We start from the raw sequence: 72,089 nt of genomic DNA, 5'->3' as shown, positions 1-72,089 counted from the left end.
AAAAAATTAAAGTTAAGAAAATTAAAAAAATTAAAAAAAAATTAAAATTTTTTTTTTAAATTTTAAAAAAATATATGAAGAAATTAAAATAAAAAAATTTAAAATATAAAAAAAAAATTTAATAAAAAAATATACAAAAAATTAAAGAAAAATAAAAAATAAAAAAATTAACAAATAAAAATTTTTAAAAAATAAACAAAATTTTTAAAAAAAATTTAAAAAATTTTAAAAAAATTTAAAAAATTTTTAAAAAATTAAAAAAAAATTTTAAAAATAAAAATGTTATAAGAAAATTTAAAAAAATTTAAATTTAAAAAAATTAAAAAAAATTTTTTAAAATTAAAACAAAATTTAAAAAAGAAAACATTAAAAAATGTAGAAAAAAATTTAAAAAGCATAAATAAAATTTTTTTAAAAGAAATTGTTAAAAAATTAAAACAAATTTTTCAAAAAGAATTAAAAAAAATTTAAAAAAAATTTTAAACAATTTAAAAAAATTAAAATTAAAAAAAAAATTACAAATTTTTTTTAAAAAATTAAAAAATTTTTTTTTAAAAAATTAAAAAAAATAAACAAAATTTTTAAAAAAATTAAAAAAAAAATGAAAAAAATTTAAAAAAAATAAAAAAAAAATTAAAAAAATAAAAAATTTTTTTTTAAAATTTTGTTAAAAAAATTAAAACAAATTTTTAAAAAAAAATAAGAAAATTTTAAAAAAATAAGAAAAATTTTAAAAAAAATTTATAAGAAAATTAAAAAAAATTTTTAAAAAATTTAAAAAAAAATAAAAAAAGTATTAGAAAATTAAAAAAAAAATTAAAAGTTTGAAAAAATTTTAAAAAATTAAAATAAAAGAAAAATAAAAATTAAAAAAAAAACATTTTTTTAAATAAAAAAATTATAATTTAAAAAAAAAATTTAAAAAAAATTTTTATTTTAAAAAAAATATATAAAGAAATTAAAATAAAAAATTTTAAAATACAAAAAAAAAATTTTAATAAAAAAATATACAAAAAATTAAAAGAAAAATAAAAAATAATTAAAATAAACAAATAAAATTTTTTAACAAATAAACAAAATTTTTAAAAAAATTTAAAAAAAATTTTAAAAAAATTAAAAAAATTTAAAAAAAATAAAAAAATTATAAGACAACTTAAAAAATTTAAATTTAAAAAAATTAAAAAAAAAATTTTTAAAATTAAAAAAAATTTAAAAAACATAAATAAAATTTTTTTAAAAGAAATTGTTAAAAAATTAAAACAATATTTAAAAAAAAAAAATTTTAAATTTTAAAAAAACTTTAAAAATTAAAAAAAAGATTATAAGAAAAAAAATTTAAAAAACATAAATAAAATTTTTTAAAAGAAATTGTTAAAAAATTAAAACAAAATTAAAAAAATTTTTTTTTAAATTTTAAAAATTAAAAAAAAATTTATGAGAAAATTAAAAAAAATTAAAAAATTTAAAAAAAATAAAAAAATTATAAGAAAATTAAAAAAAATTTAAAATTAAAAAAAAATTTTTAAAATGAAAAAAATTAAAAAATGTAGAAAAAATTTAAAAAACATAAATAAATTTTTTTAAAAAGAAATTGTTAAAAAATTAAAACAATTTTTTTAAAATTTTTTTTTAAAGAATTTAAAAAATTTTTAAAAAATAAAATATTATAAGAAAATTAAAAAAAAATTAAATTTAAAAAAATTAAAAAAAAATTTTAAAATTAAAAAAAATTTAAAAAAGAAAAAAATTAAAAAATGTAGAAAAAATTTAAAAAACATAAATAAAATTTTTTTAAAAAGAAATTGTTAAAAAATTAAAACAATATTTAAAAAAAAATTTTTTTAAATTTTAAACAAACTTTTAAAAATTAAAAAAAAATTATAAGAAAATTAAAAAAAAGTTTAAAAAATTAAAAAAAAATTAAAAAAATATAAGAAAATTAAAAAAAAATTAAAAATTAAAAAAAATGAAAATTTTTTTTTAAAAAACATAAAAAAAATGAAAAAAATTTTAAAAAAATGAAAAAAATTAAAAAATATAGAAAAAAAATTTAAAAAAAAAATAAAAAAAATTTTAAAAAATTTTTAAAATTTAAAAAAAAATAAAAAAATTATAAGAAAATTAAAAAAAAATTTTAAAAATTAAAAAAATTAAAAAAAAATTTTTAAATAATTAAAAAAAAATTTTAAAATGAAAAAATGATTAAAGAAAAGAAATTTAAATTTTTTTAAAATTAAGAAAAAAAATTTAAAAAAAAATAAAAAAAAATAAAAAAAAATTTGTTAAACAATTAAAACAAATTTTTTTAAAAAAATAAGAAAATTTAAAAATAAATAAGAAAAATTTTAAAAAAAAATTTATAAGAAAATTAAAAAAAAAATTTTAAAAATTTAAAAAAAAAAAAATTATTAGAAAATTTAAAAAAAATTTTAAAAGTTTGAAAAATTTAAAAAAATTAAAATAAAAGAAAACTAAAAATTAAAAAAAAACATTTTTTGAAGTAAAAAAATTATAATTTAAAAAAAAATTAAAAAATTTAAATTTAAAAAAAAATTAAAGTTAAGAAAATTAAAAAAAATTAAAAATTAAAGTGGAGAAAAATTAAAAAAAATTAAATTTTTTTTAAATTTAAAAAAAATATATAAAGAAATTAAAATAAAAAAATTTAAAATACAAAAAAAAATTAAATAAAAAAATATACAAAAAATTAAAAGAAAAATAAAAAATAAAAAAAATAAACAAATAAAAATTTTTAAAAATTAAACAATATTTTTAAAAAAATTTTAAAAAAATTTAAAAAAAAATTAAAAAATTTTTAAAAAATTTTAAAATTAAAAAAAAATTTAAAAAAGAAAAAATTAAAAAATGTAGATAAAAATTTAAAAAACATAAAAAATTTTTTTAAAAGAAATTGTTAAAAAATTAAAACAATATTTAAAAAAATTTTTTTTTAAAATTTTAAAAAAACTTATAAAAATTAAAAAAAAGATTATAAGAAAATTTAAAAAAATTTAAAAAAATTTAAAAAAAATAAATAAATTATAAGAAAATTAAAAAAAAATTAAAATTAAAAAAAAAATAATAAAAAAAATTTTTTTAAAAAATTTGTTAAAAAATTAAAACAAATTTTTTAAAAAAAAATTTGAAAAAATTAAAAAAATAAATAAAAAAAATAAAAAATTTAAAAAAAAATTAAAAAAAATTAAGAAAACAATTTAAAAAACATAAATAAATTTTTTTAAAAGAAATTGTTAAAAAATTAAAAAAAAATTTAAATTTTAAAAAAATTTTAAAAAATTTTTTTTTATAAAAAATAGAAATTTTTTTTTAAAATTTTTAAAAATTTTAAAAAAATAAATAAATTATAAGAAAATTAAAAAAAATTAAAATTAAAAAAAAAATAAAATAAAAATTTTGTTAAATTTGTTAAAAAATTAAAACAAATTTTTTTAAAAAAATTTTAAAAAAATTAAAAAAATAAATAAAAAAAATTTAAAAAAAACAAAAAAATTTAAAAAAAAACTAAAAAAATTTAAAAAAAATTAAGAAAAAAATTTAAAAAACATAAATAAAATTTTTTTAAAAGAAATTGTTAAAAAATTAAAACCAAATTTAAAATTTTTTTTTTAAATTTTAAAAAAAAAATTAAAAAATGAAAAGTTTAAAAAATATGGAAATTTTTTTTTAAAATAAAAAATTTTTTATAAAAAATATAAAAAAAAATTAAAATTTTGTTAAAAAATTAAAACAATTTTTTAAAAAAAAAATTAAAAAAATTTTTAAAAAATTTTTAAAGAATAAAAAATTATAAGAAAATTAAAATAAAAAAATTTAAGTACAAAAAAAATTAAATAAAAAAAATATACAAAAATTTAGAAGAAAAATAAAAAAAATAAACAAATAAAAATTTAAAAAATAAAAAAAATTCAAAAAGTATTTTAAAAAATTTTAAAAAAATGAAAAAAAATTTTAAAAAATGAAAAAAGTTTTTTAAAAATTAATATAAAAAAATTTAAAAATAACATAAATTTTTTTTTTAAAAATTAAAAAAAATTAAAATAAAAAAATTTAAAATACAAAAAAAATTTAAATAAAAAAAATATACAAAAATTTAAAAGAAAAATAAAACAAATAAACAAATAAAAATTTAAAAAAAAAATTTAAAAAGTTTTTTAAAAAATTTAAAAAATGAAAAAATTTAAATTTAAAAAAAATTAAAGTTAAGAAAATTAAAAAAAAAATTAAAAAAAAAATAAAAATTAAAATGGACAAAAATTAGAAAAAAAATTTTATTTTTTTAAATTTAAAAAAATATATAAAAAATTAAAAAAAATTTTAATAAAAAAATATACAAAAAATTAAAAAGAAAAATAAAAAATAAAAAAAATAAACAAATAAAAAATTTTAAAAAATAAACAATATTTTTAAAAAAATTTTAAAAAAATTTTAAAAAAATTGTAAAAATTTTTAAAAAATTTTAAAATTAAAAAATTTAAAAAAGAAAAAATTAAAAAATGTAGATAAAAATTTAAAAAACATAAATAAAATTTTTTTAAAATAAATTGTTAAAAAATTATAACAATATTTAAAAAAATTTTTTTTTTTAAATTTTAAAAAAACTTTTATAAATTAAAAAAAAGATTATAAGAAAATTTTAAAAAATTTAAAAAAATTTTAAAAAAATAAATAAATAATAAGAAAATTAAAAAAAATAATAAAAAAAAATTTTTTAAAAAATTTGTTAAAAAATTAAAACAAATTTTTTTAAAAAAATTTGAAAAAATTAAAAAAATAAATAAAAAATTTTAAAAAAAATTAAGAAAACAATTTAAATACATAAATAAATTTTTTTAAAAGAAATTGTTAAAAAATTAAAAAAAAATTTTAAATTTTAAAAAATTAAAAAAAAATTTTAAATAATTAAAAAAAAATTTTAAAATGAAAAATGATTAAAGAAAAGAAATTTAAATTTTTTTAAAATTAAGAAAAAAATTTTAAAAAAATAAAAAAAAATAAAAAAAAATTTTGTTAAACAATTAAAACAAATTTTTTTAAAAAAATAAGAAAATTTAAAAATAAATAAGAAAAAATTTAAAAAAAAAATTTATAAGAAAATTAAAAAAAAAATTTTTAAAATTTAAAAAAAATAAAAAAATTATAAGAAAATTTAAAAAAAATTTTAAAAGTTTGAAAAATTTAAAAAAAATTAAAATAAAAGAAAACTAAAAATTAAAAAAAACATTTTTTGAAGTAAAAAAATTATAATTTAAAAAAAAATTAAAAAATTTAAATTTAAAAAAAAATTAAAGTTAAGAAAATTAAAAAAAATTAAAAATTAAAGTGGAGAAAAATTAAAAAAAAATTAAATTTTTTTTAAATTTAAAAAAAATATATAAAGAAATTAAAATAAAAAAATTTAAATACAAAAAAAAATTAAATAAAAAAATATACAAAAAATTAAAAGAAAAATAAAAAATAAAAAAATAAACAAATAAAAATTTTTAAAAATTAAACAATATTTTTAAAAAAATTTTAAAAAAATTTAAAAAAAAATTAAAAAATTTTTAAAAAATTTTAAAATTAAAAAAAAATTTAAAAAAGAAAAAATTAAAAAATGTAGATAAAAATTTAAAAAACATAAATAAAATTTTTTTAAAAGAAATTGTTAAAAAATTAAAACAATATTTAAAAAAAATTTTTTTTTAAATTTTAAAAAAACTTATAAAAATTAAAAAAAAGATTATAAGAAAATTTAAAAAAATTTAAAAAAATTTTAAAAAAATAAATAAATTATAAGAAAATTAAAAAAAATTAAAATTAAAAAAAAATAATAAAAAAAATTTTTTAAAAAATTTGTTAAAAAATTAAAACAAATTTTTTAAAAAAAAAATTTGAAAAAATTAAAAAATAAATAAAAAAAATAAAAAATTTAAAAAAAAATTAAAAAAAATTAAGAAAACAATTTAAAAAACATAAATAAATTTTTTTAAAAGAAATTGTTAAAAAATTAAAAAAAAATTTAAATTTTAAAAAAATTTTAAAAAAATTTTTTTTATAAAAAATAGAATTTTTTTTTAAAATTTTTAAAAATTTTAAAAAAATAAATAAATTATAAGAAAATTAAAAAAAATTAAATTAAAAAAAAAATAAAATAAAAATTTTGTTAAATTTGTTAAAAAATTAAAACAAATTTTTTTAAAAAAATTTTAAAAAAATTAAAAAAATAAATAAAAAAAAATTTAAAAAAAACAAAAAAATTTAAAAAAAAACTAAAAAAATTAAAAAAAAATTAAGAAAAAAATTTAAAAAACATAAATAAAATTTTTTTAAAAGAAATTGTTAAAAAATTAAAACCAAATTTAAAATTTTTTTTTTAAATTTTAAAAAAAAAATTAAAAAATGAAAAGTTTAAAAAATATGGAAATTTTTTTTTAAAATAAAAAATTTTTTATAAAAAATATAAAAAAAAATTAAAATTTTGTTAAAAAATTAAAACAATTTTTTAAAAAAAAAATTAAAAAAAATTTTAAAAAATTTTTAAAGAATAAAAAATTATAAGAAAATTAAAATAAAAAAATTTAAGTACAAAAAAAATTAAATAAAAAAAATATACAAAAATTTAGAAGAAAAATAAAAAAAAAACAAATAAAAATTTAAAAAATAAAAAAAATTCAAAAAGTTTTTTAAAAAATTTTAAAAAAATGAAAAAAATTTTTAAAAAATGAAAAAAGTTTTTTAAAAATTAATATAAAAAAATTTAAAAATAACATAAATTTTTTTTTTAAAAATTAAAAAAAAATAAAATAAAAAAATTTAAAATACAAAAAAAATTTAAATAAAAAAAAATATACAAAAATTTAAAAGAAAAATAAAACAAATAAACAAATAAAAATTTAAAAAAAAAATTTAAAAAGTTTTTTTAAAAAATTTAAAAAATGAAAAAATTTAAATTTAAAAAAAATTAAAGTTAAGAAAATTAAAAAAAAAAATAAAAATTAAAATGGACAAAAATTAGAAAAAAAATTTTATTTTTTTTTAAATTTAAAAAAAATATATAAAAAAATTAAAAAAAATTTTAATAAAAAAATATACAAAAAATTAAAAGAAAAATAAAAAATAAAAAAAATAAACAAATAAAAAATTTTAAAAAATAAACAATATTTTTAAAAAAAATTTTAAAAAATTTTAAAAAAATTGTAAAAATTTTTAAAAAATTTTAAAATTAAAAAAAAATTTAAAAAAGAAAAAATTTAAAATGTAGATAAAAATTTAAAAAACATAAATAAAATTTTTTTAAAATAAATTGTTAAAAAATTATAACAATATTTAAAAAAAAAAATTTTTTAAAAATTTTAAAAAAACTTTTATAAATTAAAAAAAAGATTATAAGAAAATTTTAAAAAATTTAAAAAAATTTTAAAAAAATAAATAAATAATAAGAAAATTAAAAAAAAATAATAAAAAAAAATTTTTAAAAAAATTTGTTAAAAAATTAAAACAAATTTTTTTACAAAAAATTTGAAAAAATTAAAAAAATAAATAAAAAATTTTAAAAAAAATTAAGAAAACAATTTAAAAAACATAAATAAATTTTTTTAAAAGAAATTGTTAAAAAATTAAAAAAAAATTTTAAATTTTAAAAAAATTAAAAAAAAATTTTAAATAATTAAAAAAAAATTTTAAAATGAAAAAATGATTAAAGAAAAGAAATTTAAATTTTTTTAAAATTAAGAAAAAAAATTAAAAAAAAATGAAAAAAAATAAAAAAAAATTTTGTTAAACAATTAAAACAAATTTTTTTAAAAAAATAAGAAAATTTAAAAATAAATAAGAAAAATTTTTTAAAAAAAATTTATAAGAAAATTAAAAAAAAAATTTTAAAAATTTAAAAAAATAAAAAAATTATAAGAAAATTTAAAAAAAAATTTTAAAAGTTTGAAAAATTTAAAAAAATTAAAATAAAAGAAAACTAAAAATTAAAAAAAACATTTTTTGAAGTAAAAAAATTATAATTTAAAAAAAAATTAAAAAATTTAAATTTAAAAAAAAATTAAAGTTAAGAAAATTAAAAAAAATTAAAAATTAAAGTGGAGAAAAATTAAAAAAAAATTAAATTTTTTTTAAATTTAAAAAAAATATATAAAGAAATTAAAATAAAAAAATTTAAAATACAAAAAAAAATTTAATAAAAAAATATACAAAAAATTAAAAGAAAAATAAAAAATAAAAAAAATAAACAAATAAAAATTTTTAAAAATTAAACAATATTTTTAAAAAAATTTTAAAAAAATTTTTAAAAAAATTAAAAAATTTTTAAAAAATTTTAAAATTAAAAAAAAATTTAAAAAAGAAAAAATTAAAAAATGTAGATAAAAATTTAAAAAACATAAATAAAATTTTTTTAAAAGAAATTGTTAAAAAATTAAAACAATATTTAAAAAAAAAATTTTTTAAAATTTTAAAAAAACTTATAAAAATTAAAAAAAAGATTATAAGAAAATTTAAAAAAATTTAAAAAAATTTTAAAAAAATAAATAAATTATAAGAAAATTAAAAAAAAATTAAAATTAAAAAAAAATAATAAAAAAATTTTTTTTAAAAATTTGTTAAAAAATTAAAACAAATTTTTTAAAAAAAATTTGAAAAAATTAAAAAAATAAATAAAAAAAATAAAAAATTTAAAAAAAAATTAAAAAAAATTAAGAAAACAATTTAAAAAACATAAATAAATTTTTTTAAAAGAAATTGTTAAAAAATTTAAAAAAAATTTAAATTTTAAAAAATTTAAAAAAATTTTTTTTTATAAAAAATAAAAAATTTTTTTTAAAATTTTGTTAAAAAATAAAAAAATTTTTTTAAAAATTTTGTTAAAAAATTAAAACAATTTTCTTAAAAAAAATTAAAAAAAATTTTTTTTAAATTTTTAAAAATTTTAAAAAAATAAATAAATTATAAGAAAATTAAAAAAAATTAAAATTAAAAAAAAAAATTTAAAAAAAAACTAAAAAAATTAAAAAAAAAATTAAGAAAAAAATTTAAAAAACATAAATAAAATTTTTTTAAAAGAAATTGTTAAAAAATTAAAACCAAATTTAAAATTTTTTTTTTAAATTTTAAAAAAAAAATTAAAAAATGAAAAGATTAAAAAATATGGAAATTTTTTTTTAAAATAAAAAATTTTTTATAAAAAATATAAAAAAAAATTAAAATTTTGTTAAAAAATTAAAACAATTTTTTAAAAAAAAAATTAAAAAAATTTTTAAAAAATTTTTAAAGAATAAAAAATTATAAGAAAATTAAAATAAAAAAATTTAAAATACAAAAAAAATTTAAATAAAAAAAAATATACAAAAAAATAAAAGAAAAATAAAACAAATAAACAAATAAAAATTTAAAAAAAAAATTTAAAAAGTTTTTTAAAAAATTTAAAAAATGAAAAAATTTAAATTTAAAAAAAATTAAAGTTAAGAAAATTAAAAAAAAAATAAAAATTAAAATGGACAAAAATTAGAAAAAAAATTTTATTTTTTTTAAATTTAAAAAAAATATATAAAGAAATTAAAAAAAATTTTAATAAAAAAATATACAAAAAATTAAAAGAAAAATAAAAAATAAAAAAAATAAACAAATAAAAAATTTTAAAAAATAAACAATATTTTTAAAAAAATTTTAAAAAAATTTTTAAAAAATTTTAAAAATTTTTAAAAAATTTTAAAATTAAAAAAAAATTTAAAAAAGAAAAAATTAAAAAATGCAGATAAAAATTTAAAAAACATAAATAAAATTTTTTTAAAATAAATTGTTAAAAAATTATAACAATATTTAAAAAAAAAATTTTTAAAAATTTTAAAAAAACTTTTATAAATTGAAAAAAAGATTATAAGAAAATTTTAAAAAATTTAAAAAAATTTAAAAAAATTTAAAAAAAATAAATAAATAATAAGAAAATTAAAAAAAATAATAAAAAAAAATTTTTAAAAAAATTTGTTAAAAAATTAAAACAAATTTTTTTAAAAAAAATTTGAAAAAATTAAAAAAATAAATAAAAAATTTAAAAAAAAATTTTAAAATTTTAAAAAAATAAAAAAATTATAAGAAAATTAAAATAAAAAATATAAAAAAGAAAAGAATTATAAATAATTTAAAAAAAAAATTTTAAAAAAATTTTTAAAAAAAATTTTAAAAACATTTTTTTAAATAAAAGAATAATAATTTTAAGAAAATAAATTTTTTTTTTAAATTTTAAAAAATTTAAAAATAATATTAAAATAATTGAAAATATTTTTTAAAAAAGTAATAAAAATTAATAGAAAATTTAAAAAACATTTTTTGGAATAAAAAATTATAATTTTAAAAAAATTAAAAAAATTAAAATTTAAAAAAATTAAAGTAGAGAAAAATTAAAAAAAAATTTTAAAAAAATTTAAAAATTTAAAAAAATTAAAAAAAAATTTTTTTAATATAAATAAAAAATAATTTTAAAAATTTTGTTAATAACTTAAAACAAATTAAAAAAAAATTAAAAAAAATAAATTGAAAAAAGAATAATAATAATAAATGAATTAAAGGAAAACTAAATAAAAATTATTTTTTTTTAAATTCTTTGAAAATTTAAGAAAAATTAAAATAAAATATATAAAAAAGAAAAAAATTAATAAATAATTTTAAAAAAAAATTTATAAAAAATTTAAAAAGAATTTTAAAAACATTTTTTTAAATAAAAAATAATAATTTTAAAAAAATTAAAAAAAAATTTAATTAAAAAAAAATTAAAGTAAAGAAAATTGAAAAAAAATTAAAGTAAAGAAAAATTTTTAAAAAAATTTTAAAAATTTTAAAAAATTTTAAAAATTTAAAAAAAAATTAAAAAATTTTAAAAAAATTTAAAATATAAAAAAATTTAAAAATAATAAATAAAAATAATAAAAAAAATTTTAAAAAGCATAAAAAAAATTTTTAAAAAAATTTAAAAAATTAAAAAAAATTTTTAAAAATTAAAAAAATTAAGAAAAAATTAAAAATTAAGAAAAAATTTTAAAAACATAAATAAAAATTAAAAAAAAATTGTTAAAAAATTAAAACAAAATTTAAAAAATTTTTTTCTTAAATTAAAAAAATTGTAAAAAAATTGTATAAAATTATTTAAAAATTAAAAAAAATAATTTAAAACAAAAATAAATAAAAAAAATAAAAACAATTTTAAAAAAAATATACTAATTTAAAAAAAATAACAAAAAATTTAAAAAAAATTAAAATAAAGAATTTTAAAAAAAATAATAATAATAAATGAATTAAAGGAAAATTAAATAAAAGTTATTATTTTAAAAAATTCTTTAAAAAATTAAAAAAAAATAAAATAAAAAATATAAAACAGAAAAAATTAATAAATAATTAAAAAAAATTTTTTTTAAAAATTTATAAAAAATTTTAAAAAATTTAAAAAATAAATAAAAAAATAAAAATTTAAAAAAAATATAAAAAATTTTTTAAAAAAATTTAAAAAAAATTAAAAGAATTTAAAAAATTAAAAAAAAATTAAAACAAAAATAATTAAAAAAATTTTTTTTAAAAATAAAAAAATATACAAATGTAAAAAAAATTAACAAAAAATTAAAAAAAGAAATTAAAAAAATAATAATAATAAATGAATTAAAGGAAAACTAAATAAAAATTATTTCTTTAAAAAATTAAAAAAAAAATTTTAAAAAAATTAAATAAAATATATAAAAAAAAGAAAAAAATTAATAAATAATTTAAAAAAAAATAAAAAAATTTTTTTTAAAAATTTTAATAATTTTAAAAAAAATTTTACAAAAATTAATAAATATTTAAGAAAAAATAAAAGAAATAAAGAAAAAAATTAAAAAACATAAATAATTTTTTTCTAAAAAAAATTGTTAAAAAATTAAAACAAAATTTAAAAAAAAAAATTTTTTTTAAAACTTTAAAAATTAAAAAAAAAAATTTATAAGAAAATTAAAAAAAAAATTTTTAATAAAATTTTTAAAAATGTTACGTATGTAGATTTTTTCCCATACGCCGCTCTCAACCACTTTTCGAGCTCGCGTATGCGAAGGGAAAACGCCCTAAAATCCTTTTGCTTATCACATACCACTAAGGGGGGTCATGATGTCGACCATCTGGATCACGGGAACGGGAGTGACACGACGACGACCCCGAAGAATTTCCTTATATGAAAATTTCTAATGCATCCCCACTCATTTTTGGGACTATATAAACCCTTTGGTTTCTACCCTCTGCGGTTAAAAGGAGTACAGTTACGCGTAGAGTAACGTCGTGTCACGCTCGTACCGAGTCGGTTGAATTCAGTAAGATCGAGCTAAAGTCTCCGTCGGAATCATAATTGACCTCATAGAATCCGCGAGTTCGGTTTACATTCTATTGGGTACTTCGAAATAGCCGCTCGTACGCCCCGCATCGCCAGTGCGTCAACACCGAGCAAATTAGTGGTAATTTACACACATTTATTACACTATTTAACCGCGACATTCACATTTGTACTATAATCTTGAATACACGAATGGTTTTCACTTCTAAATCGAGTTCATTCGTTAAAACCCATATTTTACCCAGCGATCCTTATAAACTTAGTAGGGCTCACCTACTGATACAACTTTACCGCTCGAGTTGTATCGAATATAAATTAAGAGTTACGAGGCATTAATAACATTTCCCGCGACTCCCTGATCTAGCATCAGGTTAGTTTGCAACCTTTCATCCAGAACAAGGAATCTTTACCAACCTAGTGGCTCCCCGAATTCGCATCGGGTTCGTCCACGCTTAACCCTCCTACGGCTCCCTGATTTCGCATCAGGTTCGTCCGTATCCTGCAGTTCCTGGTTTCGCACCAGGTTCGTCTGTAAGTCCACCAACCTCCGAACAGCTCCCTGGTTTCGCACCAGGTTCGTCTGTGAATAATCCAACCTCCTAACAGCTCCTCGACTTCGCGTCGAGTTCGTCTGTGAACATCATCCTAGTGACACCCCGATTTCGCATCGGGTTCGTTCACGACGTTTCACCCTCCTGCGGCTCCCTGATTTCAAATCAGGTTCGTCCGCGCTTGACTCCATTCCTTGAGGCTCCCTGATTTCGCATCAGGTTCGTCCGCGCACCTTACTAACAAATTCGTTAACCATATTCCTTGGGAAATACCCTTCTCGCCGGCCTCTCGCGTTGCCGCAGCCCCGGCTTGTAACAGAACTGGTGACAGCGGTGGGATGCTACTGCATTAGAATCGCCGTAAAATTTGGTTTAAATACGTTAAAATCACTCGTAATTTATTATTGACAATATACTAGTTTTCGCTAGTCAAGTCACTTAAGAGAGTTTCAAAATGACAAGCACACAGGCTAACGTCTCTTCTAACGACATTATGAACCTGACAGTTTCAATTGCAAACTCAATGTCGTTTTTGACGCAACGGACATGTATACAGAACATTACTATGTCAATTCCAACCTTCGACGGTGAAAGTCCACCCTTGACGCGCTTTGCACAAAATGTGGAAGACGGTTTAACTTTGATTCCTGAGGGTACGGAAGCTGAGTATCTTGCGATAATTTTAACAAAACTGATCGGTCCGGCACGTAGGTGCACGTTAGAGCACAAATTCAACTCTGTTAAGACATTAGTCCAACATTTGAAAAAGAGATACGCGCCGGGAATAAGTTTGTCATACTTCCAAGTAGAAATCGCGAAATTACATATTCGTGAAGGAGAAAGTCTGCGACAATACGTCGACAGGACCAGTCATCTCGTTTATTGTGCGCGCGGAGCTATTCGGGAAAGATATCTGGATCATGCTGAAGACTTCGTCAAAGAAATGGAAAAGGACGTTAAAGAAAACTTCATCGTTGGTTTACCAGATCGAATTTCCTGGAAAGTGTCGGCTCAAACTCAAGACATCAAAACACTTGAACAAGCTTACGACGCCGTGCTCCAGATAGACAGAAAATTAAGGAATCGGCGACAGTCGCCCCGTAATGAGTCACCCTCCAGGTGGTCTCGTCTAGACCATTATGCTGAAGATTCTCGCCACAACGACCATCAAGTGTCGTATCCACATTCTCCAAGTAGGTACGACCCAAACAGGGATCGGTCTACAAGAACATCTGGTTTTGAAGAGGAACGAAAAGGACGGACACGTACGACGGCCTGGACTTTGCGTCACCGGAGCCCCTCGAAATCCCCTTCTTATCGCTCCGACTCATCGTACGCAGATGATGGAGAAAAACATTATTCCATCTTAAAAATCCTGATAAAAATCGCAAGCCGAGTTTATACTGCTGGCATTGCGGTACGACCGGACATGACGGAAAATCCTGTAGGAAACATCCGCGTAGCCCGAGATATCCACGAGACTCGCGAGATTCATCTGTCGAATCTAACAAGTCTTTAAACTTCGATCGCGCTCAACGTATAGGCGACACGATGAGCGGAAACAAAGAAGCTCGCCAAAGGACAGTCCGCTTCGAAGAGGAAACCTCGTCAAGGAAGCACCTGCCCCACGCATCAAAGCAAAGGTTCCAGAACTGGAGTCAGGAACGGGAGAATTCTTAATTGATGGCGGAGCATCCGTAAATTTAGTAGTTATTACCGCCCTGGGAGAAAATGCTACGATAAACTCTCGGGAAGAAATTGAATTAACTGGAATTACAACTAATCCAATTCATACTTTAGTAACAACAATTCTTCACATCCACGAAGCTCCCGCACTTTTCTATGTGGTAAAAGAGCTTGCAATAGAAGCAGACGGACTAATAGGAAGCCCATTTTTAAAACAGGAGGATGCCGAAATTTCCTATTATCATGGGACTTTGGTATTAAAAAATAAACATACCCGACCTCTACGTTTTTCAAATTATCAGGACATACCTCAAACTAACAAACTACCGACGTCTACCAAACATCGTATTGAACCTAGGACGTCGCAACAGATTGCTATAACAATAACAAACCCGAGGATTAGGGAAGGATATTTACCACGTATCAAGACCCTCGAACATCTGTACATAGGGGAAGCAGTTGTAAAGAACAGTGAAGGAAAGTGCTACGTTATGGCAACAAACACCAGCGATGAACCCCTAGACGTGGAGATAGAACCGCAAACATTGGAGCCGTTTGATATCTTCAGTTCATCAGATGAAGATTTTTACTCAGCTGCAGAACACCCGTTAAATTTTAAAACTAACGAAGATAGGAAACAGAAATTCTTGGAAACTCTAAACACCAAACATTTGAACAAGGAGGAACTAAATTTTGTTACAAATTTAGTTAAAGAATTTCAGGTTCGTCCTCGCCGTCAATAATCCAAGCGGCTCCCAGATTTCGCATCAGGTTCGTCCGCGCACCTTACTAACAAATTCGTTAACCATATTCCTTGGGAAATACCCTTCTCGCCGGCCTCTCGCGTTGCCGCAGCCCCGGCTCGTAACAAATAAATAATTTTTTTTAAAAAAATATAAAAAAAAATTTTAAAAATTAAAAAAATTAAAATTTTTTTTAAAAAAAAATTAAAATAAAATTTTTTTAAAATAAAAAAAATTTAAAAACAAAAAAAAAGTATTCAAAAATTTAAAAGGAAAATAAAAAAATTAAAAAATAAAAAAAAATAACAAATAAAAATAAAAAAAAAGTTTAAAAAAAAATTTAAAAAAAATAAAAAAAATTATAAGAAAATTAAAAAAAAATTTAAAACATTTGAAATAATTAAAAAAATTTAAAATATAAGAAAAAATTTTAAAATAAAAAAATTAAAAAATAAATAAAAAATTTTTTTCAAAAAAAATATTAAAAATTTTTTTTTAAAAATTAAAAAAATTAAAAAAAATTAAAAATAAAAAAAAATAAGAAAAAATTAAAAAACACAAATAATTTTTTTTAAAAAAAATTGTTAAAAAATTAAAACAAAATTAAAAAAAAACATTTGAAAAAATTTTAAAAACTTTTTTAATAAATTTAAAAAAAAATTTAAAAAAAAATATAAAAAAAGAAAAAAATTAATAAATAATTTAAATAAAAAATTTTTTTTTAATTTTTTAATTTTTAATTTTTTTTTCAAAAAATTTTAAAAAATTGTTAAAATATTAAAACAAAATTAAAATAAAAATTTTCAAAAATTTTAAAAACTTGAAAAATAATTTAAAAAATTTTAAAATACAAAAAAAAAATTTAAAAAATAAAAAAAATAAAAAATTTAAAAAAATTAAAAAAATTTAAATATAAAAAAAACTTAAAATAAAAAAAAATATACAAAAATTTAAAAGAAAAATGAAAAAAATTAAAAAATAGAGAAAATTTTTTTTTAAAAATTAAATTTTTTTAAATTTAACAAAATAAAAAAATTACAAGAAAATTAAAAAAAAAATAAAAATTTTAAAATTTAAAAAAACATTTAAAAAACATTTTTTAAAAATGAAAAAAATTAAAAAATATAGAAAAAAAAATTTAAAAAATAAATAACAAATTTTTTAAAAAAATTTGTTAAAAAATTAAAACAAATTAAAAAAAATTAATTTTTTTTTAAATTAAAAAAAAATAATAATTTAAAACAAAAATAAATAAAAAAAATTTAAAAAAAAATTTTAAAAAAATATTCAAATTTAAAAAAAAAATAAAAAAAATTAAAAAAAAATAAATTTTTTAAAAAAATAATAATAATAAATGAATTAAAGGAAAACTAAATAAAAATTATTTTTTCAAAAATTCTTCAAAAAATTTAAAAAAATTTAAAACAAAATATTTAAAAAAGAAAAAAATTAATAAATAATATATAGAAATTTTTTTTTTTAATTTTTAAAAATAATTTTTAAAAAATTGTTAAAAAAATAAAACAAAATTTAATTTTTTTTTTTAAATTTTTTAAAAAATTAAAAAAAATTAATAAGAAAATTGAAAATTTTTTTAAAAAAATTTAAAAAAAATTTTTAATGAAAAAATTAAAAAATATAGAACAAAATTTTTTAAAAAATTTTAAAAAATTAAAAATATTAAAAAAAAATTAAGAAAAAATTTAAAAAACATAAATAAATTTTTTTAAAATTGTTAAAAAATTAAAACAAATTTTTAAAAAATTTTAAAGTATAAAAAAATTAAAAAAATAAATAAAAAAAATTATAAGAAAATTAAAAAAACAATTTAAAAATTTGAAAAAATTAAAAAAAATTAAAAGAAAAGAAAAATAAAAAAATTAAAGTAAAGAAAAATTTAAGAAAAAATTTAAAAATTAAAAAATTTTTTTTTAATTTTATAAAAAATTAAAAAAATAAAATAAAAAATTTTAAAATATAAAAAAAAATTAAAATAAAAAAAATATACAAAAATTTTAAAGAAAAAAAAATTAAAAAATAAAAAAAAATAAACAAATAAAAATTTAAAAAAAATAAAAAAAAATTTAAAAAAATTAAAAAAATTAAAAAATATAGAAAAAAATTTAAAAAAAAATAAAATTTTGTTAAAAAATTAAAACAAAATTTAAAAAAAAAATTTTAAAATTTTAAAAAAAAATTTTAAAAATAAAAGAAAATTTAAAAAAATTAATAAAAAAAATGAAATATTTTTTTTTTAAATTAAAAAAAAAATAAAATGAAAAAATGAAAAAATATAGAAAGAAAATTTAAAAAAAGTTAAAAAAATTAAAAATATTAAAAAAAAATTTTTTAAATAAAAAAAATTAAGAAAAAAATTTAAAAAACATAAATAATTTTTTTTTACAAAATTGTTAAAAAATTAATACAAATTTTTTAAAAAAATTAAAAAAAAATTTAAAAATAAAAAAAAGAAAATTAAAAAATAAAAAAAAGAAAATTAAAAAAATTTAAAATTTCAAAAATTTAAAAAATTAAAATAAAAGAAAAATAAAAATTAATTTTTTATTTAAATTTAAAGAACATTTTTTTAAATACAAAATAATAATTTTAAAAAAATTAAATTTTTTTTTTAAATTTAAAAAAAAATAAAGCAAAGAAAAATTTTAAAAATTAAAATTTTTTTAAAATATTTAATAAAAATTTTTTGTTAAAAATTTAAAAAAAATTTTCAAAAATTCAAAAATATTTTTAAAAAATTAAAAAAAAAATAATTATTTGTCACGTCCCGGGTGAGGTCTTTAGGAACGATGACTATGGGGAAGGAAAAAGACAGGCGCGAATCTAAAATCCAGCACTCTGAGATTTTTGGGGGAAGACCAGGCGCGAATATTAAATACGTCACACTGAGGGTTTGGAAGGAACTTAGGCGCGAATATTGAATCCGTCACACTGAGGGTTTGGAAGGAACTTAGGCGCGAATATTGAATCCGTCACACTGAGGGTTTGAAAGGAATTCAGGCGCGAATCTATAATCCAGCACACTGAGGGTTTGGAAGGAGAGGAACGTCAGGCGCGAATCTTGAATCCAGCACACTGAGGGTTTTGAAGGAGAGGAACGTCAGGCGCGAATCTTGAATCCAGCACACTGAGGATTTTGAAGGAATTCAGGCGCGAATCTATAATCCAGCACACTAATCGTTTTACAGGGAGGAACGCCAGGCGCGAATCTATAATCCAGCACACTAGTCGACCAGGGAAGTTTAAAGGCTAGAGCGTATTTGGGGAACACCCGTTAGCACTTTGTTTTGGTTTACGTAATATCAGATTTATCGTTGCATAGGCACAAAAAGTTTCCTCGTAATATTTCTTGAGAAATTCGTCTATACGTGCAGCTATGCAAGGGAATGTTAGTAAACACTGTCACCGTTCTCGAGTTCGCGATCCGCGATCAGCTGTTTCGCCGACTCGTTGGTTTGTATCTTAGTACGTTCGTAACTAATGGTTGAACACAAATAACTTGAAGCAAGATTTTAAACAAAGCGATTTATTAACTTCGTTAATCGGTTATTATAATCGTGCGAGGGGGCTTTTAGCATTGGCACAATATTTGTAATATGGTTATAACATTTAATATATATATATGGACATGAGATACAATATAAGTCGTTTAATAATGATCGTTAATAATAATAATATGATAAGATTGCGATAAGCAGTTATAAACAAAATAATAGAATAGTAAGATTGCGATAAGCAGTTATAAACAAAATAATAGAAGAGTAAGATTGCGATAAGCAGTTATAAATGAAATAATAGAATTGTAAGATTGCGATAAGCAGTTATAAACGAAATAATTGAATAGTAAGATTGCGATAAGCAGTTATAAACGAAATAATTGAATAGTATGGTATGGTGGTGATATGCACAATAATATTAAGTAATATAAATGGCTTACGGTGATCGTCGAACACTGAGTTTAATATTAACACTTTAAAGATATACTTTTCAAGTAAGCCTTCTACCGAAGAGTGATTTCTGTCGAAGAAAAAGGACTCGGCCTGTCAGGACCTCATATTTATGTACTTTCACAGGAGTATTGTGGGGTACGCGCGGTAAAGACCTTGACACATTTCGGTTTAAGACGCAGTAGGACTTCCGGGGTTTTTATAAACGGTATGGCTATTAATAGAGATATTTTATATCACGTACGCCAAATGCGTCGTAATTAGGTTTCTGGGGTTTTTATGACTGCGAAAAGAGATACTCAACTCATCGAATGGATTTCGGATGTTTTACGGGAAAGGGGTTATTAGAGTGGCTTGGACTTCATGAGTCGTAAAGAGGGGGTTGAGACTTGGTCTCGATTTAAGAGGGATTTGTAATGAGGGACTTGTTTGAATTTGTTTTTGGAGGGAATGATTCGTGCCTTGTAAGACGAATAGGCGAAGAGGGTTTTGAAACGATCATCTCGTGATGGGGACCGCTAAGGTACATCAGCGAGGTGGAGGTTTGTATTGATCATCCTGTGTTGTTGACCGCTAAGGTGCAACATCAAGGTGATCGGTGATTGAGGAGATGGGGTAGGAGTTGAGTTTGATAGACTTTAGTGGAGTGATTTTGAGGTTTACTAGTGGAATTGGGAATAGGAAACGCAGGAAAAATCGTGGGACGTTACACCTTTATTTTTTAATTTTTTAAAATTTTTTTTTGTTTTTTAAAATTTTTTGTTTATTTTTTTGCTTTTAATTTTTTTTATTTTTTTTTAATTTTTTAAATTTTTTTTTAAATTTCTTTAAAAAAATTTATGTTTTTTTTAAATTTATTGTTTATTTAATATTTTCTTTAATCTATTTATTATTATTATTTTATTTATTTATTTATCTTTAAATTTTTTTATTTATTATTTTTTTAAAAAAAATTTTGTTAATTTTTAATAAAAAATTTAATTTTTTTATTATTTTTTTTTAATATTTTAAAATTTTCATTTAAATTTCATAAAAAAAATTTAAAATATTTTTTAAACAATTTTTAATTTTTTTTTTATTATTTTATTTATTTTAAAATTTTTTTTATTTTTTTGCTTTTAATTTTGTTAATATTTTTTAACATTTTGAAATTTTTTTAAAAATTATTTTAAATTTTTTTTTTAAATTTTTTGAAAAATTTTATTAATTTTTAAAAAATTTTATTTAAATTTCTTAAAAAAAATTTTAAAATATTTTTTAACCAATTTTTAATTTTTTTTATTTATTTATTTATTTTTTCTTTATTTTTTTGCTTTTAATTTTTTTAATTTGTTTTTAAATTTTTAAAATTTTTTTTAAATTTCTTAAAAAAAATTTATATTTTTTTTTAAATTATTGTTCATTTAATATTTTCTTTAATCCATTTATTATTATTATTTTATTTATTTATTTATCTTTAAAATTTTTTATTTTTAAAATTTTTAAAAATTGTTTTAATTTTTTTTTAAATTTTTAAAAAAACTTTTTTTTTAATTTTTTTTAAATTTCTTCAAAAAAAATTTTAAAATATTTTTTAAACAATTTTAAAAATTTTTTTATTTTTTTATTTATTTAAAAAAAATTATTTTTCTGCTTTTAATTTTTTTAATATTTTTTAAATTTCTAAAGAAAAAAATTTTAATTTTTTTTAAAATTTGTTTTTGTTTAATTTTTTCTTAATTCATTTATTATTATTATTTTATTTATTTATTTATCTTTAATTTTTTTATTCAATTTAAAAAAAAATTTAATTTTTTTTTAATTTTTTCAAATTTTTTTTTTAATTTTTCCAAAAAATTTTTCCAATTTTTTTTAAATTTTTTAAAATTTTTTTTAAATTTCTTAAAAAAAATTTAATTTTTTTAAAAACTTTTTGTTAATTTAATTTTTTCTTTAATTCATTTATTATTATTTTATTTATTTATTTATTTTTAATTTTTTTATCTTTCTATTTTTTTTAATTTTTCTTTTTTTTATTTTTTTTAATTTTTAAAATTTTTTTTATTTTTTTAAATTTTTTTTTTAAAATTTTGTTTATTTAATTTTTTCTTTTATCCATTTATTATTATTATTTCATTTATTTATTTATTTTTAAATTTTTTATTTATTATTTTTTTTAAAAAAATTTTTGTTAATTTTTTAAAAAAAATTAAATTTTTTTATTATTTTTTTTATTATTTTTAAAAAATTTTTTTACTTATTTTTGAAAATTTTTGTTTTGAATTTTTAAATTTTCTTCCTTAATTTTTTAAAAATTTGTTTTTTATTTAATTTTTCATTATTTCATTTATTATTATTATTATTTTATTTATTTATTTTTAATTTTGTAAATTTAAAAAAAAAATTTATTTAGATTTTTTTAAATTTTTCCTTAATTCTTTATTTTTCAATTTTAAAATTTAAAAAATTTTTTTTTGTTAAATTTTCTTTAATTCTTTTTGAATTTCTTGAATTTTTAAGAAAAAAATTTTAATTTTTTTTTAAATTTAAAATTTTTTTTTAATTTTTAAAATTTTTTTTAATTTTTTTTTAAATTTTTATAAATTTTTTTTAATTTTTAAAATTTTTTTTTAAATTTCTTAAAAAAATTTTAATTTTTTTAAAAACTTTTTGTTAATATAATTTTTTCATTAATTCATTTATTATTATTATTATATTTATTTATTTATCTTGTCACGTCCCGGGTGAGGTCTTTAGGAACGATGACTATGGGGAAGGAAAAAGACAGGCGCGAATCTAAAATCCGGCACTCTGAGATTTTTGGGGGAAGAGCAGGCGCGAATATTAAATCCGTCACACTGAGGGTTTGGAAGGAACTTAGGCGCGAATATTGAATCCGTCACACAGAGGGTTTGGAAGAAACTTAGGCGCGAATATTGAATCCGTCACACTGAGGGTTTGAAAGGAATTCAGGCGCGAATCTATAATCCAGCACACTGAGGGTTTGGAAGGAGAGGAACGTCAGGCGCGAATCTTGAATCCAGCACACTGAGGGTTTTGAAGGAGAGGAACGTCAGGCGCGAATCTTGAATCCAGCACACTGAGGATTTTGAAGGAATTCAGGCGCGAATCTATAATCCAGCACTCTGAGGATTTTGAAGGGGATCAGGCGCGAATATTAAATCCGTCACTCTAATCGAGCAGGGAAGGTTTTAAAAGGCGAATACACACCCTGGAAACACCTGTTAGGTCTTATTTTAGTTTTGGCTCGGTAATTGGATTTACCGTTATATTATTCGGCTCATGCAATAGTATGTTTGTAAACAGAGTAAGCGTCTCGCGTTCACTAACAGAAATCAGCTGTTGCGGCAGCTTGTTTGTTTGGGATCTTTGTAACCAAAGGGTGCAGACAATAATTCAAAGCGTGATTTAAAACTAAGCGGTTTATTACTAATGCTTGGGATTTTAAGCATTGGCACATGCCATTGATATAGATAGTAATTAATCACAATATGAAAATATGAATATGAAGTACATAGATATAAGCAAATGAGATTATCATAGAAGCAATAAGCGTTGCTAATACGAAATATAAATGATCGCAATAAGCTTTAGAATGCAATATAACATGGAATACAATAAGAATAATAATGCAAAAAATATATATACACAAAGAAAGCATTAATGAGAATATATATATGTAGGTAATAAACGTTAGTAATACAAAATAATGAAGGTTCGCAATAAGCTTTGATAGACAAAATAATAATAGTCAATGGTATGGAGATGAATAACAATATTAATAATTATAATTGCTTACGGTAGTTGCCGTAGAGCACTGATTTTAACACTTTTGGAATCATCCAATTATAAACTTTTCGTAATATAACGTAATATGACTTTTGTGACAGAAAAATGATCGCTCTGGCCTATCAGGACCTCGTATTTATAAGATTTTACAGGAGTATTGCGGGGGGTACGCGCGGTAAAGACCTTGACATATTTAAGAAATAAGTCGTAGTAGGACTTCCGGGGTTTTTATAAACGGTACGTCTATTAATAGACGTATTTATGTCACGTACGCCAAATATACGTCGCAATTAGGTTTCTGGAGTTTTTATGACTGCGAAAAGAGATACTCAACTCGTCGTATGGATTTCGGGTGTTTTATAGGAAAGGGGTTAGATTGGCTTGGACTCTATGAGTCGTAAAGAGGGGATTGAGACGTGGTCTCGATTTAAGAGGGTTTTTGTAACGATGGACTTGTTTGAATTCGTTTTAAAGGGAAGGATTCGTGCCTCATGTGGCGAATAGGCGAAGGGATTTTGTAACGATTATCTCGTGTTGGGGACCGCTAAGGTACAACATCGAGGTGGAGTTTTGTATCGATCATCTTGTATTGGGGACCGCTAAGGTACAACATCAAGGTGATCGACGATTGAGGAGACGGGGTAAGAGTTGAGTTTCAGGGACTTCGGTGGAGTGGTTTTGAGGTTTAATAATAGATTTTTGGAATAGGACCGCGCGAAAAATAGTGGGACGTCACAATCTCTTCTTTATTTTTCAATTTTTTAATTTTTTTTTATTTTTTTTAAATTTTTAAAAAAAATTTTTTTAATTTTTTAAAGTTTTTTTAATTTTTTGTTTTTAAATTTTTTTTCAATTTCTTAAAAATTTTTTTTTAATTTTTCTTAAAATTTTTGTTTATTTAATTTTTTCTTTAATTCATTTATTATTATTATTTTATTTATATATTTATCTTTAAATGTTTTTTATTTTTTAAATTCTTTAAAAAAAATTTAAATTTTTTTCAAATTTTATTTATTTACTTTTTTAAAAAATTTTTTTTTTTTTTCAATTTTTAAAATTTTTATAATTTTTTTTTTTAATTTTTAATATTTTTTTTGTTTATTTAATTTTTTCTTTAATTCATTTATTATTATTATATTTAATTATTTATTTTTATTTTTTTTTATCTTTCTATTTTTTTAATTTTTTTTTTAATTTTTTAAATATAAAAATTTTTTTTTTTTTTAATTTTTTAAAAATTTGTTTTTTATTTAATTTTTCATTATTTCATTTATTATTATTATTGTTTTATTTATTTATTTTTAATTTTGTAAATTTTTTAAAAAAATTTTTTATTTAGATTTTTTAAAATTATTCCTTAATTCTTTATTTTTCAATTTTAAAATTTTTTTAATTTTCTTTGTGAAATTTTCTTAATTCTTTTTGAATTTTTTGAATTTTTAAAAAAATTTTTTAATTTTTATTTTAAATTTAAATTTTTTTTTAAAATTTTAAAATTTTTTTAAAATTTTTTTTTAATTTTTTTTTAAATTTTTATAAATTTTTTTTTAATTTTTTAAAAAAAATTTTGTTCTAGTATTTTTTTATGTATTTATTATTTACTTTTTTCTAAAAATTTTAAAAAATTTTTTTTTCATTTTTTAAATTTTTTTTTAAAATATTCATTAAATTTTCTTAAAAAATTTTAAAAAATTTTAAAAAAAATTTTTGGTTATTTAATTTTTTCTTTAATTCATTTATTATTATTATTATAGTTATTTATTTATCTTTAATTTTTTTAATTTTTTGAAATTTTTTTAAAATTTTTTTAAAATTTTTTTTAAATTTTTAAAAATTTTTTTTTTAAATTTTTAAAAATTTGTTTTTAAATTTCTTAAAATAATTTTTTAAATTTTTTTAAAAAATTGTTGTTTATTTAATTTTTCTTTAATTCATTTATTATTATTATTTTATTTACTTATTTATCTTTATATTTTTTTAATTTTTAATTTTTTAAAATTTTTTTTTATTTACTTCTTTTATAATTTTTTATTTATTTTTTTTATTTTTATTTTTTATTTTTTTAATTTAATTTTTTAATTTTTTTAATTTTTTTTAATAATTTCTTTAAATTTTTTTTTAAAATGTAAAAAAAAATTTTTTTAAATATCTTAAAATTTTTTTTTAATTGTTTAAAAATTTGTTTTTTTTTTAAATTTTTTTTTAATTTTTTTAAAATTTGTTTTTAAATTTCTTAAAATAATTTTTTAATATTTTAAAAAAAAATTTTATAATTTTTTTATTTTTTTATTTTTATTATATATTTTTTTAATTTAATTTTAAATTTTTTTTTTAAATTTTTTTAAATTTTTGTAAAAAATTTTTATTTAAATTTTGTTTTAATTTTTTAACATTTTTTTTTAAAAATTAAAATTTTTTTTTAAATTATTTATTATTTTTTTATTTTTTTATATATTTTTATCTTAATTTTTTTAAAATTCTTTAAAGAATTTTTTAAAAAAAAAATTTTTAAATTTTTTTTTAAAAATTATTTATTAATTTTTTTCTTTTTTAAAATATTTTTTATTTTAATTTTTTTTAAATTTTTAAAAGAATTTTTAAAAAAAATAATTTGTATTTAATTTTCCTTTAATTCATTTATTATTATTATTATTTTTAAATTTATCTTTTTTTCAATTTTTAAACTTTTATTTAAAATTTTTTTATTTTTATTTGTTTATATTTTTGTTGATTTTTAATTTTTTTTATTTTTTTTTAATTTTTGTATATATTCTTTATTTTTAATTTTTTTGTTCTTCTGATTTATTTTTGTTTTAAATTATTTACTTTTTAAAAAAAATTTATTTTTTTTTAAATTATTATTATTTTTAAAAAAAAATTTTAATTTCTTTGAAATTTTTTTAAAATTTATTTATTATCATTTTTTAATTTTTTCTTTTTTTTCAATTTTTAAATTTTTTAAAATTTTTTAAAAAATTTTTACAAAAAAATTCATTTAGTTTTTTAAAATTTTTTTTAAATTTTTTTTAAAATTTGTTTTTAAATTTCTTAAAATAATTTTTAATTTTTTTTTAAATGTGTGTTTATTTAATTTTTTCTTTAATTCATTTATTATTATTTTTTATTCATTTATTTATTTTTATTTTCTTTATTTTTCTATATTTTTCAATTTTTTTATTTTTTAATTTTTTTTTTAATTTTAAATTTTTTTTAAAATTATTATTTCCTAAAAAAATTTTTTTTAATTTCTTTGAAATTTTTAAAAAAAATTTTTTTTTATTTTTAAAAATTTTTTTTTTAAATTTTTGTTTATTTAATTTTTTCTTTAATTCATTTGTAACGTCCCACGATTTTTCGCGCACTCTTATTCCAAATTCCACAAGTAAACCTCGAAATCACTCCACTAAACTCTATGAAACTCAACTCCTACCCCATCTCCTCAATCGCCGATCACCTTAAGGGGGCCGTCTCCTTTTTGTTATGGTCCGAATCGATCGAAGTGCCCTTGTAAACAAACGGACCCTAATGAAACTACTGCGGTCGGTAAAAAGAAGTTGTACAATGGTGACATCTACCGGTACTCTACGTAGACGAATTTTTGACAGCATAGTTGCCGCATGTTCTGTTGTCTCCGTCTCTGCCGCGCTGTTTCCACAGCTCCTTCTATTGAGAAGCTTGGAGGAATACGGCACGAGAGCTGCGTCTAGGCAGCGATCGCCGGGCTCCATGTACCGCTGATGGAGGGGGGAACATCGACAGGAGCGGTGGTTATGTGTGAGGAACTGCGGTGCGTCAGTCACGCACACATAACCACCGCTGTAGGTGTTTCCTCGTGCATCAGCTGTAGCTGGAGCCCGCCAATTCCTGCGTCTAGCATCAGAGCCTCGCTGAACGTAAAGGAGGATAGCACTATTGAAAGATAGAGAGGTTGAGTAGTGAAGTTAGGAAACATGTCAATGAAACAATACTAATTTAGTATTTATTTATACATAGAACGATGCAATACTTTGTATAATCAATGTGCAAATTCAAAGCATACAATTTGAATAAGGTACATCACCGAAGTGTAACATGCCGATCGTAATGAAATTTATGAATGCTGTAATTCTTCTAAAAACATATGCCGCTTTTTTTTCATCTAACTATACATCAAATTATCTTTTATATCAACAAGAATTGTCTGTTTCAATAATAGTTTTGTACATGGTTTTCTTCGGAATTGTTATTCCACGGTTGTAAAAATTTATCAATATAAACCAGAGTTCAGTACTAACAATACTGATATTTGGGAATGTCCCATTAAACGATTTTATTTAGCTACGATCCTCTGTTTGTTTGTTTGTTTGATTCAAATCTGGAAACTCAATTTTAAACCACTTCCAACCATCCAATTCCCTCGAAACTTTGCAGAGGTGCGTAGTTTGGTTGACAATACAAAATTATGAAAAAACTCCGAGTGGGTGAAAAAATTACCTAGTCACCAAGAAATAGTAACCCATAACAATAAATCAACCATTCTTCAAGCAAACTGTTAAACTGCGTACAGCAATAAGAGTAATGTAAATCCACAAACACTAAAAACTAGAAAAAGTATATTAAAAAATTTATAATAAACGATTTTATGAAAAATGCATTAAAAACTAAAAAATAATTATTTTCTTATACTACAATTTCGATGGTGTATTTTCACATAAAATCGTGGAGCAGGATATCTCGCAACAAATTCATTTCGACACTTGAGGCTATACTAAATTGATTCATATTCTGTTATGAAATATCCTGAACCACGTTTTTATTTAAAGTTGAAAAACACCATCGAAATTGTAGCACAACACTAGAAGTATTTTTTAGTTGTTAGTGCCTTTTTGACGAAATCGTTTAACAGAACATTTTTTTATATATTTTTTGTTTCTAATCAAGTTATAGTGATTACAATAAATCGATCCAATACCTGCAATCAACTACCTGTAAAAGAAAATTTGCAGTTTAGCGATATTTTTGTAAAAGGACTTAGTGCCGTGTTTCGACCCCAAATGCCCCACTGTGCGCCGCCGAACAGCCCAAATCCTCGCTGGTCGGGACCGGCGCGGCGTTTAGCTCGTATCGCGAGCAGAGCCCTAATTCTCAGTGTTCGTTTCTCGCTTCTTTTTAGCTGATAGGGGGAGCGAGATGGAACGCTTTGCTTGCGCGACGATCGCGCACGGAGAGGACGGAGTGTCAGGCGTCCGAAAGACGGAGCGAGACAAACAACATCTCGTCGTCTATCTCGCACCACCCCGGCTCGCTTTCAGTGCCTCTTGCTCGCTCTCGTTTCATGAGACAATACTGTAGTATCTTTTATTTGACTTTATCCAGATATTATCTTTGCCCATCTCTGTTCTCCAACTGCTTCGCCGTGATTCATTCAAGCCTCCTTGATGGAAAAATATTGATAGGGGAAATGCGGCAACAGCGCGATTCGACTCTCGATACGTCCCGGCAACTATGTCTTTCCTACATTTATCGGCTAGATTGGACTTCCACCGGTTTTGATGGTACAAGGCACGAATATACCATCAACGCCGGTGACGGAGAAACCTTGAAGCTTCATTCTGTCATTTTTCGGGCTGTCCTGAGTACACGATTCATAAATTCATTATTATTTCAACGTACGGTGCTTATTAGCGTTCAAACGGACCAGACCACCCTGCACGAAAGTCTACTGAAGGCAACTAAACCCGCAAAAACGTCCACCGTGCCGATTCCAGGACGAAAGTTGTAATTTACGGTTTGCTTACTACATCGCGTATACGCAGGCCCGGCGGAACCATGCGCCGCACAAGGGCGCCAGCCGAATAGGACGCTAAAAAAACTAGATCGTACGCTTAATAATAAAGGAATCTAACACCTCACATAAACTAAATATAAATGTAATTCTTTTAAATATATTAAATAGAAAACAAGTGCAAAAAATTGGGGACAACAAAATTTTTTTTGCACAAGGGCGCCAGCTAACCTCGCGTCGGCCCTGCCTACACGTCACGCTGGTGCTACATGGCTGCAGTGCACCATTAGCGCCACCAACGGAGAAGCCTTGAAGCTTCATTCGGACAGTTTTCGAGTCATAAATTCATTATTATTTCAAAGTGGGGTGCTTATTAGCGTTCAAACGCACCAGACCACCCTGCACAGATGTCTACTGAAGGCAACTGTACCCGCAAAAACTTCCTTCGGGCCGATTCCAGGACGAAAGTTGTAATTTACGATTTGCTTACTACACGCGTATACGTGCACGCTTTTCCTAGCTTGTGTGAGCGTACTCACACATTCAAAGGCCCGCGGAGACGGCCCCCTTAATGTTGCACCCTAGTGGTCAACAACACATGATGATCGATACAAAACTCTACCTCGATGATGAATCTTAGAGATCCCCATCACGAGATGAGCAATACAAACCTCCACCTCGCTGATATACCTTAGTGGTCCCCATCACGAGATGGTCGTTTCAAAACCCTCTTCGCCTATTCGTCCTACAAGGCACGAATCATTCTTTTAAAAACGAATTCAAACAAGTCCCTCATTACAAAATCCCTCTTAAATAGAGACCAAGTCTCAATCCCCTCTTTACGACTCATGAAGTCCAAACAATCTATCCCCTATTCCTATCAAACACCCGAAATCCAATCGAAGAGTTGAGTATCTCCAAATACCGTTTATAAAAAACCCAGTAACCCAATTACGACGCAATTGGCGTACGTGACAAAAATATGGCTATTAATAGCCATACCGTTTATAAAAACCCCGGAAGTCATACAGCGTCTTATTCCGAAATGTGTCAAGGTCTTTACCGCGCGTCACCCCCGCAATATTCCTGTGAAAACACATAAATACGAGGTCCTGCGAGACCGCGTCCTCTTTCATCGATATTCTTTTGCCGAAATAGCATCAAAAGTATCAAACGGTGTTAAAGATCTTCAACCTCATTGTTCATTCAAATATTAAAGTGCTAAAGCCAGTGTTCAACGGCATCTACTGTAAGCATTTATTACTATTATTATATCTTATTGTTCATCTCCATACTACCAAATTCATTACCGTTAATATATACAGGGTGTCCCAAAAATGTCGGAGTTCCTTGGAAGGGGTGACTCAGGGGATGATTTGAAACAACTTTTTCCTTAGCGAAAATATTGTCCGAAGCTTCGTTAACGAGATATTAACAAAAACCCCCGACCAATCAGAGCGCGCGCCTTCCGCCCGAGCTCCCGTTGTGGCGTTGGCTACGCGGCAGGCGGCTGCGCTTGTACTACGAAGGTATGAACAAGCAAGTCGGCATGCACCGAAGGAAACCGCGTTACACAATTTTATTTTAAAGCGAAATCTTAAATAATAATTGTTTGAAGTGAGAGGACAAGAAATACGCAAATTTCGTTTTCAAATAAGGCATAAACGAAAAGGTAATGTAACAAAAAATGTACGCCAATGATCATAATTCGTTATTGATGTAAAAATCCGTAGTTTAATCACGGCTAACATAACTAAATTTAAAAAATAATATTAGGTGTATGAATAAATTCTTTCAGACTGGATTTACATAATCGGTATAAAGCAACCGAATTTCTATCGCAGTGATATTCGTAAGCTACCAGAAAATTGGCAAAAGCTAATTAACAATAATGGAAATTATTTCGATGATTGAGTTGTTCTTATTTTATTTTTTTTTTTAAATCAAACTGTTATTGAACCCTAAAATCGAACAGAATTTATTTCTACACCTAATAATCACTAATAATTTAAATAACACACACCCCTACGGGCATTCCTTTCCTTCCTTTCCTTCCTTTTCCGAAACCTGTGTCACTAAGTAGGTCACTGTGCCGATCCTGGTCATCGGTGGACGAAAAGATTTATGGTAGGGTTGCGCCCAGTGCTCAGCTGATCGCAGGTATACAACACCACCCGAAGGTAAGGATTACAACGTCAAGTGCGTCCGGGTTAATGTACCGAATATTCACTTCACTGCACGGCCACTAACACTGATCACTTAATTTACTTTTCATGGAACCTGTTGTTCCTACGTTATAAAATGGGGCCGATTACTGTTAGTTGAGCAGTTGGTCGATGTGACCACCCTCAGCGTCTATGCACGCCTTGCAGCATCATTGACTCCGTTGAGAATAATTTTGACGCCAAACGCCGAATCGTATCCTCGCTGGGGGTTTGGATTTGCGAGTATTCCCGTGCAAACGCTCGCACAGTAGAACTTGCGTCCCCGTTGATCCCAGCGTACACCCAGAACATGGCGTAAAATTCTTCAGCGGAGAACATTTCTGGGACGAGATTGCTAGCTGACTGACAGGATTTTTTCCAAGCAACTTCCTCTACCTCCAAGTAGTTTCTCTCGTTCCATTATGAGTTAACTCCCACCAGAACAAGAGGCTTTAGGTAAAAAGAAGCCAGCACATTTTCGAAACACACGTTCTTTGCAGATGTGCAACGAACGACCCATCCTACACTTTCACATAAGTCCGCGTTCCGTCCTTTTACTGCCAATGTACCCGTTGCTTCGAGATAGACAGCAGACACCACGTGTTTCGGTTCGAAAGGGCCCGAAGACAAGAGAAACAGAAAGTCTTCGACTTGCTATAAAGAAGAAAAGGCATACCATTCCTGTTTCCGTTTTCGAATACCCTGAGCTCACGTCAGCTACGAGGCGGAACCAGCTAAGCCATAAATTACCCAAAACAAATCGTTCTCTACCGCCGACTCGCAGGACAATACGGTCATAAACCGCGACCCTAGCGAAATGCTTTGGCCGACCAGCCTGATTAATTTTAAATACGTCTCGCGGATAGACACAGGAAGAAAGGGGGTAACTCGGTGACTGCGCGTAGTCCCACCTGCTTCGTCCTTCCTTCCAATTAAAGGCAGGTCCCTTATCTCTCGAGTATAAGGACGCGCTCGAATTTCAAAACAAAAGCACGCGTTGACGTATTTCGTGCGAGAAAAGGTGGGCATGAAGTCCGATTGGTCGTAGCCTAAATAAATCTGCCCTGCATCCCTCCCAAACGGCCACTGTTTTGAAGAGGCCTTCTTCACAGCCATGTCTCCTCCACAAGGCCCACCAGTATAAATACGCACTCGAATTTCAAAACAAAAGCACGCGTCCGATTGGTCCTAATCTAACCAATCGGCCCGGCATCCATCTGAAGCGGCCACTGTCTTGAAGAGGCCCTCTTCACAGCAATATCTCCTCCCCGAAGCCCACCTTCTCTCGCACGGAATACGTCGACGCGTGCTTTTGTTTTGAAATTCAACCGCGTGTTTATACTGGTAGGCCTTGGGGAGGAAACATGGTTGAGAAGAAGGCCTCTTCAAAACAGTGGCCGTTTGGGAGAGATGCAGGGCAGATTGGTTAGGTTAGAACCAATCGGAATTCATGCCCACCTTTTCTCGCACGGAATACGTTAACGCGTGCTTTTGTTTGGTAATTCTAGCGCGTGCTTATACTCGAGAGATAAGGGATCTGTCTTTAATTTGAAGGAAACACGAAGCAGGCGGGACTACGCGCAGTAAACGAGTTACCCCCTTTCTTCCCGTATCTCTCCGCGAGGCGTATTGATGTTGGATATTACTTTTTAATTGCTAGTTCCTAAAAATTAATCAGGCTGGTCGGCCATAGCATTTCGCCAGGGTCACGGTTTATTACCATATTGTCCTGCGAGTCGGCGGTAGAGAACGATTTGTTTTGAGTAATTTATGGCTTAGCTGGTTCCGCCTCGTAGCTGACGTGAACTCAGGTTTTGGAAAACGGAAACAGGATTGGTATGCCTTTTCTTCATTATAGCAACTCGAAGACTTTCTGCTTCTCTTCTCTTCGGTCTATCTCTAAGCAACGGGTACATTGGCAGTAAAAGGACGGAACGCGGACTTATGTGAAAGTGTAGGATGGGTCGTTCGTTGCACATCTGCAAAGAACGTGTGTTTCGAAAATGTGCTGGCTTCTTTTTACCTAAAGCCTCTTGTTCTGGTGGGAGTTAACTCATAATGGAACGAGAGAAACTACTTGGGGGTAGAGGAAGTTGCTTGGAAAAAATCCTGTCAGTCAGCTAGCAATCTCGTCCCAGAAATGTTCTCTGCTCAAGAGTATTACTCGAGGTTCTGAGAGTACCCCCCGAACAACGGGGACGCAAGTGCTGCAGTGTGAGAATTTGCGCAGGAATACCCACGGTTCCGAACGCCAAGTTCTCATTCATTTCCACAAATTTTTATAACGTAGGAACAACACGTTCCATGAAAAATAAATTAAGTGATCAGTGTTAGTAGGAGTGCAGTGAAGTGAATATTCGGTACATTAACGCGGACGCACTTGACGTTGCGACTCTTAACTTTGGATGATGTCGTGTACCTGAGATCAGCTGTGCACTCGGCGCAACCCTACCATAAATCTTTTCGTCCACCGATGACCAGGATCGCCACAGTGACCTACTTAGTGACACAGGTTTCCGAAAAGGAAGGAAAGGAAGGAAAGGAATGCCCGTAGGGGGGAGTGTTATTTAATTTATTAGTGATTATTAGGTGTAGAAATAAATTCTGTTCGATTTTAGAGTTCAATAAGTTTGATTTAAAAAAATATGAAAACAACTCAATCATCGAAATAATTTCCATTATTGTTAATTATCTTTTGCCATTTTTCTGGTAGCTTACGAATATCACTGCGATAGAAATTCGGTTGCTTTATACCGATTATGTAAATCCAGTCTGAAAGAATTTATTCATACACCTAATATTATTTTTTAAATTTAGTTATGTTAGCCGTGATTAAACTACGGATTTTTACCTCAATAACGAATTATGATCATTGGCGTACATTTTTTGTTACATTACCTTTTCGTTTATGCCTTATTTGAAAACGAAATTTGCGTATTTCTTGTCCTCTCACTTCAAACAATTATTATATAAGATTTCGCTTTAAAATAAAATTGTGTAACGCGGTTTCCTTCGGTGCATGCCGACTTGCTTGTTCATACCTTCGTAGTACAAGCGCAGCCGCCTGCCGCGTAGCCAACGCTACAACGGGAGCTCGGGCGGAAGGCGCGCGCTCTGATTGGTCGGGGGTTTTTGTTAATATCTCGTTAACGAAGCTTCGGACAATATTTTCGCTAAGGAAAAAGTTGTTTCAAATCACCCCCTGAGTCACCCCTTTCAAGGAACTCCGACATTTTTGGGACACCCTGTATATTCATATCATTAACGTCTATTAACTACATATATATATATATATATATATATATATATATATATATATATATATCTTTTCTTTTACACTTTCTATATATTTTCATATTACCTTATATTAATAACGCTTATTGCATTAAAAAGCTTATTGCTATTCATCTATTATTTTGTATACCATTATATATATTGCTAATAGCTATATCATTTTTCTCTATTATTGTATGTCATATTCATATTTTCATATTACAATTTATATACATGTTTTGCGCTAACAAATTCCCACGCTTTGTTAAAACGCATAAACAAGGCTAGTAAACCGCTTTGTTATTAACCACGTCTCGAATTATTGTGTATACCCCAGAATCATAAGGATTCCCTACGAAATCAAGCTGCCGCATCAGCTGATTCGCGAGAGCGTGCCCAGTGTTTATAAACACACCGCTGCATGAGCCGTGCAATCTATAGAAGAACTAAACGCGGTTTCTTTTATACTAATGCAACAGTAAATCCTACTTCGTAAACCAAAACAAATACGAAGTACCGTATCGGGCGTGCTCTAAATACACATTTGCCTTCCCTGGTCGATTAGAGTGGCGGATTTAATATTCGTCGCCTGAGTCCTCTCTAACCCCTCAGTGTGGCGGATTTAATATTCGTCGCCTGAGTCCCTCTCAAACCCTGAGTGTGGCGGATTTAGTATTCGTCGCCTGAGTCCTTCTCAAACCCTCAGTGTGGCGGATTTAATATTCGTCGCCTGAGATTTTTCCTCCTCCCATTGTCGACGTCCCCAAAAGACCTCACCCGGGACGTGACATATTTTTTGGTGACAGCGGTGGGATTCGTCAACTGTTGATAGGAATAAATTCCCAAACTAACGGTACCCACAATTGCCTAATAAGTATGTACACAGAATACGTTAGTCCGTGGAGACCAGCCTATAGGGACCGCCGATCACAAAATTCGTCGGCGTCCATACAGTGGATGGTCTGCGTTTCCGGGACCATAGTAGCGAATAACGAAGACGAAGAAATTTGCTTAAATTGTTCCCTACAAGATCCATCGAATACGGTGACAACGTATCGAATTCATTATTATCAAACGCCTTACACATTCCCTAATTGCCCTCGGTGCGACACGGTCTTGTTACAAACACGTCCCGCAACTAACTGTGTTAAGTGCACCGAATGGTATTTTCTTTTGAATAGAAATTAAAATCGATATTTAACATGAGCGATACCCGTCAAATTCGAAACGCGCTATATTTACCAAGCCGTAGACTACGGGCCGTATTGTCAGACTCGAATAAATCGATTTGTGTTTCTGGAGGCGTTGCAACGACCACGGAAGGCAAGAAAATTTGCCTGAACTGTTTTAATTCAAATCCGGTGGAGGTAGATGAGATATACCAAGTGCACTACCACCAACCTAACGATACATTCCCCGAATGCTCCCGTTGCAAAAACCTTTTGTTTGAACTACGGCCTATTAATAGTCATGCCGCGTGCACCGAGCATAGCCGCGAAATAAGGACAAATTATAACAAATTTGACAATAACTATCCGGGTAGAGAATACCATAGATTTTGAATAGCTACTGCCGGACGTTCAAAATAGGAAATCTCCTAAACCACCCTAAAATAACAGACCTTTCTAAACTCAAAATGTCCGAACACGGCGATATCGACGACCCCTGCGTGATAGACCAAGACGCGGGGCCTTGCAAAAGTGCTATAGAAATCGCGACCGCCGAAGTAATGGAAAAACTGCAAATATTACGTGAAAAACGAGCCGAGATCGACAATTTGCATACGAGATTCGCTGTAAACCCAGAAACTAAAACACATTCGGGCGTAGGCACCGGACCATCCGAACCCACATTTGAAGGTCTCTCCGATAAAATACACAATATCGAGGCAATGATGAAGAAACTTCTTGCACCCCCGCAAATCGCGAATAATTTTGCCACACCGGGTTCCTCCCGTTTTGATAGAAAACCGTTGTTAAACTTCGATAAAACTCCAGAGGCATTGAATAATAATAATGTTCCGGACCAGGGTCTATCACCCCAGATCAAACTAAAGGACGCCGTGGAAACAGTTCCAAAATTTAACGGGCACAATATGTCCATTTTACAATTCGCGAGAGCCTGCAATAGGGCTAAGGCTCTGGTTCCCTCGCATGCTGAACCTCAGCTAGCGAGGTTATTGACAAATAAACTGCAAGACCATGCGTACTTGGCAGTTGAGGATCGGGTCTTCGACTCCGTAAATGATTTGATAAAACAACTTAAACGTACCTTCTCCCCTGCGAAAACATCGGACCACTATCGTGGAGAACTCGTGTTAGCAAAGTTTCGGATCACTCGCGTCGCAGGATCGGGATACTCGCGTGGAAGCTGTCTTTGACTTAAGCACTAAATGTAATCTTAAATATAAGTCTATTTACAGTATAATACAATAAAGCGTTATAGGGCACAATTATTAAACAATTATTGCTTTGAATTTAATATAAGCGGTACTGGTTCCCCGGCACGATTAACCAGTTCTTAAACAGCGCGAAGCACGCGGAATCGGCCCGATTCTCGTAGCAAGCAAGCGATTTAAGCAATTCAAGCGAAGCAGGCAAAGCGTTTTACAGGTATTACCTCTCGTATGGCTCGTCGACAAGTAGATCGAGGAAATCTCGCTCGATTTCCTCGAATCCGCGTGCTCTCCCCCTTCCATCGATCGCCGATCGATGGAAGGGAGATAAGATCGATGCTCCACATGAACAAGGGGGGATAGAATATTGCGTCACCACGCCTGAGTTAACTCGGGCTCGGGAGATGGCGCAATAAGTACTATTTTTCTTGAACATTCCCGCCCGCCATTCATCGTTCGATGAATGAATGTAACGTGGATTGGCTGGGACGCTATGGCGTGATCGCTCGCGGCTCGCGGCGCCACCGCCCTGTCCATGGGGAGATCGTTCATCGATTTAGATCCGGTTGTGAATTAGTGGCGTGTATCTGTTGTGGAATTCGTCGTTTCGGCGACCTGAACATGCGGTAAGTAAATTAGCTTGACGATTGGTCTGACGAATTCCGATCGCGAGGTCTTTACATGGGCAACCCGTGTCAATCCATCCGGCCCGGGGATCAATCGCGTGACTCGTGCAAGTGGCCACTTGTTGGGTGGCAAAAGCTCATTCTTCAGGATACAAAGATCCCCAACTCGTGGTTGGGGGTGAGGTCGCGTCCATTTATTGCGGGCTTGGAGTGACTGTAGATACTCGCGCGACCAACTACGCCAAAACTGCAGTCTCATCTGCTGCAGTAGATGCCATCGGGACAAGCGTGACCTGGGGACGTCTTCCACCGGTGGATCGGGAACGGCAAGTAGTGCGTCACCAATCAAGAAATGCCCTGGTGTGAGGGCCGTGACATCTCCCGGGTCGTCGCTCATCGGTTGCAGAGGTCGTGAGTTCAAGCACGCTTCAATTTGGGCAAGCAGGGTCGTCACCTCTTCATAGGTGAGATGCTGATCGCCGACGACCCTCCTCAGATGGTGCTTTGTGGCCTTCACGGCCGCCTCCCAAATTGCCCCGAAGTGCGGGGCTGCAGGTGGGTTGAATCGCCAAGTAATGCCGTCGCCTAGTAGATGGGCCTGCATAACCTCACTTGTGCTGCGCAGAGGTTCCAGGTTATCGCGCAGCTCCCGTGCTGCCCCGACAAAATTGGTGCCTCGGTCGCTGTGGATGGTGGAACAGAGACCTCGCCTCGCGGTAAAGCGTCGCAGTGCTGCAAGGAAGGCCTCGGTGCTGTAATCAGATACGACCTCCAAGTGGGCGGCACGAGTGGTTAAACACACAAACACGGCCACATAACCCTTGTGTGTTCGTTGACCCCTGCCTCGGGAAGCCAACAGTGTGAAGGGCCCAGCATAGTCCAAGCCCACTTGTAGAAACGGCCTGGCTGGCGTGACCCGGTAAGCTGGTAAGTTTCCCATCAACTGTTGTCCTGGCGATGCCCTCCAGCGGAGACAGGTGACGCAGCGATGAATATGGGCCTTGACTCTCTGTCGACCCTGCAATATCCAATACCTTTGTCGTAAGGCCGCCAAGGTAAGTTGCGTCCCTCCATGTAGCGTTCTTCGGTGCGCTTCGTCAATTAACAGCTCCGTGAAGTGACCTTCCTTTGGCAGGATGATGGGGTGCTTCTCCCAGGATGCCAGCGCAGCGTGCTTCAACCGCCCACCGACCCGCAGTAGCCCTTGGGAATCTAAGAAGGGTGTGAGTCGTAGCAGCTTACTGCGACTCGTCAGCGGGGTTCCCTGTAGCAGTTGGTGGCAGTCCTCCCGAAACTCCTGGCGCTGAATCACCCTGATCCAGCGCGCCCGCGCGGCCTCGACTTCAGCGGGTGACAAGCACGGGTCCCGGCCTCCTCGGGGGGATCGGTGTGTCGTCCAGCGTAGACACCAGGCCGTTATCCTCAGGAGGCGCTGAATGGAAGAATAAGCGTTTAAGAGGTAATTGTGTGCAACCTCTTTATCACTAGTGGCCAGGTTCGACACGACTCTGGCCTCCAGATCTGTAACCTCCTCCTGGTTTGTAGTGTCGTTCAACCAGTGAGGGGGTCCGGTGAGCCAGGCTGGTCCCCTCCACCACAAGTCAAAGCTCGGTAGTTGATTGGGTGGCAAGCCCCTTGAAGCGCAGTCCGCAGGGTTCTCGCTCCCTGCCACATGATGCCACCGTGCCTCCGGCAGCTCCCGCTGGATATCCGCCACCCGATTCGCTACGTAAGTTTTCCACCGTGACGGATGGCCTCGTATCCAGTCCAGTACGATCCTTGAATCGCTCCACAGGTGTGTCGGGACGCTGTCCCATTCCATGGCCCCCTTCGTGACGGTCACCAGACGGCTCAGCAGAGCAGCAGCGCACAACTCGAGCCTCGGGAGCGTGACTCGCTGTAGTGGAGCCACCTTCGTTTTGGAGGTGATCAAGTGCGCCTGCGCGTGGTCGTCGTCGTCCACGACTCGTACATATACCACGGCGGCGAAGGCTCTCTCTGAAGCGTCCGCAAATCCGTGGAGCTCCAGATGCTTGACCCTGGGGTGAAGTCCTAGCCAGCGTGGCACTCTGACCTCTGCCAGGCTCGGCAAATCCGCTACATATTGGGTCCACTCTCGTCCGGCCGCTGGCGGTAGCGTGGTGTCCCAATCTATTTTCAACAGCCAAAGTGATTGCAAAAATATCTTTGCTGTTACAGTTACCGGCGCCAGAAATCCCAGAGGATCGAAGATTCGAGCAATGCGGGAGAGGACTGTGCGACGGGTAACGACTGGGGTAGCATGATCCTCCACTACCCGGACTCGGAACTCATCCTCGCGCACGTTCCAATGGACGCCCAAAGCCGTGTGGAGTGTGCCTTCCTCCCAGTTGACGGCCGATGGGACCTCTTCGCCTGGGAGCTCCTTCAGTAAGGTGGGAGAGTTAGACACCCACTTCCTTAAATTAAAGCCGCCCGCCCTGCAGAGTAGACACAGCTCCTCTTGGATCTTGCGTGCCTCCTCTTTTCCGTCGGCTCCAGTAAGCACATCGTCCATGTAAACATCCCTTTCCAGGATCGCAGCAGCCCTTGGAAACCTGGAGCGTTCATCCTGAGCCAGTTGTCGCAGCGTGCGAATGGCCAGGTAGGGAGCACAGGCCAGGCCGTAAGTAACAGTATTCAGCTCGTAATCGCTGATTGCTTCGTCTTCTTGTCGTCGCCAAAGCAGCCTTTGAAAACGGCGGTCGTCAGGGTGCATGATAATTTGGCGAAACATCTTTTCAATATCGGCAGTCAAGCAAATCCGATGTACTCGCCACCGCAGTAACACTCGTAGAAGACCCGGTAGCAAGTTGGGTCCCACCATGAGGAGGTCGTTCAGTGACTTCCCTGAGCTGGTAGCGTAGGAGCCATTGAACACCACCCGAAGCTTCGTGGTAGTGCTGTTCTCCTTTAATACGCCGTGGTGCGGCAGGTAATAGCTCTCGCCATCTGGGCAAAGTTTATCGGTCTTAGACATATGCCTTAATTCCTCATACTCACGCAGGAACGACTGGTAGGCCTCCTTGAAAGCGGTGTTCCGACTGCTCTTGGCCTCCATCCGTTGAAGCATTCGGACGGCCCCGGCTCGAGACTCGCCCAGTCCTTGCGTCTCCTTGAAGGGGAGGCGCACCATATAACGCCCGGACGGAAGACGCTGGTGAGTGGTCGCAAAGTAATCCTCGCACTCCTGGTCCTCAGCATTGAAGGTAGTCGTCACCCTCACTTCTTCTTGTTCCCAGAACCGTTGGACCATCGGGACGAGGTCATCTTCCATCGTACACTTCAGCGTGACGAGCCCGTTCGAAGCACGCGGTATGTCTGAATTGGCCGTGGTAGCAAGGCCGGATATAATCCAACCCAAAGTCGTCTTTTGGGCAATGGGCTCACCCTCTTGCCCCTTGCGAACGCCGTCCTCCAAGATCATGGAGTAGACGTCGGCACCCAACAGGACATCGATCTGGGTGCCAGCAGTGAAGTCCGGATCAGCCAGTGGTAGACCTTGGAGGTGAGTCCAAACATTTATTGACTGCTTGACCTGTGGAGAATAGGCCGTAATACGTGGCAGCACCAAAGCCGTGGTGATCTGCCGTGAGCCGTCGCCTCCATGTGGCGTGAACTCCAGTTGTATGCTTCCACGCACTCGCTCCTTTCGCTGGTTGCCGATGCCAATTAAGTGTATATTCGAGGGTCGCCTTGGTAGTCGTAGCAGTTGTACCAAAGCTTCCGTAGCTAACGAGACTTCACTGCCTTGATCAATCAGAGCCCTCACTAATCTTGGCTCGCCGTCCCGGGAACGCACTACTATCCTGGCGGTAGCTAATAAAACAGGTGGGAAGCACACCGCGGCGCGAGGGAGGCTCTCCTTTGTTCTGGATTTCCCCAAATTTACTGAGACTTCCGAAGTCTCGGCTGGAGCACGAATGGAGGTCGCTTCGTGAATCGAAGTATGGTGCCTTTGCTGGCACTCCTGACACCGTTTGTCGCATTTACAGTCGGCGACGCGATGTCTCCCCAAGCAATTAAAGCAAAGGCGTTTAGCTAGCAGGACTTCTTTACGTTCTTTCGGACCCTTAGCCTTATAGTCAGCACAAAACAGAATAAAATGACTAGCGCCACAGAGACTGCACTGGTCAGAAGAGCCTTTGGATTTGCTCACCTGGTGAACCTTGGCGTTTCTTTGTGTTCCAGGTAGCTTCGTCGACTTTCCCGCTGGACCACCACGCTGCTCTTCCAAGGCCTCCACGGTATTAACGCGTCCCTCTAAAAAGTCCTTCAGCTGCTGGAAGGTCGAGGGAGTCTTTGTCTTGCCAAGCTGTGTCTCCCATTCGCGCCTGGATTGGGGATCGAGTCTTTCTATGACCAGATGCACGAGCCAATCGCCGCTGGCATCATAGGGCCTCTTCAGGGCTGCGAGGGCCTCCACCGAATCGCACAACGTGTAGTAGAAGTCTTTGAGGTCAGGCCCTGACTCTCGTGTTAGTGAAGGTAAGCCAAAAATGGTCGCCATCAATGCCTTTACCGATAACCGCTGATTATCGTAACGGTCTTCCAGCAATTTCCATGCAGCTTCGAAATTCTCCTCCCGCACCGGTAGATTACGAAGGAGTTTGGCCGCATCGCCTTTAAGAGTGCCCCGCAGATAGTGTAGACGCTCAGCGTCCGACAAAGTCGTGTCTCGGACGACGAGGGACTGGAAAAGTCCTTGGAAAGATGGCCAGTCTTTATATTGACCATCGAAATTCGGTAAGGGGATCCGCGGTAGCGAGGCCTTTGAACGGACGATCCCCGTAGCTGCCACGTGGCCCGGCTCGTCCATGGACAAACGTTCCAGGGCTCGGGCCACAGCCCGTTCCTCTCTGGTAAGCTCCTCTAATTTTCCTACCAAGAGAGCCTCTTGCACGAGGAAGATCTCTTCCGTTTCTGCTGGTTGATCTTCCCTCCAATACGGATCGCCTACGACTTCCGAGTCCTCAGCCATGGCAAGTAATTGGTCATGCTGTGCCTCAAATTTAGCCCAATTTTTGCGGAGAGCCTCTAGCCTCGTAGATACGTTGGCTTTGTTCCAGTTATTTGCTCCTAATTTCTTTAAATTTTCGAACGCACGCGAGATTCGACCTTTAAGGTCGCGTTGACTCGTTATCAAATGGCTCATTGTTTCAGAGGTCACGCGCGACGGTTACCCACAACACTCGCGAGGAATCCCGAACGTTCCAGAACTACAGACTCCAACGGCGCTGATCCGGCTCGAAGGACCAAAAATGTTAGCAAAGTTTCGGATCACTCGCGTCGCAGGATCGGGATACTCGCGTGGAAGCTGTCTTTGACTTAAGCACTAAATGTAATCTTAAATATAAGTCTATTTACAGTATAATACAATAAAGCGTTATAGGGCACAATTATTAAACAATTATTGCTTTGAATTTAATATAAGCGGTACTGGTTCCCCGGCACGATTAACCAGTTCTTAAACAGCGCGAAGCACGCGGAATCGGCCCGATTCTCGTAGCAAGCAAGCGATTTAAGCAATTCAAGCGAAGCAGGCAAAGCGTTTTACAGGTATTACCTCTCGTATGGCTCGTCGACAAGTAGATCGAGGAAATCTCGCTCGATTTCCTCGAATCCGCGTGCTCTCCCCCTTCCATCGATCGCCGATCGATGGAAGGGAGATAAGATCGATGCTCCACATGAACAAGGGGGGATAGAATATTGCGTCACCACGCCTGAGTTAACTCGGGCTCGGGAGATGGCGCAATAAGTACTATTTTTCTTGAACAACTCGCCAACGTCATTAAAGGAACCAACGAGCACATGTTGGAATATATTTCACGCGTCAAAGATCTCCGATTCGCTATTTTGGAAGAGGACCGGGAATATTATCGCGACTTCGCACGAAATCACCCCGAAGATCTAGATCGTTTGACGTTAGACTCGTTCGTGGATGGTCTTCCTCCACATATACGTACAAGATTTCTTCAAAATAATTTCGAAACGCTCGATGAAGCTTTTGAATTAGCTATACTCGTGGACAAGAAAATCGAAAGGGACCGCCAGAGGTTTTCCGAACAAAAAGCTCCAAAATTAACGTGCCAAATCTGTAATAAAACAGGACACGATGCGCGGACCTGCAGAAGTAATCAAAATACCGCTCCGCAACCTTTCGAGAAGTATCCTCCAAATCGCGCTGCAGGATATAACAATCAGGCATCCAACCCTTTGCCCCCTTACTGGGACAAAACCCGACCTCCTCCCTCAAGACCTACGGAATTGCGTATCTGTGCATACTGCAAAAAGCCTGGACATTTAATCTCAGAATGTAGGAAGAGAATATTCAATCGCAATGAGGGAAACCCTGGAACCTCCCAGGAACGAGAATCGGGAAACGCTTTGCCCCTACGGTCAACAGCGGACGCGTACCGTGGAATGGGCCAAACAGCAACGCGTCCGATAACGATACCAACGGAATCCGAAATAACAAAACTAGAATCGCTACCGCATGGGTGAATGCCGTCAAAGAGGCCCCGTCCGTAGTTATCCAATCACCAGATTTAGTACTGGCCCCAGAATTAATGATTGACACCGGCTCCGAAGTCAATCTCTTAAAAATTCACACAATAAGACAACCTCAAGATATAAATACCAACCAACAGGTGCAATTAAGAGGCATCGCTAAAGACCTCGTCTACACCGTTGGAACAGTAACCGTAACTCTATTGGGCAACGACGTCACGTTTCATGTAGTTGAAAATGACTTCCCAATCAAACCACACGGAATACTCGGAACTGAATTCTTTATAAAACAAAGTGCTTCAATTCACTATTCAAAGAAACAGTTGGAGTTCAAGGGAAACTCTATTCCGTTTGTAAATAGAAACAAACTCGTATTACCCGCCAGATCAAAAACGGTTTGTTTTGTAAATATATCTAATTCAGAAGTAAATGAAGGATATTTACCTAAATTAGATTTAGGCACTGGTATGCATGCAGGTAATGCCCTCGTCCGTAATAAGGACGCCAAAGCGTACCTACAAATAATAAATTCTAATGAAATGGACACAACAATCACAGTACCTACCGTTGAATTGGAAGAATTCGAAATTATAATTCCGGAACCCAAACAAAGACGACCGAAAGAGACTAAGACGCCTAAACGCGTCACTCCTATCCTAACAAAAATCAAGCCCCTCTTTCCCCAGGATCCGCTGATCCATCATTCAGAGGTACCCGCGAAGGTACACTCGCTCTCATCCCCAGGGCATTATGCCGAAACAAACCTTCCCCTAGAATTCCAGGAGTCTCTTACTATGGCGTCGGGTGAGGAAATACCAATAATTTCTGAACAAACCGCAACGAGAATGGAACAAGTGTTCAAATTAATTTCTACGGAACATATGAATCCGGAAGAAAAACTCCATGTCCAAAGAATTTTATACAAATACCACGACCTCTTCCATCTACCAGATGAGAAGTTAGGCCACACAAACGCTATCCAGCATGGCATCCAGACAATGGACCCAGTGCCAGTAAATACTAAACAATATCGCTTCCCTCCTGTACATAAGAAGGAAATAGAAAAACAAGTGAAAAATTTACTTGCAAACGACATTATTAAGCCGTCTTTGTCGCCCTACAATTCACCTATCTGGATTGTTTCTAAAAAACCAGGACCCAATGGGGAACTCTTGTGGAGAATGGTAATTGACTTCAGAGATTTAAACGAAAAAACCATCCCTGACGCATACCCACTCCCAAATATTAATGAAATATTAGACCAATTAGGAGGAGCAAAATACTTCTCCGTATTTGATCTAGCTTCTGGATTTCACCAAATCCCTATGAAACCGGAAGATGCACCTAAAACGGCCTTTTCTACACCTCATGGACATTATGAGTTTGTTAGAATGCCATTTGGACTATGTAATGCACCAGCAACTTTCCAACGCCTAATGGATCACACGCTCACGGGACTCCAAGGAACAGAAATGTTTGTATATCTGGACGATATTGTCCTTTACGCAAGTTCCCTTACGGAACATTTAATTAAATTTAAAAAGCTTGCTCAACGCCTAAGAGAGGCGAACCTTAAACTGCAGCCTTCAAAATGTAAATTTCTACACAAAGAAGTCGCATATTTGGGTCACATAATCACCGAGCAAGGGGTAAAACCTGATCCAGGGAAAATTGAAGCCGTCCGAAACTATCCGGCACCAAATACACCGAAAGGAATCAAACAATTCCTTGGTTTAACTGGATATTATAGGAAATTCATCCCAGACTTTTCTAAAATAGCTCGTCCGCTGACCCAACTATTGAGGAAAGACACAATATTTGAGTGGGGACCGTCCCAGAAAACGGCTTTTGACCACTTAAGATTAGCACTACAGAAAGAACCTATCCTGCAATACCCAAATTTTGACCTGGAATTCCATGTTACCACCAACGCTCCGTCAGTTTCCAAAAATCAGATTAATATTCTGACTCCCCAATGGGGAGTGTATCAGATATTAAGCTGATAAGAACAGATAAATGTGCGTTTATTCAAACAATGTTTTAAGCACCTGGTACATATCTGGATTGTCGGATAATGCTTAAACAATGTATGTTTTTTTCCCAACTTTTGGGGCTCACAATATACAATTGGCGTCAATCTCGGCGAAACTGCCCTGGCGATACTCCGCTCTTAAACTAGCCGCATTAAGCAGCTCTTCTACTGGAGGGCAAGAAAGGAGAAAGAGGAGGAGAGAAAAAGGCAGATGGCAAAGACAGAGAAAAAGAAGAGAGGAGGGTCAGAGGCAATGAGACAAAGAGAGGAGGAGGAAAGGAGAGACGCGTAACGGGAGCAGCGATAGAAGAAGAGGGCAGAAAGAACAGAGGGTGAATAGAGAGAGGAGGAAAAGGAAGGGGAAAGAAGGTTTAGGCGAAAGAATGTAGGAGGAGTGGAGGGACAGTAAAGGTGAGGTAGGGGGAAAAGCGGGACTAGATGAACTAGAATCGTGTGAGGCGCCCCCTTTTTCCGCAGGTGCCACCCTTACTCCCGATCCTATAGAGTGAGGCTCAAGTTGTAGGTTGACCGGGGAGTAGCCGAGGCAAGGAGCAATCGGCAGGGGAGCCCACCCGCGGCACAGCGGCAGGAGCGCCGAGCGGGGCCCGGTATTGCCGCACCCCCGACACGTGCTCGACATACATGTCCCGGGACCATCTTATGGTGTCTGTGACAATGAGCCGGCGCATCAACGACGCGTAGTGCGGCGAGACACCGAGTCGCTTCAGGACCGGCTCATTGCCCTGGTCCCATGTACCAAGGGCGCCCACGACGATCGCATCCACATCCACCGAATACCCCGACGCGTGCAATGCAGCTGCAAGCGGGGTATACTTGACGATCTTCGATCGTCGAGCATCCTCCATGGCCTTGCGCTGGTTCTCAAACGCGCGACGGTGACATCGATGATGTGGACGCGTTTCGCCGCCTCATCCCGGACAACAATGTCCGGTCTGAGAGCCGCTAGATCGCCGTTGGCTCCCTCCACCCTTTGGTTAATACGGATGTCTCCCTTCGCTCTGCATGCTTTCGCCACCCGCGCCACGACCGCGTCGTGACGAAGCTGCAGAGCGGCCGAGTGCAGCAGACAGTGACAGATTACGTGAGGTAGGGTCTCACTCGGGTAACCGCACCGCCTGCAGCGCTTGTCGCCCGCGCCCCAGCGACGCGCCCCGTTAAGGGGCAGGACATCGAGGCGCGCGCGATGAATGAAGCGCCACTCGGCGAACCGGGCGTACCTGCCATCGCGGAGGAAGGCATTGCTGACTCCCGACCGCGACGACACCTGGAAAACCTTTCCTTGATCCGGTTTTGCCAGGAGAGAGCACAAGTAGCTCTCTTGTACCGCAATTCTCAAGCGACGAATCACCTGAGAACTTGCGCCCGGAGGGATTATGGTCCGTCGACCCTCTGAACCTCGGCATTCCAAAAGAATCTCCTTAGTCAGGGGGTCGTACCGCCATGCCAGGTGTAGGCGTTTGACCTGGCGACACGAAGCCACACGCACCCGGGTCCACAGGCCAGGGTCACCCTGGAGGTCGCACGCAAAGGGTCCCTCGAGCGAACCCGAGAGGAATGCGGCGACCTGCTCCTGCGTGGGCTGGACGGATGTACGTCTCCGGACTGCATTCCTCAGCGAGGTCCTGGCCCGCTCAGCGATCCCGCCGTCCTTACAGGATAGTAGCCTGAAGGCATGCGCGATCGTGAGCACGTCGGCCAGGTCCGCCATCGGGATGAGCCCGGCTCCACCCCGCCAAGTGGGGAGGTAAACTACCTCCGCACTGGCTCGCTGGGGGAGATTCATCCAGCCCTTGACCAGGCGCTTGACTAGTTTGTCAAACGCCTTGAGTGGAGTTTTTCCGACTGCACCGCTCCTCAAGATGTGATCCAGCCGCGGCAGGATGAACACCCTAAGGGCGTCCATCTTCTACCACGGGGCGAGGAGCGATGAGTCGATGGCATTCGCATCTTCCATCATCCGGATGATGGTGGCGGTAGGGGTTTGGCTTACCCGGGAACCAACCGGGATTCCCAGGTACTCGTAAGCCTCACCCTCTCCCAAGGCTTTCAGCTCCTCACCGTCGAGAACGAAGACGGTTGGCTGCGATTTCTGTGCGCTACCCTTCCCCCGAAGGTGAACGGTAGCGCACTTCTTGGGGTTGAATTTCAACCCCGCCGCAGCCGCCGCCCTCTGGATCCCGTCGAGGAGGGACTGCATCTCCGCTGGTGAGGCCGCCACAAGACCAATGTCGTCTGCGTAGGCAAACGCACGGTGCAAGTCCTCCCCCAACCTATAGCCTATCGGTAGTGACTCGACGGATCGAATCACTCGCTCGATCGCCTGGTTGAAGGTCATCGGACTACACGGACAACCCTGCTTGACCCCAGCCAGCATGGGGATGTTTTCAGTAAAGCCCTGGGAGGTACGGACCTTGGTCGTGCATCCAGTGTTCATGGAGAGCATGATCTTCTGGATGTTGAGGGGTAATTTGACACCCTCAAAGGCATCGAACAAGGTGGCGTGGGGAATCGAACCGAACGCGTTGGTTAGATCCAGCCACGCCACCACGGCTTGTCGACCCTCTCTCCGGCTGTCCTCAAGGACTTCCTGAAGCATGAAGTTGTGCTCATGGCACCCCTCATGCCTCAGGAAGCCCTTCTGAGGGTGACTCAGCCGCTTTCCCTTAACCGCGAAATCCATCAACCTGTCCGCGAGCACCGCGGCGAACAGCTTGGCAACCGTATCGCCGAGCGCGAGCGGACGCCAATTAGAAAGGTCGCTTCGGTCCCCCTTCTTGTACGTAAGTACCGTTATGGAGGACTTCCACGACTTCGGAATGGCCTCCGTCCGAAGGCAGGCGTTAAACACCGAGGCAAGCACGGAGCACCCTGGATCAGCCTTCCCGAGCTCATCGTAGGTGACCCCGTCCGGACCGGGCGCACTTTTATGCGTCCGTCTCAGACGGGCCTCCACCTCCGACTCCAAGAAAGGCCTCACCAGTGCATCCCGTAGCTCACCCTCCTCGTCCGTAGGCCACTCCGGCCACACATAGGGCTCGCCCACAGGGGGGGCCGTCGCCGAGTATATTTTCTGGAAATACTGGCCGACCTCCCCCGCACTGACTTGGCAGTGAGGAGAAGGACCCGTCAGCACCTCCTCCATCGCTCGGCGACGATTCCCCCTGTACAGGCGCTGCAGCCTCGTGGCTTTCTTCACATGGTCCTCCGGGCCCTGCACTTGGGGGGCCCTAGGACGACCATGCTGGCGGTTGCGGGGCGGTTGCCCCACCCTCCCCTTAGCCGATCGGGACCGGAGGTAGGTGGTCAGGTCTTCGGCCAACCCCTCCAAAGTCTCGATCGTCTCGACACCCTCGGCGCGTGAGATAAGGGCCTTGCGTAATTCCGCATCGGCCCGTCTCGCATCGCGCCCAGGACGCCAGGGAGGGTTAGATGTCGCGGGGGGAGAGAGGGCAGGTTCGTGTCCACGACCATTATGGGGGTAGGGAGTGGTACGGGGATTTGGACAGCCCCGGGGCTGTCCACGTCGAGAACGCGCCCGAGGAGCAGAAACCCTGGCTCCCGCCGACGCAACGACCGCGGCCGCCAGCGGGCACCCACGGCGATCGCCCGCCGCGGTAGTATGGGGCTCAGGTAGCGGCTGTGACGGTGAACGCGACCTATTGTTGAGGGCGTGGGTGGGGGTAGGGGCGGGTGGACTTCTTGGGGACGGCAGTGGCAGCGGTGGTGGCAAAGGCGCCGGTGTCGGTGGCCCTGAAGACCCCAACCTCCCTCGCCCCGGCGTCCTTCGAAAACTCTTGCCGCTGTCACCCCCCTCCTCCTCGCTCTCCGAGGAACCGCTGCCCGAGGCGATCCGTCGTCTCGTCCACTTCCTTCTTGGGGCCGCCTCCCATGGATCCTCCGTCCTGGTGGGGGTGATGGCCTTTTGGGGGACCTCCAGGCCCCCCTCATCCTCAATGGGAACCAGAGGCCGGAAGACGAGAGGCTGCGCCGTGACGACCCTGACCGTGGGCCCCGTGTAGATACATGACGTCATGACGGGGCCACCACGAGACGTCGTCGTGACAGTGCTCGTGGTTAAAGTGGCCCCGGTCGATGACGTCACGACAGCCGGGGGGGTCAGGACAGCGCAGCTCGTCCGTGGCGGGGGAGTCGCCGGCCAATTTGGGGAAGTCGAGGCCGCCCTTTGTGTGGAGGTCCTCTCCTCCCGGACATGCCCGATGGAGCTGGCCGATGTTGAAGGTCCGGGAGGGTGAGTCGGTGCCCCCGCGGGCTCCACGGGGGTCGGGGTCTTCCTAGGCCGACCCGGCCCCCTCTTGCTGGACGTGGTGATGGCCCCATGGCCCGCCAGCGATGCCGTTTCCTTCTTCGGGTGCCCCACCCCCCTCTTGATGGTGGTGGAGGAGGTGGTGGGGGCCCTGGGACCACTGTGGACCTCGGGGGCAGACTGGAGGACCTCGTCAGTCTTCGGGTCACTGGGCTCGGTGGAGTGCCCACTGACCTTTTCTTCGCGGGCTGCTTCTCCAAACTTCCCCTGGTGGAATTATGGCCGGACGTCGATGAACTCTCCCTCGAGATGGTGGTGGAGGGCCCCTGATTCCTTGCTGCAGCCTCCGCGTAGGTGGTAGGGGGAGAGCAGCAGCGGGCGGTGGTGATGGCAGCCCCAATCGCCTTGGTGGTGGTGGTGCGAGGTGGTGGACGGGCTGTTGCTGGTGCAGCAGCAGCTCCCTTCGAGCGAAGGGTACTAGGGGCGACAGCGGCGGTGACCCTCGTGGTCTTGGTGGTAGGCGGGGGTGGTCTTGGCGCGACGGAGGCCCTCTCCGTCGACGATCTCTTGGCCACTGCCGTCGTGGTCGCGTTGGGGGTAGATTTCCGGGGTGCGCGGGGGGGGGGTAGTTTTGCGGGGGACTGGGGGGGTGATTGTTCGGCGCACGGGAGGGGTTGTCGTGCGCAGCGCGGGGGAGACCGTCGCAGCCCCCGATCCTGAAGGGTGGTTCTGTAGGGGGTCGCCTCCGCCGCTTGCGCCGCTGCCAGATCTGCGCGCCCTTTCAGTACAGGGCGCACGCGGAGCAGTCCCAGCACTCGCGGTCGCGGGGTGGAATTTGGCCACGTGGGCGTTAACGTCCTTTATAGGGTATTTACCCTTTCCCACGTGGCCGCAGTACCGACAGGTAGGTTTTAACGTCCACCCCACGTGAATCCGTTTTACGTGCTGGGCGAACTCCACGTACCCCCTGTACCGAAACGAGTTGCTTTTCGACGACTTTTTGCTAAAGCACTCGGGACACGTTAAGCCGTCCGTGGCCGGTAGTTCGACGGCAACTTCCATCGTTGGAACCGGCGAAGTCATTTGAAACGGAAAAAGAAAAGAGGGAGAAAAGAAAATTGAAAAGCAGAAAAAAAAAGAGAAAATATATAGAAATGACTAGAGTAGTTATGTCGCCGGACCAACGGTGGAAGTCTCCCGAGTGCGTGGGCGCGCAGTGGATGAGATGAACGGATGAATGGCTGATGAGTATGAATATGAGGGTGCAGCAGCACAGCGGCGCGAAATATAAGCGTTCGAAAGAAATAACAATACGTAATAAGAGCGGAGAACGATATTTCTAGCGATTGTGAATCCGGGCAGTCGCCGAGATGTATAGAATAAAAATCGGATAAAATAACGCAAGACAAAAAAAATATAATAAAGTCAATAAGATCGAATAGGGTAGGCGCTGTGAAATCAGGTAAAACCAGGCCAGGCTGGAGCACCGGTGTTGCCTCTTGTCTCTTAAACGCGGGTCAAGAGTAATAAAAAGACAGTACCCATGTAAATAAATATACGACACGCAACAATGTATAAATAAAATAAATAAGAGACGAACAGGTGTATAAATAAAATAGAAAAAGAAAAAAGGTGACTAGAGTTGCTCCCCGGCTGAAATGCTGATTGATAGTAAAAATATAAAATATGTGACGTCAGTGGTTAAAAATGCAGAGGTAAAAGTGTATAAATAAAAATGTATATATAAAAATGTATAAATAGAAACGTAAAAGTAAAAATGTATATTTAAAACTGTATAAATAAAAATGTATAAATACAAGTGAATGAATAAAAATGTATAAATAGAAATGTATAAGTAGAAATGTATAAATAAAAGTGTATAAATAAAAATGTATATATAAAACTGTATAAATAAAAGTGTATAAATAGAAACGTTAAAATAAAAATGTATATATAAAACTGCATAAATAGAAATCTATAAGTAAAAGTGAATAAATAAAAATGTATAAATAGAAATGTATAAATAAAACTGCATAAATAAACAAAGCGTCAACATGAATAAATAAATAAATACACAACCAGACAAGCAACAAAAATCACGGCTAAAATATCACAGATATTAGCAGGCAACACCGGCTAAGTTCCCTTCGGCCGTCCCCGACCGAGCTCGTGTAAGAAAGAAGGACAGCAGTAGAGTGGGAGACAGAGAGACGTGTCGAAGGAAGAACAACTGTAGAGACAGAGAGAGAGAAAGCGGGCGATAGAGAAGGACGCGGAGGCGAAAAGGAAAGCCTCTCTATCGCGAGAGTCAGAGAATAAAATAGACTAGAATAAAAAAACCAGGCCTGATTCCCAAGCGGGAATCAGTTGTGCAGAAAAGTTCTACCCGCGGTAGAGAAGCAGGAAGGAGTCGGGAAACTCTCTGGAAGAGGTGTGCGTCGGATGTTAAAAATGACAGGTTTTCTAACCAACGTCAGCGAATCTTGGTCAATTATTACACCTCTTCCTTTGAATTTTTCCGACGAGAACAGGAAGGAACCCCCCTCGCATGCACCGTGGTGCACCGCACCGCGATATTACTCGCGAAACGGCGAAAATCCACGCGTGCAATTTAAACCTTTCAGAAAACAACCAACGGTAAACCGGTAATTGTTTTGAGAAAGGTCGCGAGAAGAAGCGCGGGTTTGTAGGTGCCACCTGAGGCGCGGGGCGGGGGAGCGGGCTCACCCGTCCGCGACGATCAGCTGGGGTTACTAGGTGCCGTGCGCCTACGTGACGTCGGAGAGAGTGACGTCACCCAGTGAACCGCTCCTAGAGGGAGAAAGCGATAGATAGAAGAAGGAAAAGACTTACTCGGACGGTGACTGTCGGGGCTCGTCGAGCTTCAATCCCAGTCCTGGCAGCGGCGCACGCGGTCGGAGGCACTTTTCGCGGGACTTAGAAATTTTCACCGCTCGGACTGAGGAACCTCCGCACAACGACTAAGGTCGCTTCCCGGGCTTACGGCTCTGTTCTGGGGAGTCAGAATGTATGTTTTTTAATAGGCTAATTGAGCCAATCCTGGCGGCACTGCAATGCCAGGCTGACTCGCGACGGAGGTGGAGCAAGCACCAACGCTCCGTCAGTTTCCAAAAATCAGATTAATATTCTGACTCCCCAATGGGGAGTGTATCAGATATTAAGCTGATAAGAACAGATAAATGTGAGTAGTAAGACAAGGGGGATTCTAATTCAAATTTGAGTTTCAAGGTCATGATCATGACCTTGAAACTCAAATTTGAAAATTTGTTTTTTTGTCGGCGGGCTGGCGGCGGATGACGTCATAGAGATGGCGGAGTGGTGGGGGGTATCATCGAGGAGGAGGAGGAACCGCGGGGTGACGGTGCGGGGGTATCATCGAGGAGGAGGAGAAGGAACCGCGGGGTGACGGTGCGCTACTCTGGAGCGTGGTGGTACAGACTGTCGGTAAGGAAGGTGTTACTCTGTAGCGTGGTACAACAGACTGTCGGTAAGGAAGGAAATATTAATTTTATGATATTAATATAAATGCAAAAACTTCTCGGGGCGACGGGGCTCGAATCCAAGACCTCCGCGGTACGAGTCAGCCGCCTAACCAACTCCCCCAAACGCCGTCTCTGACATTAGTCTTTTCCGAATGGTACATATAGCGAAACCAACGGAGCGTCACATATGTGACACACACACACACACACACACACACACACACACACACACACACACACACACACACACACACACACACACACACACAACGTCGACGTATAATAATTTATTTTTATGAGAAATTTTATCAGAAATTGTTTCGAACGATGTCGGGAAAGATCGGCGTTTCTCGACACCGCGTCTTTAGAATACCATTGTAAAATAAAAAATTATTGTATTTATTAACTCGTTCTTATAAATAGCGGAATTATTGCATAAAAATAAAATAAAATTCTTTGCATATGTATAGAAATTATTATATTTATTAACTCGATCTAATAAAATAGTGGAATTATGTAAAATAAAATTGCTCACACATATAAGAATTATGCAGCGTCAACAAATCTTTAAAAATAGGCCGAGGGAGGAGGAACACGGGTAAATAAAATTGAGAAAATATATACGTTTAAGAAATATATATTGTTACAAATAAAAAAGAATATAATATAAATAAAAGAATATATAAATATAAAAAAAGAATATATAAATATAAAAAAAAAGAATATAATATAAATAAAAGAATATATAAATATAAAAAAAGAATATATAAATATAAATATAAATATAAAAAAAGAATATATAAATATAAAAAGAATATAATATAAAAAAAGAATATAATGTAAAAAAAGAATATAATATAAAAAAAAAGAATATAATATATAAATATAAATATAAAAAAGAATATAAAAAAGAATATAATATAAAAAAAAGAATATAATATAAATAAAAGAATATATAAATATAAAAAAAGAATATATAAATATAAATATAAAAAAAAAATAATATATCTAATGTGGGGACCGCGGTGGTGATGGTGATGATGATGATGGTGATGGCGGAGATGGCGATCGCCGCTGCCGTATCGGCGGCCCCACCCGCCGATACGGCAGCCAGGGCTGCCGCAGCCTAGCCACCCTCGTGGGGCCCGCCGCATTCTCCTCAGCCTGCGCCGATGGCTCCCCCACCACCCGCGCATTCATCATGAAATAAAAATTCTAGAACACACAAAAAATTGATATTATATTTATACAAAACATATTAAATATATATATATAAAAAAAAATAATAAAAAAAAATGCAAAGTATTACATACTTGCAGCGGGGGTGAAGGTGGTGGTGACGGCGACGGCTGAGGAGAGCCCCAATCTGGGGACCACACCCTCGGCGACGGGGGTGACGGTGGTGGCGATGGCGGTCCGGGGGGTGACGGTGGTGGCGATGGCGGTCCGGGAGGTGACGAGGGTGGTGAGTTCTGGAACATAGAAACCCGCGATATAATATTTATACAAACGTCTGATTTTAATCTCACTCGGTATCAATGGTTAAACGCGATAAATGTTAAAAAATACTGTTAAGTACATACCTCAGGGTCACACTCCGGAGCAATCCTTAATAATCCCATTTTTATAAAAAATGTCGCAACGCAATATGTTCAGAACACCGTCGCGATTTGAATGCAACTGGTCTCGATGCATCTCCTGGCTCTCGCACGTCAAAACCCCCTCCTATGATGAAATCGAGAAATGCATAGCTTTGCAAAGTAGGATGCCTTTGTTCTTCACCATCTTCATCACAGGCCACCTGCATTTTCGCTGACCATCCTCCTCCATGTACTTATCTTCTTCTTCACTGACCGTCCTCTCCTTATTCACACGCATCTTCTTTCCCTTCTTCTATGGGCACATCATTCGACTAGATCACACCACTTTCAACGTGAATCGAACGGGTATTGAACGGTTTTGAACACCTATCATACCACTCTGAACATCTATCGAATATGTATTGAACATGTATCAAACGTGAATCGCACCACTTTGATCGCATATCAACCGTATATTGAACCACTTTGAACACATAACGTACCACTTTGAACATCTATCGAACGGTTATCGAACATGTATCGAACCACTTTGAACGTGTATTGAACGTCTATCGTACCACTTTGAACATCTATCGAACGGGTATCGAACGTCTATCATACCACTTTGAACATCTATCGTACCACTCCGAACATCTATCGAACGTCTATCAGACCACTTGAACATCTATCGAACGTCTATCAGACCACTTGAACATCTATCGAACGTCTATCATACCGCGTTGATCATGAATCGTACTACTACTTGTACATAATTACAACTATCGTCTTAATCTAGCGTACATGCAGAAGGTTGGAGGTTGAGGAGGGTGAAGAAAAAACAGTTATGCATAAAAAATTGATTATATTTTATTTGTGTATTTCCCTCTGGCGTTTAGACCACCAGTTGAATATTTTAAATACATTTTGCATGGCACAGTGCTTTGCGTGTCTGCCACATCGCAGAGTATTAACTACGTTTAGCTTATTTAGGGATTTGATATCCTCGTAGTCAATGTCTAGCGTCTCGATGATCACGTCCGCTCTCGTATTTTCATCGAGGAAATCCATGAGCCAATCGCGTTTCTGCAGCCCTTTAACGTATACGACATGGGGTGTGTCATCTTCCTCGTCGATCGCATCGGCTACAGCTTTCATAATTAGCTGTTTAGCCGTACTGTACGGAACGTCTCCATCTTCCCAACGTAGTCCATGATGTTTTGCCACCAACCACCGGATGCTCGATTTGTCGGATTTTGTAAGAAGATATTGTGGCCTCGAACTCCCAAAAATATAGTGCGAGAGAATTGTTCCCTTTCGTAGGATAGCCACTTCCTTCGCGACAAATCTTCTATCGACGATGAACCCTTGCAGGTCAACGAATGTTGGTACGACCATTATCGGTACAATTTAGAGGTCCGTTCGCTTCCAAGACAGACTGGAGAATGCAGTCTTTCTCGTAAAGCATCTCGATTTTCACGATGAAATTTTGTACGAATTTGGTACAGGAGAGGGTGGGCAAGTAGCGCAGTAATTTAATTGATTTTGCGCACCACATTTGTCAGCGGATTGTATTCAACAGTACTGATTGTATCAAACAGTAGGCCTACTGATTGTATCAAACAGTAGGCCGTAGTATTTGCAGGTACGTTTTCTTTACAATCAAATTCTATGCGCACGTCCTCGGTGCTATTCTTGATCGACTCATTTTGTCGCGAGCAATCAATCACCACGAGGGGGCCAAATTGCAAAAATTGGGCTACGGTGAATAATGCCTCGTTGCAACTATGTCCGTAATACGATTTACGAAAATGCGTATACATGTTAAATAAGATGGCGTGCCTATTCTTGTCAAAGTCCAAGTTCATGTCATCGTACGGGTAAAATTCCGAGTTGAGAAAAAGTTTTACATTGGTCAATTTGCAGTGGTCAAATCGAGTAACATCTTCAGTCATCACATTCTTTCGAGCAGTCTGTAGAGCAAAGATAATGTATCGCGGCTTCTCCAACTGTGCAGCTGCCTTCACGGCCCACGAATGCTTGGTCGTGCTCTGTAAGAGAGGATACTCGTACGGATCCCACGAGCGAAAACTAATGCTCAGGTTTTGTCCACTTTCCAAAGCATGTAGCAACGACAGCTTATTAACGTCGTTCAGCGTCACGTGAGGCATCCGCCATTGCACTTTAAGTAATTCAATTTCTGGTTCCAACGTCGGCGATCCTATTAGAGAATTGTTATCGTTGCGCGATCGTATTAAAATCAATTCGTGACGCGCATTAATAACCATGCGTTTGTAGTCCTCGCAAAATCCCAACAAATATTTGAGCGGGATGCAAAAATTGAAATGATTTTTCACTATTAGCTCATCGTGCCGTTTCAAGCCCCATCCCGCATTCTCCATATTTTTGTCTTCATCAGATGTCATCGATACATAGTTTTTAAGTGTGCTAGTTATTCCAACGTTTCTGTTGCGATCAATCTCCACACCATTCAGTTCATATCGAATCTCATCAAATATGAATGCCATGCAATTATTTCCCAACATCACCGGTGATACATCATTCGGCTTATTTATCGTCAATTTCCCCTCCAGGTAGAGGAAACTTTCACACGGTAATGTGTATAAATCCTGTTGCTGTATAGGTATTCTTATCTCATCGCTGTATCCAAACGTCGTGTTGACGTAAGGGTTGTATGTGTGAGTCTCAAGCTTGACGATGCGATCATCAAACGTCGGCTTCGCGCTAATGCTTAGAATGTCAGTCATTTTTCAACTTAATTGCGTACAATGAATCCCAGCGATTTCAAAAATGCAATGTTCGCAGCACTGAACCTCTTCTTTTTAGCGTAATCAGAGCTGTTGCAGTTGCAGTTGTTGTTGTTGTTGTTGTTGTTGTTGTTGTTGCTGCTGCAAACAATTTCGTTTGGAAGAAACGTGTTTCTGGAGTCGTTCAACACAAGCATCTCATACGACTGCACCACATGTATTATCATCGACGTCGTCGTACGTGCAGTCTGATGGTAATCTCTTCACCTCGAAAATCAAGCAACCGCCCGTCTTGATCCACAACACGTATCGTTAGATCCGAAATGACCTGTGCGGTGATTGGAAGGTAAATGATCTGCGCGGGCGTTTCCGATATCTTATATCCCGGCGGTACTCTGGGAGAAAATTCATGTATGGTATGTACGCGCTTCCCATTGCTGTACGCGCCAGCGGTCACGCTACATTCTACGCGAATAATGTTCACATTCATGATATTAATCGGATCGTCCGATTCGTGCCACTGTTCCGGTTCTAATACGCGATTCGTCGAGAATCCCAGTAACGATCCAATGTTATTGGGCTTCGTAAAGTCTACAATGAACGAGCAGTACAGCTCACTTTTCATGGTGTTGTTGTTGGGACGCAACACTATAGGATACTCATCGCTGTCGCTACCATCGTTGGCATTGGTGCCATCGAGTTTTTGAGGATATCGCTCGAGTAATCGCTGTTTCAAATACTTGGCAATGGCGTCTAATTCGTATGAACCGTGGGGAATCGTAATGTATTCAAGGCTGGTGCCGACGCTGCTATTGGTCTCATAGTTTGTGGTGAAGTAGAATTTATCGTTGCTGGAGTCGATGTTGGGTATTGCATGGTAAGTTTCAAGGGTTGTTAGACCAAGCTCGTAATCATCGTCGCTCAAATCTATGGGTGGAAAGTAGCTCACCGCGAGGGTGCTACTCTTGCCGGTTAGAGTGAATGTTAACGACATATTCCAAGCTGTACGACTGGACTCGTACTGAATCAAAGTGGTGAGAAGTCAATCCTTAAATTTGCAACCAATCGTTTGTAGAAAGCGTAGACATAGTTGACCACAATTGCTCTGATTGTACTCCTGATAAGGCGCGTGATTGTATTCGATTTTCACGACATCTTTATCCAGATATTGTACCAATTCCTTAGGCGGTCGAAGATTGCCAAAGCTGTCGAAGTATACAGCTCGACGCCCCCTCTTCGCATACGCCACCCAATGAGTCCCCGGTCCCTCGACATTATCCAAATTCACGATACCGCTCTCGTTTCGGCGTACTCCTCCAACAGGTAGTGCATTGCGCATAAAAACACCTCTAAAAAATGGAATACGCATACGTTTTGCCAACTCCCCCAATTGCGCATCTGTAGTTACGCCCTCGGGCATTTTTATTGTCTTTTCGGCGTTTTTTTTTTTTGTTTCGATATTCCCTGTCCGCGCTTGTATGGTGCGAGATAAAGTCCGCGACCTTCCATGGTGCGATTATGACGCTGCATTTCCTGCAGCTGATGTTGCGCCGCCTTATTATCGTTTACCGCCTTGGCGATCCCCGCTGCTCCACCGGCTAATGATCCGAGAACACCTAGCAGCGGGAGAAGTGGTAATATGCCACCTCGTTTTGCCACCGGAAGTATCCACTTTTGCGATGCTCTCCTTACAGTCCTTTTGCGGGGTTTTGTTTTCATCCCCATTCCGATTTTCGTCTTAGCTTTCATAGCTGCCCAAACAGCTGTAGCAGCACCTCTTTCACCCAGAGTCGAGTCTCGCGCAACGATGCGTTTTCGCGCTTTGTCAGCGAGAACCTTATCTGCCGTGTGCCTTTCACCGAGGTCGTTGCTACGCGAATATGCAATATCGTGTTCGCGACACGCTGCGTCCAACGGATTGATGCCTCGATCGCCTCTAGCCAATCGTTTTGCCAGATGAGTTCCTGGACCACAAAACTGATATCCCGGAATATGTAATTCGATAGGTAACGCGTTTATCGCCCGATTTAACAGACCACAACCTTTCTTTACTCTCTTCGACGACATTCGCTGCAGTTTTTAATCAATGGTGCTGGACCGTCGATATGCGTTCGCTGCCAAGGGCGATTATAATGTTCCAAGCATCGACGATACTGCTGAACCTCAGAATCGACTTTTATATGCTCGGGGAGTCTGTCCCACAACTGATCGATGTGTCTGCTAAACTCTCGCAGTAGAATAATTTTTGATATATATTTCAACTGCTCAGCGGTTTGGTCTCGAATATCACAATTATCCGACAGGATCAGAAGCATTTTGAATAATGAGCTGTTTTGCTTCGGCGCGAGCCTATAAATAGAGCGCACCGCAGCTTCGACGTATCAAAATCATTTTTCGCAGTTCACGGAGAGGATGCGATTCGTGCGACAACCTGTGGCGATACGCGTGACTAATTTTGATGATAAATCGCAAATGATGTCTCCGAAAACGAGACGCAGACACGGTAGCATGCTACCAAACACTATACGCTGCCTCATTCGTGGTCCATCAAATTGTGGAAAGACCAACGTGCTGGTCAGCTTGTTGGAAAGTCCTCACGGCGTGTGCTTCGAGAACCTGTACGTGTATTCCAAGTCGTTGCAACAGCCAAAATATAAGTATTTGGAGAATTTATTGACTGCGATAGATGAAATTGGCTACTTTACATTTTCAAATAATAATGACGTCATCCCACCGAGCGAATCGCTTCCGAATTCCATTTTTATCTTTGATGACGTGGCATGCGACAAGCAAGATACGATAAGGGAATACTTTGCAATGGGACGCCACTCGAACGTCGACTGCTTCTATCTCTGTCAGACGTATGCAAAGATTCCCAAACATCTTATACGCGACAATGCGAATCTGTTGATACTGTTTAAGCAGGATGGTACCAACTTGAAACATGTGTACAACGATCATGTAAACACTGATATGTCTTACGAGGATTTCTGCGCTTTGTGTCGTAATTGTTGGCAGCGGGAGTATGGTTTCATGGTGATAGATAAAGATAGCGCGATGTCCAATGGGCGTTATAGAAAGGGATTTAACGAGTTTGCGCTACCGTGAGATGCTCAATCGTCGTCAACACATCGGTGGGAAAGCAACGTCTGCGATACAATGATGATTAGTAGTCAGGAGATTAAGGATCGCGAGAGAATAGCGATGGAAATTGCAAAAACCAGCGAATCCATTCGCAGGAAACATCAGTCTTTGAAGACTGACAAGATGGATGAAGATATCGCACTGGAAAAATACTTTAAACCTATTACCGAGCCCTTAAAACATATTGTGGAAAATACTGCTGAGACAGAAGCTGACATATCACCTGCGACGGGTATCAGTATTGAAACATTAACGCCTAAAACAAAAATCCGGCCGACATGGAACGCATCGCGTAAAAGAAATAGTAAACAGTCATACATGTCATTGGAAAATTCGCTCGTAACCTCCACACCAGTTCAGTCGAAGCGGAAACGGTTGAATGTCGCATCAGACGATTCCACGGTTCCTCCTGCGTCAATAAATACATTTCCCGATGTACAGTCGCTCACAACCAATGATGACGAAGACGTGTATGAAACTTCTACCGATGAGTCGCTTGCAGCATCTATTAGAGAGCAACTCCAAACATCCGAGGGGCAAGAAACGTTTCGCAACCATTTCGGTCCGTTGGGACAAAAATACATGAGCGCAATCCTAAGTGGAGATAGGGATACGACCATAGATTATGTGTACGGTGTATACTTTGGTGGTGGTGGAATGATGCTGGGGGATAAGGTTTTCGATATGGACAAGGATGATAATATAATCATAGACGGTGTAAGATATGGAGGAACGCCTGGTTTGTATGAACTGATTTTCAAGAGAATTCCCGATGATGCTATATACACAGATGCTGATAAACAAAAATACAAAAGTATACTGCTGATGACGAATGCTCACAGACGTGGTCATAACGCACAAAACCCCATATTGGGTAACAAGGGATACAAGTACAAACATGTAATTGCGCCACTACTACCCCGTGTATTGACCAGTAAAGCGGGGAAAGGTCTAAGGACATCGCGAGTCATGGTGGTAAACAATAACAAGATCGATTATGTGCACTGGGATGATCCCAACGAGCTGGTGGATCGATTGCGTTTGCTGGAAGCGTCGCGTCAGGCGGGTAACAACTCGCACGACAACGAAATTCTATCGATTATCGAGGAACTCCGCGAGGCAGGCCTCATTATAAATTAAACCGCACGCCGATGATGTGCACTGTATGCGTCGAGATGCCGATCAACAAATTTGGGGTATCGCTCGAGAAGAGTGGAGCAGCTACAATGGACTATTACAAATGGAGCGGCATGCTTCGAAATTATATGCGTGATAACGCTCTTTGCGTGACCGGTGCCGACTTTGATGCAAAATCGCGCAAGATACGACGCGTAGCTCAGCCGGTGGCTGACACAGATGCCGTTAATAAACTATATGTGAAAAAGAGCATTAAACTTTTGAGAGAGCAGCAGGAAGAATTAGAGATGAAGCTGGTCGCGTTTCAGAGAGATATGCTGACGTTGCAAAACAGCGTTCAAAAGATATCGCAAGCATTGAATCCTATCCCGCAGCAACAATGCGAAGGAGAATCATGCGAGACGGTTGAACTTGTCCAGAATTTCCTTGGGGCGGTGGAGAGCACATAATGCACGTACACGATAATTATCGCATCATTCGTGGCAAAGATACATCTGCGATCAAACATGCAGCCATTATCGAAATCCATGAGTGAAGAAAACTATGGCCACAAGAAGCTACAACTTGTGGAGGAATTGCACGCTCCAGCTCGAAGACATTTTCCTCGGAGGCGCGTCATAGTGCGTGGATACGACGATCTGTGGCAAGCTGACATTGTAGAAATGCGTCCATACTCGCGATTCAACCAGGGTCACCACTACATACTCACCGTCATCGATGTGTTGAGCAAGTATGCATGGGCGTTGCCGCTCAAGACTAAAAGTGGCGCTGAGGTGACTAAAGCGTTTGCAAAAATATTTAGAGATCGATATCCGAAAAATTTGCAAACCGATCAAGGAAAAGAATTTTACAACACCGATGTACAGAAACTCTTGAAGAAGCATGACATTAATCATTATTCAACGTATTCGGTGATGAAGGCCTCCGTCGTAGAACGTTTCAATCGAACTTTGAAGAACAATACGTGGAAACTGTTTACGCTCAATGGAACCTATAGATGGATCGATTCGCTACTGCGTCTACTTGCAGAGTATAACGCGCGAAAACATAGAACCATCGGAATGCGTCCTTGCGATGTTACCCCTGCGATCGCCGACAAGCTGCTAGCCACAGTATACAGCAACCTAAAGATCGCTGCTCCAGCGAGATTCGAGTTGGGCGAGTTTGTGCGCGTGAGCAAATTTAAAACCATCTTCGATAAAGGCTATACGCCGAATTGGACAACGGAGGTGTTCGAGATAGCCAAAGTACAGACAACTAATCCCGCGACGTATCTGCTCGTCGATTCCTGTGGAAAACCCGTTGCCGGAGGATTCTATGAACACGAGCTGCAACGCGTCACCGATCCTGATGTGTATCTAGTGGAAAAAGTGCTGCGTAGAAAGCGGGATAAGGTATACGTCAAGTGGTTGGGGTTTGATAAATAACACAATTCTTGGATAAATAAACATAATGTATTGTAAAATAATAATAATAATAATAATACATGGTTCAATAAATACAATGTTATACATATGTGAACAATTTATTTAACATTTTGCTGCCAGCGCCGTCGAAAATATCATTCAAAGGCAAATGCCAGCAGTTCGCAATCAACAAGAGATTTATTATCGAAATATTCACTATCACGTATAGCTTTAACAGCGCAGCACGAGTCTAAAGTTTCCTCGACGACATCGCACCGCTATAACACGCTCGCAAATTTGAAAACTTCGTCTCAACATGATGTGTAGTTTCATCAAGTTCAAATTTCTTTTTTATAATATTTTTATAATGGAATTTTACAACGGAATTTTATAATGTCCCCAGGGCAGAGTGTCGGTCGAATCGGGTACGATATACCGCTTGTCGTCGTATGGATTTAGAGCGATTTTGGATTCTGAAATGGTGTACACTTTATGCAATTTAGACCGTATGCATGATTGTCTGCGAACCATTTCGATCTCCTTTTGCAAACACTGCGCGTAGTCGTCGAAAGTTATCGTTCTGGCTATGACGTTGGTCTTGACGCCTTTCGCTTTTTTCGTATCTTTTTTACCGTCTACGCGAAGTGCATACATTTTCGCTCTAAGACCTACGAATTCGGTCATTATCATCCCATTATTTTCGTCCTTCATCAGCCCCGGAACCTTCTTATTTAAGCGCGGCATATTATATGTATTGTCAGTAGGATAATCGCTTGTGTCGAATCTATCGATATTGCGTTTCACGGACTCGTAGATATCATCGCATCGAATGTGATAGATGAAGCTATCAGTGTCTGTGTATAGAATTTTACATTTTTGACCATATAGTGGAGACATGTACTCGTGATGAAATTCGTACAAACAAATTTTTGATATGTCTAGAATGCACATACCCACATATATCGGTTTGTTGAATTTCACCTCGAGTTTTCGCAATTCAACAGCTATTAAATTTTCCGAAAAAACACTTCTGCTGTGGAAATTCGGTTTCGCGATCATTGCCTCCGCACCATATCGCCCTTCCCAATGTGTTAAAAGTTTTACGTCCACCTGATTTCGCACATTTTCCATAGTTTTACCGAATACTGCGTTGTTCATCAATTTGTACAAATTTTTTTCAAAGTCGTTTGTCGCGCATGTTCTAAACCGTGTATTGAGTTCGATGTAATCGCGGAGCCAGGGAGATTGAGCGAATTGAAGCGCGCGGTGTATCTTTGTAATACGAAGACCGTGACTCGTGCACTGCTGCAGGTTGCGATAATGGATAACGTAACGCTGCTTATCGTATACCGTCGCGAGTAACTTGTCCTGTCTGCTGCCAGGTGGTTTGGCACGCGTCGGGCAGAACGGTAGATCGGCGTGAGCGTCGTGCAGACGTTGCGGATATTCCAGATCTGCCTCGAGAATGTATCCCGTGGGCGAATCGACAGCGATCGAAGACACGTCAAAATTTGCGACATCTTCGACCCATTGAAATTTGGCGTATGGTAGTGGCTGACACATTGCCCATCCGTACAAGTTGTTCACGTCAAAGTACATCAAGTACGATGACTGTTCCGATGGGTTGTAAGATGACATGTACTTGTTATTGGCGTGTGCGTATCTTCCGGAACATTGGCTTAAACCGCCACGTATACCGCGTTCGATAAACATGACCATATCAATGTCTGTGAGCAATTCGAATGTAATTTTGGTATGTTTTAGCATGGCATCCCACGTAAAGCCAGGTAAAGTATAATAATGCGCTGAATCTAATCCGTAACTCTTGATACAACTTTCGCGAAAATTTTCAAAAATATCTGCCAATAACAAGACATCTGTTTTCAAATACAAGTCGCTGTATTCGCCCAAAGTTCTAATCCTGAAACGCTGCCAGACAATCTCGGCGTGCGCGTAATCGCTCTTGGATACAGTCTCACCCGTTAACGAACTGTAGAATGACTCGCGCGGTGGTAAGCATGGATCCTGCAGCTTGTTCGCGCAATCAAGGTATTCGTATGGAAATACACCCTTTCGCGTCAATAAATTGAAATCTTCGATGGATAATGTTTCAAATTCGGATCGTAAAATTTTTAATTTATCCGCGCTAAGAAAAGATGCTAATTTGTTGAGACTGGTATTGAGAAATTTGTATGAATCGATGAATCGCAATTTAATACATTTTCGCGAGTCTGAGTCAGCCGTATCTTCAACATTTTTTGTGAATGAAATGTACTTTTCTTTCGTTATGGGTAATACGTCAATGCTGCCTTCGAAAGCGGTAGCTATTTCCTCGATAATGAAATGCGAATCCTAGCCGGATAAATTATGGAAAACTATGGGGATGTAAAACGCATTTTTATAATTTAAATTGCACTCCGAATGTGCTGGGCCTCTAAAGCGTCCGGATAGATGGCAATGATCGCGAACTCGTACATCTTCAGCCTTGAATGGTTCTTCGCAAATATGACAGTGTGTTGCATCGCGAAATGTCGCCCATTGTTCGGGAGTTAAATCAAGCATGGGAACATTGTTGGTCAGAATGGGTTTGGCGAAGTTTGCAAAATTTTCCAGTTCGTTGACGAACCATGAAACACAATCCGCGTCGCGGCGACATCGATACGTCGACAGTGATGTATCGTACGAGCAATGCATATAATATGCAATGCTGTGCACTTTATGGTGTTGATACGCGCGCAATTTACTATCCATTTCACCCATTCGGTGATTGTCCTCTGTTTTTTCAATGATGCACTCAAGATCGGCGTACACCACGAAGGGGAGCCGCTCCTTCATACAGTGGTTGCTGAATTTGAGCAGATTGTTTCCTACGCTGGGCAACAGGATGGCGCAATCATTCATTTGCCCGCAGTCCAGCGAATGGGCCTCCAACTTCTCGGCATATCCAAAGTAGTGCATGCATCTGCAAAAAATCAAAAATTTTTTTATTTAATTTTTTTCAACGATATTTTTCAACGTTTCATAAGTTTATGTACATACCGATCGCAGATGAATTTTTTTTCTCTGTGCCTGCTCAACTGCATGCTCACCAGTCGGGATAAGTCCTTGATCAGCACAAAGTGCCCTACATCGCCGTGCTCATGATTCGGCATGTAGAGCAGATTGTCGTGTCGATCCCTCTTTTGGCTGGTGAGACGCAGCGGAAAGACCGTCGATCCTTTCTCCATCCCGAAGGTGTACACGTTGACGGAGATGCCGTTCTGCCGCTCAAACTTCCCAAGCTGCTCTAGGGACATTGGGAACTCAATGTCTTGGAGATTTAGCACCAATGTATAATGTGGATATGAACTTGGTCGATGAGGGTTTCTTTCGGCGGGATGGAGAGCTGCGACCACTGCCCGCGCGAAGCAGGCTTTATCCTCGGATCGCACGCTAATTGTCGCTTTCTTCATCAATATTTCCCGTGGCAACTTGAAGTGGCACCCTGCGCGCAGCGGATTGTACTTATTAACGTTGACGGTTAGGTTGAGAATCCTCATCAATGCCCATCCACTATCGCGTTCCTGAAACTCTTCCAACGATGCCAGGGTGGGTTCGATGACGCATCGTTGGTACCACTCCTGTAGATCACATGTACCGAAGAGTTCGCAGTTCCGGGTATTGATACTTTTGCAAGCATGTTTGTCACCCGCCACAAATTCGCCGTTGAACACAGTGTTCACTTTGAGGTTCTGATGTTTCCTCAAGGCGCCTCGTACATACTCCAGCACAATGGTCCCCGCATCCTCGAGGAAGTTGCGCGGCTGGATATAGTTCGAATTTAACACTGCACCAGTTAATACGCGGGTATCGAACGCAGTGTCTATTTGGCGCCACAAAAGTCCTGTGCTCGAATGTCCAGCACCTTCATGCACGAAACGTCCGCGCAACGAATATTTTAGTCCTTCGAGATGAGCGATTCGAGCAACCAGCGATTGCTGAACACCGATCGATAATCGCGGGCGTTTCACTCGGCTGTGTTCTTCCAACGATTCGATGCACTCGTTGCACCGTTCTTCCCACGCGAGGTATTCTTCCTGTGAAATCAATCGCGCAGATTGATCCAACAATTGGCGTTCTACTTGCGCGAATTCTCCCATGGTTGTAAATGAAATATGTCTTTTCCTCGCAACAGGTTGCAACGATTTGAGGCTTTGTGCAGTTTAGAGTGCGCTTTTTAAGACTGATACCATGGTTTGGTATCTCTGCCTAACTCTTTTGGCGTACCCCATCCCTCGAATGCACCGCATACAAAAACGACGATCCGTCCCAGCATGGTTCTGTGCGGTTTCTACCGATACAGCATAATTATTTCTATGATTCGCGCGTATGACGAATTAGCGCGCAAAATCATCCGACACAGTTTCTGCTGACGCCGCATAATTCTAAGATTCGACGCTTTCACAGATATTATATTACATTCAACACGTGTCGAGACTTTTATCCTTGAAGGTGGGGCTCAAATTACATACAATCGCGCGATATGCTGCGATGTTAAGATTGGAAAACATTATGGAAAAATTGGTAGCTTTAAAATAAAATGCTGTGGTGGGGGAGGCAATTGCACCTCTATTTAAGCCGAGCTCTTGGACGCTATTCCATCAATCGCTCAGTAGCCTCAGTGACTTTGACGGAACAGACGGTACATCAAAATGTACAAACACAGCTTAAACGATTCATCCTGCGCAGCCGGCAACGATGGTGGGTTTCCAAATAAATGTGAACAACAGCAGCAACAACTACATCATCATCAACAATCCAATATGAGGTATGTACACGTTACTATACACTTTTCATTTACTTCATTCACTGTAAACGCAAACGACCGAAGTATTAATTTCATGTACTTGTTTCTTACAGTTCTGGATCCGTATCGCTAAAAACGATGAAAACATCGAAATCATCAATCGTACGGATCCTGGGGCGTGATTATCCACTGACTGCAACAGCTTATAAACGTCTAACTATAGGAATTCGCATTGGTATGGATTTGTGTCACGTTGAGATCGCCATAGCCGACAATAAAGGCAGCGAGTTAAGCTTTTCAATGTCTACGTGGAAGCTCCTGCTACAAAACGAGGTGGACATACTCCAACGATTACGCAGCAACGCAACATCGCCCCAAACTCACATTATAATTGATCATTTACGACTAGAGTTCACGCGTATGCATGATGATCAACTTATTAAAATCACCGATAATCGCGTTGTCATATATATGACTGAAGCCACGATGTGTAAATTATTCGCGTACAATCATTGCATTGAACATATGTATACGTGGCTAACTGAAAATATGTACTCTGTAAGCAGTAAATATGCCACTTTCGTAGACGTTCTACGTAGCGCTACCGCGCCAACAGATTATGTAAAATTAATTTCTGAAAGCGAACACTTCGAACAGCATTCATTGATTGATTGTGAATTGTTAGCATGTGCAATCAATCATATTGTGCATGATGCTCGTAGTAAAAAATATTAAATTATATTCTTTTATGATTTGTAACAATATATATCTTAAACCTATATTATTTCTCCATTGCATTCACCCATCAGCCTCCCCGCCATCTAATTTTAAGATTCCGCGTTTCTGTGTTACATTTCATTCTTCGCGCCGCCAAGTGACATCACCCTGCACGGCTGCTTCAGAGGAGTCGAATTACGCGAGATCGCGCGATACGCAGCGACGTTAAATCGGAACGCTTTGAAATACTGTTAGCTTTAGAATGCATGCGATTCTATCCCCTATGTAGTGGTGTCTCTTTCCCTCCTAGAATTTTGACTTTAAAGTAATGCTCCATCTCTTTCCCTCGAAGACGCGGTGTCGAGAAACGCCGATCTTTCCCGACATCGTTCGAAACAATTTCTGATAAAATTTCTCATAAAAATAAATTATTATACGTCGACGTTGTGTGTGTGTGTGTGTGTGTGTGTGTGTGTGTGTGTGTGTGTGTCACATATGTGACGCTCCGTTGGTTTCGCTATATGTACCATTCGGAAAAGACTAATGTCAGAGACGGCGTTTGGGGGAGTTGGTTAGGCGGCTGACTCGTACCGCGGAGGTCTTGGGTTCGAGCCCCGTCGCCCCGAGAAGTTTTTTCATTTATATTAATATCATAAAATTAATATTTCCTTCCTTACCGACAGTCTGTTGTACCACGCTACAGAGTAACACCTTCCTTACCGACAGTCTGTACCACCACGCTCCAGAGTAGCGCACCGTCACCCCGCGGTTCCTTCTCCTCCTCCTCGATGATACCCCCGCACCGTCACCCCGCGGTTCCTCCTCCTCCTCGATGATACCCCCCACCACTCCGCCATCTCTATGACGTCATTCGCCGCCAGCCCGCCGACAAAAAAACAAATTTTCAAATTTGAGTTTCAAGGTCATGATCATGACCTTGAAACTCAAATTTGAATTAGAATCCCCCTTGTCTTACTACTAATGTGCGTTTATTCAAACAATGTTTTAAGCACCTGGTACATATACGGCTTGTCAGATGGTGCTTAAACAAAATATGGTTTTTCCCAACTTTTGGGACTCGCAATATAAAATTGGCGTCAATCTCGGCGAAACTGCCCTGGCGATTCTCCACTCTTAAACTAGCCGCACTAAGCAGCTTTTTGCATTGTAGGGCACGAAAGGAGAAAGAGGAGGAGAGAAGAAGACAGATGACAGAGGCAGAGAGAAGGGAAGGAGGAGGGTCACAGACAATGAGACAAGGAGGGAAGAAGGAAAGAAGAGACGCGTAAAGGGAGCAGCGACAGAAGAAGAGAGAAGAAAAGACGGAGGATGAATAAAGAGAGGAGGAGAAGGAAGGAGAAAGAGGGTTTCGGCGAAAGAATATAGGAGGAAAGGAGGGACAGTAAAGGTGAGGTAGGGGGAAGGTGGGGCTAATTAAAAAATAGCGTCGTGTGAGGCGCCCCCTTTTTTCTGCAGGTGCCACCCTTACTCCCGATCCTATGGAGTGAAGCTCATGTTGAAGATTGATCGGGGAGTAGCCCAGGCAAGGGGCAATCGGCAGGGGAGCCCACCCGCGGCACAGCGGCAGGAGCGCCGAGCGGGGCCCGGTATTGCCGCACCCCCGACACGTGCTCGACATATATGTCCCGGGACCATCTTATGGTGTCTGTGACAATGAGCCGGCGCATCAACGACGCGTAGTGCGGCGAGACACCGAGTCGCTTCAGGACCGGCTCATTGCCCTGGTCCCATGTACCAAGGGCGCCCACGACGATCGCATCCACATCCACCGAATACCCCGACGCGTGCAATGCAGCTGCAAGCGGGGTATACTTGACGATCTTCGATCGTCGAGCATCCTCCATGGCCTTGCGCTGGTTCTCAAACGCGACGGTGACATCGATGATGTGGACGCGTTTCGCTGCCTCATCCCGGACAACAATGTCCGGTCTGAGAGCCGCTAGATCGCCGTTGACTCCCTCCACCCTTTGGTTTATACGGATGGCTCCCTTCGCTCTGCATGCTTTCGCCACCCGCGCCATGACCGCGTCGTGACGAAGCTGCAGAGCGGCCGAGTGCGACAGACAGTGACAGATTACGTGAGGTAGGGTCTCACTCGGGTAACCGCACCGCCTGCAGCGCTTGTCGCCCGAGCCCCAGCGTCGCGCCCCGTTAAGGGGCAGGACATCGAGGCGCGCGCGATGAATGAAGCGCCACTCGGCGAACCGGGCGTACCTGCCATCGCGGAGGAAGGCATTGCTGACTCCCGACCGCGACGACACCTGGAAAACCTTCCCTTGATCCGGTTTTGCCAGGAGAGAGCACAAGTAACCTTGTACCGCAATTCTCAAGCGACGAATCACCTGAGAACTTGCGCCCGGGGGGATTATGGTCCGTCGACCCTCTGAGCCTCGGCATTCCAAAAGAATCTCCTTAGTCAGGGGGTCGTACCGCCATGCCAGGTGTAGGCGTTTGACCTGGCGACGCGAAGCCACACGCACCCGGGTCCACAGGCCAGGGTCACCCTGGAGGTCGCACGCAAAGGGTCCCTCGAGCGAACCCGAGAGGAATGCGGCGACCTGCTCCTGCGTTGGCTGGACGGATGTACGTCTCCGGACTGCATTCCTCAGCGAGGTCCTGGCCCGCTCAGCGATCGCGCCGTCCTTACAGGATAGTAGCCTGAAGGCATGCGCGATCGTGAGCACGTCGGCCAGGTCCGCCATCGGGATGAGCCCGGCTCCACCCCGCCAAGTGGGGAGGTAAACTACCTCCGCACTGGCTCGCTGGGGGAGATTCATCCAGCCCTTGACCAGGCGCTTGACTAATTTGTCAAACGCCTTGAGTGGAGTTTTTTCGACTGC

General features: G+C 35.3%; 2 protein-coding genes, 3 long non-coding RNA genes, 1 other non-coding gene and 1 pseudogene across 6 annotated transcripts; 3 read left to right on the top strand and 4 right to left on the bottom strand.

Annotated features, from left to right (window-relative positions):
• Nucleotides 1-37,292: 37,292 nt before the first annotated feature.
• LOC143378067 (uncharacterized) lies at nucleotides 37,293-37,949 on the bottom strand. The gene has a single exon (XM_076829910.1). It carries the CDS (start codon nucleotides 37,947-37,949, stop codon nucleotides 37,293-37,295), a length of 657 nt encoding a protein of 218 aa, XP_076686025.1.
• A 691-nt stretch (nucleotides 37,950-38,640) lies between these two features.
• Nucleotides 38,641-39,308, top strand: LOC143378065 (uncharacterized). The gene is made up of 3 exons (XR_013087487.1): nucleotides 38,641-38,804; nucleotides 38,891-39,074; nucleotides 39,141-39,308. It is a non-coding gene; the product is annotated as an uncharacterized LOC143378065 (long non-coding RNA).
• A 330-nt stretch (nucleotides 39,309-39,638) lies between these two features.
• Nucleotides 39,639-40,672, top strand: LOC143378064 (uncharacterized). The gene is made up of 4 exons (XR_013087486.1): nucleotides 39,639-39,759; nucleotides 39,900-40,298; nucleotides 40,371-40,523; nucleotides 40,606-40,672. It is a non-coding gene; the product is annotated as an uncharacterized LOC143378064 (long non-coding RNA).
• Nucleotides 40,673-41,709: 1,037 nt separating this feature from the next.
• Nucleotides 41,710-42,580, top strand: LOC143378063 (uncharacterized). The gene is made up of 3 exons (XR_013087485.1): nucleotides 41,710-41,851; nucleotides 41,919-42,225; nucleotides 42,527-42,580. It is a non-coding gene; the product is annotated as an uncharacterized LOC143378063 (long non-coding RNA).
• Nucleotides 42,581-45,730: 3,150 nt separating this feature from the next.
• Nucleotides 45,731-45,914, bottom strand: LOC143378070 (U2 spliceosomal RNA). Its single transcript, XR_013087488.1, has one exon. It is a non-coding gene; the product is annotated as a U2 spliceosomal RNA (small nuclear RNA).
• A 715-nt stretch (nucleotides 45,915-46,629) lies between these two features.
• LOC143378066 (uncharacterized) lies at nucleotides 46,630-47,829 on the bottom strand. Its single transcript, XM_076829908.1, has one exon. It carries the CDS (start codon nucleotides 47,827-47,829, stop codon nucleotides 46,630-46,632), a length of 1,200 nt encoding a protein of 399 aa, XP_076686023.1.
• A 5,405-nt stretch (nucleotides 47,830-53,234) lies between these two features.
• LOC143378068 (U2 spliceosomal RNA) lies at nucleotides 53,235-53,413 on the bottom strand (annotated as a pseudogene).
• Nucleotides 53,414-72,089: the final 18,676 nt, after the last annotated feature.

The sequence above is a fragment of the Andrena cerasifolii genome, unplaced genomic scaffold, assembly GCF_050908995.1.
Source record: "Andrena cerasifolii isolate SP2316 unplaced genomic scaffold, iyAndCera1_principal scaffold0053, whole genome shotgun sequence".
Lineage (NCBI taxonomy): Eukaryota > Metazoa > Arthropoda > Insecta > Hymenoptera > Andrenidae > Andrena > Andrena cerasifolii.
This window is presented reverse-complemented; position numbering and strand designations above follow the sequence as displayed.

Excerpts from the sequence above, each read along its gene's own strand:
- LOC143378066 (XM_076829908.1), bottom strand. The coding sequence starts at position 47,829 with ATGGACGCCCTTAGGGTGTTCATCCTGCCGCGGCTGGATCACATCTTG.
- LOC143378067 (XM_076829910.1), bottom strand. The coding sequence starts at position 37,949 with ATGCAGGCCCATCTACTAGGCGACGGCATTACTTGGCGATTCAACCCA.